General features: G+C 45.0%; 2 protein-coding genes and 1 long non-coding RNA gene across 3 annotated transcripts; 2 read left to right on the top strand and 1 right to left on the bottom strand.

The window, feature by feature from the left end:
- The first annotated feature begins 23781 nt into the window (after positions 1-23781).
- On the top strand, positions 23782-25651 carry LOC112881668 (transcription factor MYB44-like). Its single transcript, XM_025946461.1, has one exon. The coding sequence runs from the start codon at positions 23945-23947 to the stop codon at positions 24974-24976; it is 1032 nt and encodes a 343-aa protein (XP_025802246.1). The 5' UTR covers positions 23782-23944; the 3' UTR covers positions 24977-25651.
- Positions 25652-51634: 25983 nt separating this feature from the next.
- On the bottom strand, positions 51635-55523 carry LOC112880898. Its single transcript, XM_025945626.1, has 11 exons — positions 55284-55523; positions 55164-55167; positions 54948-55043; positions 54631-54872; positions 53943-54035; positions 53511-53849; positions 53092-53154; positions 52676-53011; positions 52497-52532; positions 52298-52414; positions 51635-52189 (listed from the first exon to the last, which is right to left on the bottom strand). The coding sequence occupies exons 1-7, from the start codon at positions 55521-55523 to the stop codon at positions 53119-53121; spliced, it is 1050 nt and encodes a 349-aa protein (XP_025801411.1). The 3' UTR covers positions 51635-52189; positions 52298-52414; positions 52497-52532; positions 52676-53011; positions 53092-53118.
- A 1539-nt stretch (positions 55524-57062) lies between these two features.
- Positions 57063-58930, top strand: LOC112883229. The gene is made up of 3 exons (XR_003226779.1): positions 57063-57480; positions 57563-57683; positions 58290-58930. It is a non-coding gene; the product is annotated as an uncharacterized LOC112883229 (long non-coding RNA).
- Positions 58931-72089: the final 13159 nt, after the last annotated feature.

Raw genomic sequence — 72089 nt, 5'->3', positions numbered from 1 at the left:
CACCGCACACAAACAGATTCTCCCGCAAACCATCGGATTAGAACCCTCCGCCAGTAAGTCAAAAGGTCACGTCTATAGTTTGGGTTTCACCAAAAAATGTAATATGGTATGTATGTAGATTTATGATAGTTTAATGAATTCACTAGTCAGAGACCACCAGCCCATCAACCTAACTTTTGAATTTGTCCTCGCCGACAAAGGATAGGTACAAAGAGACACAAATATGTATGTAAGAAGGAAATTGGGGTCGTGCTCCAAGAAGAAGGAATGAGAACTTTGCTTTTTCATTGTGTAAAATATTATATACGTATCGGTGTGTTACTTCTCAAAACTAATAATGATGACACATCACCAATTAGCCACCAAGGGAATGTGGAGTTGAGGACTACAGGCGTCTGCTTGTTGGCTACACTACTATTACTATTAAAAATCAAATATAAGGAAAAAATTCAAAAGATCTGTTATGATGCCATCAATTTGGTCAGCAATTTCAGACAAAATAAGAATCGTATGCGATGCATTGTAGTTCACATTTGAATCGAGTTGAAACAACCCAGAAGGCAACCCAGAAACAATCCTTTGTTGCTTCCTAATCATCATACAAATTAGATCCAATTTCACATCTCAATGCTGATCCAATGGCTTTACTTTTAAGTTTAGTCTTCTAGTGTTACATTAATTTCCAAGTGTGACTAGTCAGTACTCGCTCCGTCCCAAAGTAAGTGTTGTTTGAGCATTCAAATTTTGTACCACAAAGAGTGTTATTTTAGCTTGTAATGAGATCCATCTAATTAAAGCAACACCAAGTACCAAGAAAACATTGTATAGGAAAATGTATAGAGCCAATCAAATACGTAGTAGATGTTACTTTTCTAGTTCCAATGTATATACATTCATTGAGAATCTAGAAAACTAAATAAATAACACGGTTTTTAATCACAATTCTAGAAGTAATTAGAGGTAACAAGATCATTTCTTAGGATGAGTTGTCTGAAATTTTCTAGAACAACATTTATTTTAGGACGGAAGGGATACGCAGCAAGTATAGCTAACCGGTGACAGTTGTGGTGAATGGAAGTTAGGACTGTTTCGGAACCGTTTAGTTTCATGCTTTCTCTTTTTTTTATTATTACTCCCTACATTCTCGAACATATGTCGTTAGTTCAAGCAAATTAATTCACTTTGAACTAATTTGTTACCCTAAATGACATATATTCAAGAATGGATGTAGTAATTTAATTCTTTCCTTAAGATGTAAGAATGTATATCGAAATCAGTCCTGCCTGCTGCCAACTTTGCAACAGGCAAGCTTCAAAGCCCTTTCTTGGACTTAGAAATAAAAAAAAGTTTCTAAAAGGTCTTGCAAGTTATTTACCGCTACAAGCAAGAAAATCAGCGATCGTTTGAAAATGGAAATTAGTGCAAGTGGGAGCTGCTAGCACCACCGTGGACAACGGGGACGTGCATGTGGGAACAATGGCCGTGATCGCAGCAATCCAGAAAAGGGAAAGAGTCCAAACGGTGCAGGCCACCGCAGCGATTTCTTGGACATTCTCCGGCTGCCGGCTGACGTGATGTCCGTCTTCTCCGATCCACCAACGGTGGTCACGCCCAGAGCACAAGACCCACCACGAGCCCTCTCTCGACCACCACAGCCACCGGGCTATAGCTTCGTGCATGCCAGTCACGTGTGTGAGCACGTAGCCTTGGTTCCACACCACCTGGCGTTTCAACGTCCACTGGTCGGTTGTCGGCGTATACCGGTGGCCGTTGGCATATTGGAGTTCGGAGCACGCATAACTGAAAGCCGCAACACGACATATAGAAGGGACGCAGACAGAATTGGATGCGTGATGTAGCTGGCCACCACTTGAAGGCGTTAGAAAGCAACGGCCATGGTTTGTGAAAGAATAACGGCAGGACGTCTTTTAATTTGTCGTCGTCTACCCATCCAAATATTCTTGGCACGAAATGTCGGGAAGCAAAATAGAAGGAAATAGATACATGTGTGCGCTCTAATCCTATGGGTACCATCAAGAGACTGTAGAGACCGTAACGGTAGATTTCGAGATTGACGAAATTAACACATATATCTTGCCGTAGCATCATCCGCCTGGTCATGATGATCTATCCCTTCTCGAGCAGCGTGACCAAGGCAGTGCTGGGTAGCAATCAACCTGTTTGACACTTTTTAGAATCAGAATTGATCCAGTTACCAGCTCGACCTGCACAACAGTAATCAATAATTTTTTATTGCAAACCGATAAAAAGGCAATAAAAAACAGCAAAGATATGGATCCTGTTTGTTTGAACTTCTGGATACTTTCGAACCATTGACTTTTAGGTTCTCCAAAAGTCAAATGCCTTTAAAAGTCAGAAGTACCTTGGCATGAGGTTTTCAACTTTTGGCTTTTGAGGGCATCTGGCTTTTGGACATCCTAGAAGCTAGCATTCTAAAACTTCCCAGAAGCTCAAAAAAATAGGAGCTTGCATTGGTCCTCTTAGAGAGGCAGCATCAGTTCGTGCAATAACAGGGCCAAAATTACCGTGACTTCAATCAGATTGAGGCATATGATTTTCATGGTATTGTTAAAATAAGTTTCTCAATAATATCATTTCCGGTAGATGAAAGGGATTGAGGATGCACAAGGGTAAAAGGAGTTGGCAAGAAAAGTAATAGGACAACATGGTAAGTGGTGTGGCCGACGAAAGCATGTATAAGATTCGAGGTGGAAATCACATTGGACACAATTAGGTATTGCGCTTTCTGAATTTATATTCATGTTATAAAACAAATTCAAATACCTTTGAGTAAAAATAAGAACCTTCGAATCCGAATCAAAATTTGGATACCATACACCTATAAAAGTAAATTCTTTTTTCCATTTCCACAACTTAATTAAAAATAAGGAAAATTAGTAATATTTTTCAACAGGTATCTAGCTAGTGTTATTTTAATAATGTTCTAAATAAAAACATAAAAATACCTCAAACAAATATAAGGTAATATTTTAATCAAATATTGAGTGAGATGAACAAAAATATAACAGTGAAATTTTAAAAAATTAAATTTACAATAGAATTATCAATTTATATGAATCATATTCAAGTCATAAATTCATTGTGGGATCATTAGTAATATTAAGTGTGACTAAAGATAAATAGTTTAAATAGTTCTCATTAGTCATAGAGACAAGTTTGAAAATAGCTTCACAATAATTAGTCATAGTTATGACTTTTCATGGTTGAATTTGATCTACTTGAAAGTCAAATTATACATCAAGCTTCATATTGATTAAGGTTAATAACATTAGTCATGCTAAAGATAACATAGATAGTCATACTAAATTAATATTATTTGTCATTACTTTTAAATGTTTAACGTGGGCTATTTTTAATAGTTTCAATATAATTAAAAATTGTATATATGTTATGTTGTTGGCACAATCATGCCCATATAAGTCTGCACTCTATCACAATTTAATTGGATTCGAACTTCGAGATTCACAATTCACTATGTAGCACAGGATTCACCATCGGAGGTCGTAGCAAGCCAAACATACTAGATAAGAGTTTCCAATTTTCATAATGCAACAGTGATAATATTTCTACCTCAATTTTATAATTAGAATGCAAAATAATAAAAAATGTTTCTGGTATAAAAGATATCGACTTTTGACAATATACTATAAATGTAATATGTTGTTGCAAACATATAAGATATATTAATAAATGTTATAGTTCAAAGATCACCACCCAGCTTCTCAGCCTATCAAATTATCCTTGCCCACAAAGGATGCAAATAAACAACTTCCTTGCGTGCTATCTAAAGGTGGAACCAAACCAACTAGCTGGGGTTTGCTTTGGCATGGCATATTGGCATATTACTTCTCAAAAGCACAACACAACGCATCACAAACTGAGCACCAACGAATGAGCACCATATACATGTGTTGGCCGGCCATTAGATGGCCACCATCATTGATAAACAAATCAGAACATGTTGTGCTACTAATCTTTGAATGTGAACTAAAGTTAGACCAAAAGCCGCACCAATGTGCAACTAACATATAAATATTACCTCAGTCGTGAAACAAATGTATAAATATTATCCAATAAAAATTGTATTCAAAGATCCATAAAATAGTTGGGAGACAGCTAGTGGAACCGATGATTTGTGCCAATCCAGTCAGTGGAGCATATAAGTTGGGAAGTTAGCATAAAGGAAAAGATCGATGATTTATGTGACTAAATATTTGGTGCGATTGGGGAACAGAGGCTGCTGCTTAGATCCCATCAAGAACGGGTGCTGCTCCCCTCTACTGAACCATCATTATGTTAATGATCTTTTAGGTTTCTGAACTTTTATTACCAGTTGGTTCAAGAAAGTATTCACAACAATTTTGGAGAAAAAAAGGAATTCGATTTATTATTTTAGATGAAATATATATGTATCATTAGTAAGCTGCAATATATGGATTGCCTAAAACATTGAGCTATGTAAATGTAACTATACTAACAATTTTGCAAGTTTTTTTAGTTTTTGTATATACAGGTTATGAATTTTTTTTTTTGGAGTTTTACGGTTGCATACATGAGAAACATATAGGGGAAGTATCTGTATGATATTGCATCAGTTGGCGGTAAAGTGCGACGAGCAGCAACCACGCCAAGTTGGATGGGACGTTGGAATTTAGTTAAAGCATAGAGAAAGCTAGTGCATCGTTGCTTCCTAATCAGCATGAAATTTGTGTTGGTTAAGTGGGAGCTCATAAAGCCCCACCTTCTCCATGATGAGCCAATGCTCTACTAAGTTTAGTCTTTCGTTGTTACCTTTCCAGGCACAACTTCAGCGTAAAAGAGAGCTAGCTAGCTTGGACCGGTACAGGTCAGCAATTCATTCAGCATGAACAATTAACCGGCGACGCGTGAGCTGTTGGGTCTTGTGGCCTTTTCTCTCTTTGGTTCTTTCCTTCACTTGTAAGTCTGCATCTAGACATCTACATTCCTACCTGCAGCTGGCTACACTGCAGCAGGCGCATCAAGGTCACTTTTGGACTAGAAACAAAGTAAAGACCACCAATATAATAGTCTTGAACAACTAATAATATAAAAAAATATTCTCTCATGATTCCTCTTTCTACGAATATATATATATATATATATATATATATATATATATATATAAACTGTGAATCATCTATTCTATCCTTACCCCGTCCAAGCCAAAACGACGACAATCCACTAGCAGGGAGCCCAATTTTCTTGACGGCCCAAGAGGTGGTGTGTGTCCTTTTCCAGCAACGGCCACGCAGACAACCCAACCACGGCACGATCAGCGACAGAGCTAGCAGTAGCAGCACGTGTGAGCACCGAGCAGGGACAGAGGCTGCTGCTCTGCCGTAGCATCTGGGCGATTCGTTCCGCACGCCCACTTGGGCATCCGCCCACATGCAAACAGACAAAAGGGTGTATCCTACCGGAGACCGTTGGAACGGGATACGCGGGCATTGCAGGCAGAGCTGCAGGAAGCATGGAGAGTGACCTGAACCTGACCTGACCTGACCTGACCTGGGTGCGGTATAGCTGGTGAATGAACGGCGCCGTAGACCGTAGTCGACGACCACGACCAATGACCACGACGGCGAGGATATAGAAAGCAGCGGTTATGGTTCGTTGGAGATGACGGCACGGCTCTTTAGGAGCACCTATACGTACGTCTTGTCGTCTATCGGCCCGTCCAAATTGTTTGTTCGTTGATGCCAACGTTTGCCGGAAAAGGCTACTACTCGTGCGGCTATGGTCCCAGTGCGGTTTCGCTAACCAAGTGTGGATCGAGCAAAGCCACAACGAGCAGCAAACGGTGACATTCTTTAAATTATTTGGCGTTGGATAGTTTTCACATTATCCACCCCTTCCATCCTAATCTGCTTCGTCGGTAAACCAGAACGTTGATTGCTTCTAGCATTCCGAAGAAGCTAGCAGAGCAGTCAACTTGCGCAAACCTGAAGAAGCTAGGAGAGCAGTTAACTTGCGCAAACCAAGGAAGATACGAAAGGAATCGGTGCTCGTAGTTTAAAAGAGGAGGGAGTTAATTAGGCAAACTTAAAATTTTAATTTATATCTTCAACTAGTTTGCACAAATCATAAACTGAAATATGCTATCTAGATGTGCAACTAGGGTTTTTCTAGTGTTCCAACCCACCTAAAAAATTTTGCAACCTATAGCCAATTCTAGTTTGAAGCTACTCTAATAAGTAAAGGCACACAAGTTGTATAAAAAGAAGTATGGAAATATAAATGAGTGGGTTAGAAAAATACAAACTCGTCACCTCTAGTACACGTTGGAGCTCCACCAAGATACGTTCCCGGTCACCAAGTCTCTTCCGATCAAAAGTTTGGTCTCACCACTAAAGCTCACGCCAAGTAGGTGAGGTTCTTTCACATCTTGCACCGTCATCTTGACATCATGTTCACTATGGAACTTCCCACGAATGAGGGGTTTCTTACCCCGCACAAAGCTGTCGCCACCGCTCCACATCAAGATGGAGGGTGATAACTTGCCGGTAAGTCACCAACACTCCAAGGGGCAGGCACACCAAGATTACAGCGGTGGTTCACTCTAGAACCATACGCAAAGTAGTAACACATTGCTTTCTCACGCTCTCAAGATCTAACCTAGCACTAACACTCTCAAAGCATGTGCTAAAGTCTTTGGATGTGATCAACTTGCACTATGATGGTTTGGAGATATTCTTCATAGTGTGTGTGCTTCCTCTGAACTCCAGCAGTCTTGAATGATCCAAAGGAATACCTTATATAGGCTAGAGAGCCACTTATAGTCGTTACCTGCCATTCTGGCAGAAAGCATAAAGCATCGGATGATTCGGTCGTAGATGTCGATTCATCCGGTCACACTGAGCTTGCATACTAGCCGTTAAACCCTAGCAACCCTTTCCGCTGGCGTCATTTCTCTGACACGTTACACCGACGAGTGTAGGTTTAGCAGGTGTTGAAGGCTTGCTTTGACAGCCAACTGGAACCAAAAATGCTCTCGAAGTAATCAATTGACCAATGCACCAATATTTAACCCTAGGGCGTCAGTTGATCCGGTGCTATTGGGATTTTCTTCACTTGATCGCCGTATCAATTTCTCAATGCATCTGTTGATCCGACATATTGATTTTTGTTGTACCTTGTCCAACTCATTTCTGGTTTTTCACAATGATATGGGCGTCTTGATAGTGATTTGGACATCTTGACTATGTACTTCATCCATAGGATTTAAAAATTCTACGAATGTGATCTCACAAACTTTGTTAGTCCTTTTTTGAAAAAAATCTTCTTAGTCGCATTGATTATATTATCACACAATTATCAAAATCATAATTATAGTTTAATGAGATCATGTTTTTTATAAGATAGGATCAGGTTGAGGAAGGCTCGGTTTGGAAAACTCAGGGCCTCAAGTGAGGTGATAGACTGTTTGGATCCTCCTAACTCATGTAATAGTTAGAAATAGCATATATAAAATCCTTTTCTACAAGTTGGGTTATTAGATAGTTGAAAACTAAACTATAAGCTAGCTATAAACTGAGCTGTTCATTTGGATCAGTTAGATTAGCTTTAGCTGATACAAACATGGTCTTAGCATAGTACCTGGACAACCAAGAGATTGAGGGGTAAAATAGATATTTTTTGAATTAAAAAATAGATACTTTTATGGTTACTAAATATACAAGTGACGTACGGAAGGATTGGCAGCCGCCACTACAGAAGCAACTTCAGGTGGTGCTCTTAAAAGGGGAGGAACTAGCCAACTTTGCTTTACCATGCCATACCTATCAAAAGCACAACATAATCTCACACACGTCACAAATGAAGCACCAAAGAATGAGGACAATATCTTATATTTGCGTTGGCCGTTAGATGCCCACAACGAACAAAAAAATCAATTTGTTTTTTTCTGAGCTAGTAGTAATCTCTCCTAATGCAAGTAAAGTTAAACCGAAAGCGGCGCACTAGTTATATGCATGCATACAAATTCTTCTTCAAAAGGGATTGGCACAGCCGGGAGGAGCAATGATATGTGCAAATCTGGTCAGCAGAGCATACAAGTTGGAACTGGAGTTAGAGCAAAAAAATGACGACACAAGAGAATATTTCTGTGACTGAAATTTTGGAGTGAGTGGGTTAGTGGGTTACAGGCGTGCTGCCTGGATTCCAACAATCAACAGCTGCTGCTCCCCTGTACTGAACCAACAACTTTTAGTGGCAGTATAAGGCTGTCTCCAACGGGAGACTCTAAACCGTTCTCTACCCTGTATATAGAGAAGATTCCGTTCTCTATATGCTCCAGCAGCGTTCTAAATGGTCCTCTAAAATAGAGAACGCTAAAGGTTTTCTCTGTATATAGAGATTCTCTCTCCTCTTCTCTATTTTTTCTTTACATTTTAAACACTGGATTAAATAAAAATAAAATATGTCCATAGCATTTGAGGTATGATAAATATGTACGTATAAAAATTTGGAACAAAATACGTTTCTAATATAGGATTTAATGTATAAAGAACGAGATTTAGAGAATCTTGTTGGAGAGAAATGAGATATAGAGGAGAAAATCTTGTAGAGAAGTATGTAAATGACGGATATAAAGAACGATATAAAGAACGACGGTTGGAGATAGCCTAAGGAGTCTACATATAGGGATTCTTTTTATTTTTTTCAACCCATTTTGGAGAGGAAAAAAACACAACCATTTTGATTTACCATCATTATTTTTCGTTTTTGTTTAATTTTTATTCCGTTAAGAATTTGTATATCAGTTGAAGAGGAGTGTTGCAATAATTCATTCAAGCAGTACAGGAATACTGCTTCATCATGCTTCCTACTAATCAACATGCAAATTCTTGCTGGCTTAGTGCGAGCTGCTAAACCACATCCTGTGGGTAAACCATTAGCCAATGCTTTGCTTAGTTTAGTCTTTCAGTATCAGCTTTCCATGCAGGCACAGTTTCAGTGTGATTAAAGAAACGGTAAAAAGAGGGCAGCGTTATATAGTACTATAATTATAATACTATAGCCGGTGACAAATGAGGTGTTAGGAGTTAGGACCGTTTTAGAACCGTTTGGCTTCAGCTTTTTTCTCTCATTGGTTCTTTGCTTCAGAAGAAGGAAGTCTAGAGATGCTGCCTGGCCACTCTGCAACACGTTGCAAAGCTGTTTTTGCACTACTATTTTTTTATGACAATGCTTTTGCACTACGACAAAAAAGTAAAAGCAATAAGTTATTGCCATTAAGGCATTAAGAATAAAGAAAAAACAGCGGTGCGCTAGCATCCTTGTGTGGATCAGCAGATATTACTCCTCTTTCTCCATATTAGTCTTGTGCCACACTTAGGGCTTGTTTGAAGTTGTAGTTTTATTACTTAAAAAAAGTTGTAGTTAAAAAAAACGTGTTATCAAGAAACCGTCATTTTTGAAGCAGAAACGTACAAAATTCATGCTTTAAGAAAAGTATGGAGTAGAGTTTTAAAAACACCAAAAAGACTATGTTTCAGTAATAGAAAAATTCCTCACATGCCATTGGTTAAATCCTAAATCTCTTATATACCACTATTATTGACTGTGGGGGGACCCACGTGTCATAGACACATCGATGACATATGAGGGATCACGAGTTTTCTCAGTGGCATAAAAGAAAATTGCCCGTAGTAATGCCATGGCTTTCAAAACTATCAAGCTTGTAGTCCAAACACCCCCACAACTTTTCAAAATCGAAGTATGGGCCTGTTTAGTTCCGATTAAAATCGGATTCTCGGTGGAAAAAAGCGAGAATCTCGCCAAACGCTTCCTTCACCAGCTTGATTTTTTCCACCGTTGCTTCTCTCGGAATCCAAAATACAACTATCGAGCGATTTTTCTGGTTGGCCTCCTTTCGCTCGATTCGTAGGAAAGCGAACGCATTTTCCTCCGCATACCCCTCCCTCAGCTCCCCACCCCGTGCGCCTGTCCCTCGGTCCTCCCTACCCCTGGCTCTCTCCTCCACCTCTTGCGCCATCAGCGCGTCTCCCTGCCGCCGGCCTCCTCTGCACCAGCCGCCGCCCCCTCTGCGCCCCTCCCCATCTCCAGGAGCAGCGCCCCTTTCCCCTCGCTCGACGCCCGGCCGCCCCCTCTGCACCAGCCGCTGCCCCATCTGCACCGGCCGCCGCCCCCTCTGCGCCCCTCCCCATCTCCAGGAGCGGCGCCCCCGTCCCCTCGCTCGACGCTCGGCCGCGCCCTCTGCACTAGCCGCCGCCCCATCTGCACCGGTCGCCTGGTCGTCGCCCCTCCTCCCTAGGGTCACCGCCGAACAGATCCAGCCGGATTGATCTTGCTGGAGGTGCTTCAAGGTAATTTTTCTTCCTCCTTATAGATATACTCAAGTTTTCAGATATAAGAATTCAAGTGGTTCTGCGTACGGCATCTCCTAAAATCAAGATTTACCTGAATAGGTGTTTGTTCTGTTTAAAAAAATGATCTTTATATCATGCTTTTGTGCTGTAGATGAATTAAGCAGCTACTACCACAGAATAAGAACACACAGTAATTTAAGAAATATGATTGCCAAACACCCCAGATTCTTCAGACAGCAGATTCTTCAGACAGAGGATTATCAGAAAATCTTGATTCTCAGATAAGCGATTCTCAGGTAAGTGAAACCAAACAGGCCCTGTATATGTTTCACAAAACCATAATATTTGTTTCTAAAACTCCAAAAGTACTTTCCATCCAAATAGAATTAAATTTTAAATAAATAAAGGCTACCAGATTACAAGTGTCGGAAACAGAGAATGGACACGATGAAGCGCAAGCAATGTGGGAGTGGGACGGAGGTGAGATTTGGGAGACATTTGTCTGCGATCTTTAGCGAGGTGTCTTCGATTTGCAAATGATTGCCTTCTCTGATTGATTCCTGGTCAATCTTTTTAAAATTTCCGTCGTCCCATGCCAGAATAAACGAGCAACAGTAGCCGAACAAAGCCAAAGGCACGGGAACATGCGGGGTCGACGGGAATGCGATCCAGGCTGTCCAGTCTTTGACTCGAGGATGCTGTCCACGGCACGGGAGCCACTCGCTTGCAGTTGCAGCGTGCATAGCACACGGCGTACGGACACGGACGACGGGAGCTCAGCCCTTCACCGACACCGCGACACGTGATAAATGTGCGGCACATCCACAGAGGTAGTGCAATCATGTTACTGCGTGCTGGGGGACTGGGCCAGGCCCTGGCCCATCCACTGGGCCAGTAGCCCAGTACTCTCCCTGAGTACGTTTCAAATTCAGAATTATATAAGAAAATAAATCGAAATGCATCCAGCGAGCTAGGACGGTTTAGGGAGTTGAGTTTTCAGGATGGCGGACATCCAGAGAAGTTCGGCTCAGACATTTTTCTCAGCTTAGTAAAGCACACTTTACTTTCATGCGTCTTCAAATCTAGAGGTTCGAACTTGTGTCGAGTGCTACCTGATTACGAAAACGCCCCCTCCATTTCAAATTACCTATCACTTTGATTTTGTCCCAAAATCAAACTTGTATAACTTTGATAAAGTTTAATACCAACATCCACGGCATCAAATTATTTTCATTAAACCCCTCAGAAATATATATTGATAGTGCATTTAGTTGGTCTTATGGAAATTTATATTCTTTATAAGTTTGGTAAAAAAAAAGTTAGAGATGTTTGACTTAAGATAAAACTTAAGTGATAGGTAATTTTTAATGGAGGGAATAGTCTAGAAAAATCTTAACATACCAGTAATAACATAGATAAGGTATATGTCCTGTCATATACAACTTCTGAATTTTTCTTGAACTTATATTTGGGATCCATTGGAGTAGTAAAATTTGTAAAACTTTACTTTTTGGACCTAGTCTCCAAAACTAAAAGCACCTATGATAAAAAAAAATTAGCCCTGTGTTTTGAGGGCTCTTTTAGTGGTCGTCCTAATTGAGTTGCTGCCGCCACGGAAGAAGCAACTTCAAGGTGTGTGGTGTGCTTTCAAAAGAGACTAACCACTTTGCTTTGCCGTGGCATATCAGTATATTCTCCTCAAATGCACACCACGATCTCGCGACACAAATTTAGCACCAAAAGAATTAGAACATGTTCTTTGGCAGTTGGATGGCCATATTGGATAAACAAATCATAACATAGTACCCTAATATGTGAATGCTAGATAAAGTTAAACCAAAACCGCACTAATTATTTGGGTAAGATATAAATATTCTTCAAGATATATCCAAAGGAGTTGAAGTGCCTAAGGAAGCAATGATATGTGGCAATCCAGTTAGGTTCGTCGCGGTGAAATCTATCTACCATGGTTCATTAAGTCCTCGATTCACTAACAGATTCACTAAATAGGAATTGGGTTTACTATTTTAATTGAGAGAAGGATTTTCTCATCCAAGAAAAAACCAAAATAAATTATCATCATCATCGTCAAGTCATAAAGATTTTGATTCTACTATTTAGCTTTTAATGGGGATATTATTAATTTTTATTGGACAAAACTTTGGATTTGACCATTCTATTGAGGAATAGCGCACAGCTATTGCTTCCTAATCTGCGTACAAGTTCTTGCTGGTTTAGTGGGAGCTCCAACTAGAACCCATCTTCCATTAATAACCAATACTTTACGGTGTTTGGTCTTGTCGAGTTATCTTTACATGTATATTTTTATTAAAGAGGCAGTTGCGTGATCAGAACCATTTTCACTTTTCAGAACCGTTTGGCTTCTACTTTTCTCTCTTTGGTTCTTTGTGTTGAATAATTAAGCAATTGCAATATAAAATTCTGAATATAAATCGTAAACAGAACAAGGCCAGCATGCAATTCTCTAACATACTAAGCAGCGGAAATAACATAACCCTGCATGATCATAGAAAACATGATTAAAGATTGAATCTAGACATGACGTAGGTACTAAGAGTTTGCAAACACCGTGTTGGTGCAGTTTCGATGAAGTTAACGGGAACTATACATCGTAGGAGCCGACAGCGAAGATGGCGGGCTCGTGGAGCATAAGAATTGATCATGTATCGTGGTAAAGATCTTTAGCAGTCGCGCAGTGCTTTTCAAAAACCTTATGGCCCTCTTCTGGTGTACACTATACCACAACCCCCCTTTACCGTCAGACGTCGGTTGCTAAAAATAGTAGATCACCGTTAAACCGTTGGTCGGTATAAGTATACGTCAGACCGTCGGTCGGTATTTCAAGCTGTACCAACTGCATATCAGTCGGTATAGAAATTTAGGTATTGCATTAAACTGTCTGTTGGGATATCCTAAAGGTTCAGTCCAACTATCCGTCGGTGTATATGGACTGGGCCTCCCGCGCTCAGCTAGCCAGCCTATGGTGCGTAAATTTTGGCCAGAGGCCCACCGGTCAGCAAACATTGGTGAGGAGCTAAGAAAATCTAGCTTCTACCCGGCCACCGCTCCCTCCCTCTCGGTCTCACCCTATTCTTGCCGCCGCGCACCATCGATTTCGCCACCGCGCGCCCTCCAAAAGCATAGGCGCCAGTCCACCACCCTCCGTGCCGCAACTCGTGAATCCCTGCTTGCCGCTTCCAGTGCCTCCGCTGCAATCCCCCACCGGCCTTCACCACCACCGCAATCCCCCGCCGCCGTAGCGATCCCCCTCCTCTACCACCATAGTTCCCTGACCACCGTAGTTCCCGCCGCCACCGCAATCCCCCACCTCAGCATCTTCGTCCACCCGCCATTCACCCCCATCGGCCTTGCCCAACTCTGGTCATCGCCCCTCCTCCAACACATCGCTGCCCCTCCTCCACCAGACGCCTCAGCTCCGACGGCCCCCTCCCCGACTCCGAGCAGAAGTCCACCACCTTCCCAGCTTCAACAGGCACCAGGCCTCAACCGCGGCCAACGAACCCTAGTCCACGCCACATTGGCAGTACTATTCCATCGAAGGCAAGATCTACCAGGTAATCACAGGAAGCACCGGTTTCTATTTCTATATTGCAATCTTGATTGAGTCTGATAATTTGGTTCAGTCCTCATACAGAGCTTACTAATGCCCTGTTCATATACTCAGTTGCTAGCAATCTTGCAATCTTTTTTAGTATTTCTATCCAAGATTTTGTCTGCATTGGACTTCAATTTTGAAGCACTAAGCTTGATAGTACCCTGTTCTTATACTCAGTTACTAGTACTCTGTCTAAGCATATTTAATCACTAGCATTCAGGGGCAACTAATGTCATCATCAGTGCCTTTTTTTAACACTTTATGCTTTTGGTTGTTCACGTAGGAGGTTCAAGCTGTAGCATCATGCACATCGTGTCAGCAGCAAATGGATCACTGCAATGCTCATGGATGCCTTCTGTTTTTTACTTCACCAAGAATGGTGCATTTTGTTGAAGTGAACTGTGAGTTGTAGCCAATATGTGACGTGTGCTGTGTGAAACCAAACATATGGCTGTGTAGACACCTCTTTTGTAAATGTTTTTGGCTTTGTCTGCTTGAGCTGTGAGAAGCCAAACATATGGCTGATAAGACAAATATTGTTGGAATCTCTGAAAATGAGCTATGTGCATCCAGTTCCGTGTTTGTGCAATATGACCATGTGTTCATATTTGACTTGTGACAAATCAAATTTCTATTCATGTGCAATATTTCAAAAAGATTGATCTTGCATGCTTTGTGATTAATTACATGATGATATAGGTTAATATGAACTTTTAGCATTGGATTGTTGGTCAGTAAACATATTTGGTTGGTCTGTCGGCATATCTTTGAGGATCGGTCGGTAAAGGGGTGTCCGTCGGTATAAACATATACCGACACCACTTACAACGATAGAAACTTGGCGTCAGCATAATTCTATGCCAACGGACAGTACCTGGTACAGACACTTTTTCCGACTCCAACGTAGTCGGCGTATTGGGACTGTGGTACAGTGGTAGGATCACAAAGGCAAAGGGTTCTAAAGACCTGCTCTCCCGTTTATCGATTCATGCTGATGCAATACAATAGAGAAGTCTACATCAGCCGTGCAACAATGAAGAAGAGACAAAACCTAATTCGTATAGGCTACCTTTAGGAATTCTCAAAACTAGAGGCTTCTCGTATAATAGTGAGGGGTGTAAATACGGAGAGAAAAAAACCCCCACACCCTTGTACATAAGTAAAGTAGGACTATTAAGCAACATAGGTCTAATAGATGGTGTGCTCCCTCCAACGCTAAGATTTATTTGAGAATTATTTATATGAGCACGTCCATATCTCGAACACTTTGTTTCATATGTATGATATGCAGAGATCTTGCCTTGGCCACTCCACTACATACTCGAAGGCCATTTTTGAACTTGTAGACAACTAATTGAAAAATCCATGGTTATGTGCCACCATAAGGAAAACATAACTCAAGGTATAGTAGCCTTCTCGTGTTGGGTACTAAAAAAAACTTTTTTCTTCTCCGAATTAATAGCGTGATGCTATAATTAGTCATACTTTTTGAAAAGTATAATTCTAGAAACAGATAATCAGCACATGGGTTTTGTGTTGTCAAAGCCAAGAGGAGAGACTGGGAGAGATTTGTTTGTTAGGTTTATTAGGATATGTACACCCTGACTATTGTCATAGCATCCACTTTTTTGCTATAGGACTCATCAGCCAAATCAGGCACAAAAATTGTCATTAGGCGTACCCCCAGAGCGGCCTATTTAGTGGCAGGATATTTCTCCTATATTATTGTATCTACTAGTAAATACAGTATTTGTCTAAAATTGGAATGGAACTCTTCTTCCTGTAGTGTAGCTATTAAGGTCATGTTCTTGTTAGAGAGAAGCTGTAACTGTCATCTTCAGTGTACCATCAAGATCAATTGGGAGACCAAAGAAAGCATCAATCAAAAAGGAAGAAAGCAGAAGGTGAACACTGAACGAGCACCATCATCTTTCAGCCTGTTGTTCTCTGGCGGCTAGCGAGCTGCAGTGCAGGGTGCGGTGTCCTTTTCCGCCAACGGTCACGCGCGTTGGCCAACACAGCCACGACGTGGACCGGCCGCTCACGGAGCTGCACGCACGTGTGCTGGCTGGCACGTGGGCCTCCACTGCTTTACCCACTTCAACCGTCCCACACGGTGGAGTTGAATGGATGCCGTTGGAATGGAATAGCAGCACAGCACAGTTCAGTCAGTGCACACTGCCACGGGGGGATCTGGGTGCGCTATAGCTGGCGGGGTGTGAGGTGGGCCCACATCTGCACGAGATCTGATGAGCAGTCCACCATGAGGACGTAAAGGAGCGGTTACGGTTTGTTAGAGATGCCAACACGGCTCTCTCTTCTTGCTAGTGGTAAACCGTCTCACCGTCGGTGTACCGTCCAACAAAATATTCTGGACAGTAACATGTTAAAAGGAGAATAGACTCCTCAGTTCTTGTTTTCAAGAAGGAACACCTAATTTTATAGATATTCCAGTCATCTCTAATTAATAATTTTTATTGTTCCTATCCGTAGTAATAGAGTACTATGATGGTTCAAGTTGTCGCATAGCAATCAGAAAACTTTGTATAAAAGAGGTTCTACGGAAAAAAGCTGAACATTGTATACTGTTCTTCCAAGAAAAATTATCAAAAAATATCTAGATAGTCGTTCAAAGAAGTATCAAGATATATGTTTTGACTATTTCTATCTATAATTAAAGATCTTATCTGTGCTGACAACGCAACCAACATGGTGGTTGATGGATAATGAACCTCCTTCTATATTGCTAATTTACTGTTGTATCAGTCGCTAGCACAAGTACATTTGAATTGGTGGTCATAATTAAGAGCCACTGGAGACATGGAAGAATAGGATGTATAACTGATAATAATGCTTTGATCGGTCCTGATCGATTACAACCACACGGGAAGAGACTATAACGGGTAGCTTTTGGGTCGACATTGAGGTGGACAGGGCTTAGGCCTTAGGGAATATGAATGCATGGTTGGCCATGCGGCAGGTGCTTTGACAAATCACAATTAAATCTGTAGTAGTTTAACGGTTGAAGCTTTGAATTTGAATTTTCATGCCAAAGGAAGGAGGCTTGTAGTACATGGTTGCATGCCGCCAAGCATGGGCAAAGCCAGCCCAGCTAAGCGTCGGGGTCTTCTCTGACCCCGATAGACACTCCTAGCTCCGCCCCTGCAGCCAAGATGGTTGGGAGATCGCAATCAGATGGCTGTCAATCGTGCCTTGTACTCGAAAACGGCGCGGCTCCCGTCCTATGGACAAACAACGTAACGGGCCCATGCATGTAGGCTAGCTATAGTGAAGGAGAATGTGACGCGTCAACAAGAAATCTTGAAAGCCGCCAGAACAATCAGTGTTTCCAAGCAGCTGGAGTTGATTCGCAACGCGGCCACATACGACTTACGAGTGAATAGAAATAATTGAGATCCCCACCACCGAGTGAGTCGGTTTACTAGATAAAGAGGGTTTTGTTTTTGTAATTTTGTTTTAAGATCATCCATTTCACGATTTTTGGTGAGAAGACTCCTCGCGTGTAAATCTTCAGTTTGTAGGGGGGGGGGGGGGAACCATCTAAAGGATGGACGTGTGACCCCAGGCCCTCCAATTATTGCCAGTGTTCGTTTTGTACTTGAGTAAATGCCTCTTCTTTATTTTTCTGAAGAAAAAAATGTTGGTATTTCCGTTTGCATCAGGTTGTTTGGTTTCTTTCGGCGTAGCGTCACGGTCGTCTGTAGCTTAGCTTGTTTGTTGCTGCCGCCATTTTCTTTTATTTGTATGTCAGGTTGGGTGTTGCTTTCCTCCTTCTAGGTTCCAACGGTTATCGATCTCGATACAGTACTTGATCGATCGGTGGGATGAAAAAGAAAAAAAGAAATGGAAGACGGGACGGGCAGGATGAGACGCCAACTTCGTGGACGATGACGTCATCCAAGGAGGTGTGTTGGGAGACGTGGCTTGCGAACCAACCATCTCGACGCATTTATGCTGCTGGTTTCACGAGAGTGGGAGGGACGAGTCCTCTTGATAATGAACAAACTGAAGCCCGGCCAAATGTTACGCAAGCAACTGCTCTTTTTATCGGTGTTCTACGAACGTGTTCTCATCTCGAGCACGACCAAAGGAAACCAAACAGAGACGAAGAGAAAGGCCAATCAATCAATCAGGCCGTTCAGCCCCATGCAATGCCAGCTTCCTTTTCTTTCCTCTTTCTTTTCCTTTTTCTTCTCCAAAGAAATCTCCGAGGGACCGCGCGGCGCTTGTGACTGGCGAGGACCGAGGAAGTAAGCGAAGCGAGCACGAAGCTGCAGGCCTTCGTGGGGACTGCCTGGGGATGGGGAGGGAGACGGACGGTTCGGTTGGTTGGTTGGGGCGGGGGATATTTTGTGGCAAAGGAAACGGAGCTCGCGGCGGAGGGGGTGTCGGTTGGCGGGGAGGTCACAGCCTGGCTTCCACTTCTTCCCAGTCTCGTCTTTCACTGACCACTCCACCGCCGCCGCGCCACATGCGGCATTGTTTCGTCCGTTTCCTCCGCCCGTTGCTCCTCCTTTGGCCTCCGTGCTTCTTATCCCAAAGACCCAAACCAACCCGGCCGGCTGTCTCTCCGCAGTCGGCACCAGCGAGCAGTGATCCTGGGCATGGATTTTGTTCCTGCCGAGGCCTTCGATCTCGCACCGAGAAGAGGATCGGAGTGCATGTGGGTAAGACAAGGAATAAGCAAACAACTTTGGCATGAAGTTAGGAGGAAGACACCGGTCAATCACCGGCGCTTGACAACTGATCAGACTCATACAAAACCATCAACCACCCGGCCACTACGCTTGCAACAAGTGGTTGGCCTTGACGCGACTGGTCAGGGCCAGTGGAGCGTAGCCAGGGTCCATCGGGAGCACGAAAAAGGGCGTTGAACGAAGCAGATGACGGCCAATGAGTGCCATGATTGGATTTCATTAGGCTTGATGGAACGAAATGATGCCCCCGCCCCCCCCCCCCACCCCCCCCCCCCCGCCGCGTAGCATATGTAGCAACGCTACCCCACCAAAAAAGCGAAAGGCGCGTGCGTGTGTCACCTGCTTATATTCCCTTTGCGCGCGGCAATCATGAGTAGTTCTAGCTAGGGATTCGTGCTGTACGGTTGGTGCCATGGCTGGCCCGGACAGGCGGACTGTGTTTCGAATTTCAAAAGCGATGGGAGTGTTGAGTCATATACTACTTTTGTTTCGTTTCAAAATTAAAATAAGTCATACACCGGGCGTGCTTGTTTTGTTAACTTACTATACTCATACGGCCCTATCTTGTCAATTGATGCGCACTAATGGAAACAGGAATTTTCCTGTGTACCAAGATCCGTCAGGGAGATATGGGCAATTTGCCCGTGTGCGTTTTAGGAGCCGCTCAGAAAATTTTCAAGGTACACATGGGCATTTTCATCTCCGGTAGTGGCGCTGTTTAAAGTCGTACGGTCGCCTCTTCACCGACCTCTTCACCATTAGCTTGAGATGGTTTACTATGTAGACAGTTCTCAATTCTAAATATCTGAAACTTAAATAAAGACCAATATGTAAGCATTAAATTAATCATCTGAAGTATAATCGTCCTAGCTGAGTATGAAACCTTTTCTACGCGTCATACATTTATGCTTGATACTTTCTAGGGAGAAGTTCAGTTTACACTTCCAACTAGCATAAAAATCTGATTCTTAACACACAACTATAAAATTAGACACGAGGACCATCCAACGATTAAAACTAGGCAAATCTGACCCCTTTGAGTGATTTTAATGTAGCAATTAAAAATTTCAGTTTAAATTAAAAATTCATAAGTAATTTATTTTAAACTAAAAAAATGAAACAAGTACCAATATTTTTTTTCTAAAAATGTAACCTACTTGTTGGTACTTGTCAGTTATTTGGAACTATTTTTTTACTATTTTAGTGTTTTTTCTTGTACTCACACCCACTATTTTGAAGAAATATTGTCCAAATAATTCAAAATAGAGCACCAGTAGATAGGTTATATTTCTAGAACAAAATTGGTTCCGGTTTCATATTTTTTTGATTTAAAATGAATTAATTTTGAATGTTTAGTCGAGCCATACGTTTCCTAATCTTCAAAAAAGTAGAAAATCACCTTCAAACCACTCAAAGGACTAATTTTGCTTGGTTCCAACAGTTGGATGACTTTTGCAGCCCAATTTTGTAGTTTTGGGTTGAAAGCTGGACTACAGTGCAATTTTTTTGAAGTAAAGACTACAGTGCAAATTGGAGGTTAAAAATTAGACTTTTCCCTACTTTTTATGAAGTAGTGATATAACATATACACAGTTGGATTTTTCCTAGAATGAAATTAAATAAGCCGTAATGATGGAGGGACTACCAGCACCCAGTGAAAACCCCTCTCGGCTAGCTACTAGAGCCATGCATAGTGTATTGCACTTTTATGTCCCGATCGAAACCTACTAAAAAAGAAGTTGACGACGGTTCCGTTCACCAGCCATCCCCGTTTCCCTTCCAATGGGAAAAATGGAAACGAGACCCGTCACCAGATGGAGTAGCTAGGACTAATATAACGAAAGCAAGCAACGACGACGACGACGAACGGGCCTCTACACTGCACCGACCGGTCATCGGTTGCGACGTGCCGTCACGGCTGTTAGTTAACGCGACCACTCGCTCGCTCATTCACTCACTCACCTATTTTAGGGTGTGTTTGGTTGGGCTGTGGTTTTTGAAAAAGCTGCTGTGAGTTATGGATTGTGGAAAAGCTGCTGTGAAAAATCTGCCGTGGAAAAAGCAGAAGACCGTTTGGTTAGATCAGCTGTGAGCTGTAAAAAACTGTATGCTGTGGGTGAAATATCTGTAATACCCCTGAAAGTTTGTGGGACTGTATATAAACCAAAATACTCGTACAAACATAATATGTTCACTATTTCGCATGTGAATGTATCTTTTGAAAAGAAAAAAATTAAATTTTCTAAGTTTTTCATCAATATAGGCGGTGTCGGGGCGGCAGACGGGTCGGGCGGCATCGGGTAGCGCTAGGCGGCGCATTGTTGGGGCAGACGGCGTCGGGGCGGCAGCCGGGCCGAGTGGCGTTGGGCGGCGTTGGGCGGGCGGGGTCGGGCGTGGAGCGGGGGGCAGCGCGGAGCGGGCAGCGTCGGGGCGACGCGGGCCGGGCGGCGTTGGGGAGGGTGGCGTCAGGCGGGGAGCGGGGGTGCGCGGGCCGGGCGGCGTCGAGGCGACGCGGCGCGACACCGGATCTAGGCGGGGCGGCGTCCGGGCGACGCGGCGCGGCGCCGGATCCAGGCGGGGCGGCGGCAGGCGGCGTCGGGGCGGCCGGGCCGGGCAGTGGCGGGGCGACCGCCTGGCGGGCGGGGAGCGGGGGCGGGGAGTGAGGGCGGGATGGGGACGGGAGGTGGATAGAAGGAACCGTTTTTTCCATAATCAGTGGCAGGTGGGTAATTTTTTTACCCCAAAAGCCACTGAAAGCGGAGGGAGGTGCTTTTGCATTTGTACTAGGGTGAAAGCTGCTTTTGGGTAAAAACATCTAGACCGTTTAAGATCTTTGGTTGGCTTTTAGCTTTTGCAAAAGCAAAAGCAGGTGCAAAAACCCAACCAAAAGCACACCTAGAGGCAAATAATAAAGCTCACGACGACAACGACGACAAAGGCGATATATGCATGCAAAATAGACATGATTGGATATACCACCGTCCGTGTTATGACGAGTTTTATCTACACTCGCGTGTAGCTACTCTCATCATCAGTATACCACTGTGCGTATATCCGCATACTCATTTATCATTTTGAATATGTTCATATACTAATTCTAACATAATTCAAAAAGATATATAAATTTTTTTAAAAACATCCCTATTTTTTAAAACATATATTATTATACCTTAGTATTAGTATATAAAATTGAGTATATCCACGTGCACTATGTATGATCACATACCTAACGTATGTGAGGGACACATGTGTGAGCAGCTACAATCAGGTGTAGAATGAATTATATATATATATATATTAGGATGGATGCGGATCCGTCAATGGAGCTCGCAAGTGCAAGCAAGCAAAGAGTAAGGACCAGTTTGGCAGAGCTCCCAGAGCTGATTCTCTGCTGAATCCAGCAAGAGCTCTGCCAAACAGTTTTTCAGAGAGAAGTGATTCTCTGCTGATTCTGTGGAGTGATTCCCTGAAATGAACTAAGAGACTGGAAGCTGAAAAAAGTAGCTTCTCCTGATTCTGTGAAGTGATTCTCCATCCTGATTTTAAAAGTTTATACTAGAGAATCAAAGAGAATCACCTTCAGCCACAGAATCACTTCTATCAGAGAATCAGCTCCCACAGAGAATCAGGATCAGTTGGAGCTCTACCAAACTGGCCCTAAGAAGCAACCAACCAAACGAAACGGGCCGTTGAGTCGTCCGCCTCCTCCGGACCTCCGGACGGGGACACCACACGGACCACGCCCAAATCCATTCGGTCGCGCGGTGAAGTCGTCATCGCGCGCAGATCACCACCTGCTCTGCTTCATCGATCGGCGCCACGCGCGCGTCATCACCGATCATCGAGAGGGCGAGGCCAACGACGTACGGCAAGCATCAACGAGGCGACCCGCATGCCGCAGCCCGCCGCCAACCGTGCGACGCATCCGTGTTCCGACGGAGTATGTGCGTGTACGGCGTGCATGCGCCCCGGTGTTGTTCCGTGCCGCAACGTCCGCGTGCCTGCCTGATGCCTGCTGCCGGTGGACGTGGACCGCCGATCGACCAGGCATCAGCAGCTCTCCACTCTCCTCGTACCTGTAGGCGTGGCGGGCGGCGGCGTCGACGTCGTGCGATCGTGTCACGATGCACGTATATATTTCCCTATGAAATTTGTAAAACTTAACTTCTGTAATTAGTTTTCAATAAGATACAGCCTCGTATATACTCCTCCGTATTAAAATATTTATCTCTATTAATTTTTTCTTACAACTTTAAACATTCATCTTGTTCGAAAATTTATTGCAAATGTACAAAAATTAAATCATACTTAAAATAATTATAATAGTAAAACATATCACAAACAAAATAAATAGTATTTACATAATTTTCTGAATAAGATGAATGGTCAAAGTTATATAAAAAAATCAGCGGCGATAAATATTTTGATAGGGAGGGAGCAGTTATTTGGCGAGGAAGCTTTTATACAGTATATAGCTAAATCGATCAAAATTGACTGAACTTTCTGACCCAATATTTAATTTCGAGCATGGCTAACTGTCCGAACCCAAGTATCCGATGCGTGCATGTAACCGCAGTTTTCGTGGTCCTTGCTTGCGTGGACCCGCATGGCGAACAGAGGATCACAGCGAATGAAGAATGGATGGAAGCCAACAAGGCCGCGGGCGTGGGCCGCAAACTTAGTCACCACCCGGTCCAGGTCCACTACCCGACCCAACTGCTGTCCAACCGACCAACCACCTCGGCCCCGAGATCTTTTTCATTTCGTTTCAGCAGGCTCCTTTGCCGTGCTCGCGGCCAACGGGCGGGTCGTCGGGGCGCGCGTGTGGGGGCAGAGGCGACTCGCCCCGCGACAGGCGACGCGTGTCCCCCCGCCAGCTGTACCCAATCCACCCCCAACTGCATCTGCCCGGCTGGAGTCACACCACCACCACGCGCACGCACGCCCTGCCGCCTGCCGTCCGGTCCGGTGACCTCCCACCGGCTTCTCCCCACGCCCGCCGCTTATATATCCCCCTCCCCTGCCTCTCTCCGACCTTCACTTGCTTGCCACTCCACCTCTGCTCATACCTCCTCCCCTCCCTCCTCCTCCTCCCCCGCCTTCCATCCAAGAAGGCAAGAACTCGCCACTCCATCCCATCAATCATCACAAATCAGTCGGTCTGCAGCACCCAGCCGCGTGCCTCGTCTTTACCCATGGCGTCCTCCTCCCCGTCATGCCGCACCGCCGCCGCCGGCGGCGGCGGCGGCAAGCCGGACGTGGACCGGATCAAGGGCCCCTGGAGCCCCGAGGAGGACGAGGCCCTGCAGCGGCTCGTGGCGCGCCACGGCGCGCGCAACTGGTCCCTCATCAGCCGCTCCATCCCCGGCCGCTCCGGCAAGTCCTGCCGCCTCCGCTGGTGCAACCAGCTCTCGCCGCAGGTGGAGCACCGCCCCTTCACGCCCGAGGAGGACGACACCATTCTCCGCGCGCACGCGCGATTCGGGAACAAGTGGGCTACCATCGCGCGCCTGCTCTCCGGCCGCACCGACAACGCCATCAAGAACCACTGGAACTCCACGCTCAAGCGCAAGTACTACGCCGCCGCCGGCGGCCAAGCGGCGGACGCCGCGGCGGCGGGGCATGCCGACGCGGACGACGAGCGGCCGCTCAAGCGGACCAGCAGCGACGGGCACCCGGGGCTCTGCTTCAGCCCCGGGAGCCCGTCGGGGTCCGACCTCAGCGACTCCAGCCACCACAGCCTGCCCTCCGTCATGCCGTCGGCTGCTGCTCCTGCCGTGACATCGCAGCAGCAGCAGCACGTGTACAGGCCGGTGCCGCGCGCTGGCGGCGTGGTCGTGCTCCCGCCGCCGCTGGCGCCGCGGCCGCCGTCTCCGCCGGCGACCTCCCTGTCGCTGTCGCTGTCCCTGCCCGGGCTGGACCAGCAGCCCGATCCGTCCCCCTCCCCTGCTCCTGTACAGATGCAGCAGCAGCCGGCTCCTTCTCAGATGCCGCCGCCACCCCAACCGAGCTTGCCGTTCCAGCTGCAGCCGCCGGCGATGAACCTCGCGTCGCCGCGGCCGCCACAACCGGCGCCGTTCAGCGCGGAGTTCCTGTCGATGATGCAGGAGATGATCCGGATCGAGGTCCGCAACTACATGTCCGGGTCGGGCCTGGACCCGCGCGCCGACGCCGGCGCCGTGCACGCCGTCAGCAAGCGCATGATGGGCATGGCCAAGATCGAGTAGCAGCATCACCAGCAGCTACTGAAGTCACTGATGCGAATCGATCCGCGGCGGCAGCGCGCGTGCAAGAAAGAACGGCGTGGCCAAGCAAAGCCGAAACAGAGGCCGTGCGGCGGCGGCAAGTGAAGAGAAGATGAGCCGAGCTCCACCGGCTTCGTTCCAAAGCTGTCGTTGTCGAAACGAAAGATCCTTCCTTCCCAAATCCCCCCCTGTCTAGAGTTCCCTAAATCTAGCCATTTCTTCTCTTCAATTTTTTTACCCCCTTCTGTCCAGTTCCATCCAGTCTAGTAGAAAGTCTCCAAGGGAGCAGAGCAGGGCGCGGAGACGAAGAAAACTTGGTCTTCTCGTCTGCCTGTCAGCCAGGAGACGTAGAGGCACAACACTCCCCCTCTGAAATAAGGTGCAGAGCAAGAAGGATGCTTCCTTCCTTCCTTGCTGCTTGCTGGTGGGTGACCAGAGAGTACCATGCCAGCCGGCCGGAGTAGTAGCCATGCATGCATGCATCCATGTTCTTTTTGTACAGAAACCGAAAACAACAGGAAAAAAAGAAATGAAGAAGATGAGAATCGATGAGAAGAGGCCTCGAGTTTCATGGATCACGCATTCTGCTACCTTGCCTGCAAACAACACGCGTGTGCGCGACTTCGTTCCTTGTTTTCAGTCAGCTACTGCAACCTAGTCTGTTTGTTTGTTGGTACACTAGCACCAGCATGGTCTACCCCTCTACTGGGACTGGTTAGATGGGGATTTTTGTTTGTGCTCGGGTTGGGAGGAGGAGAGGGGAGAGTGTGGCGTGGCATGGGCAGCAAAGGCAAACAGCAAAGGGGTCCAAGGACGAAAGGGGAATTGTATCCGGCCATGATGGCTGCCAGCCGGGCCGTTGGCAGGGCGAGCGAGGGCGGAGTGGAGGATGAGCGAGCGACAGCTAACCGCCCTGCCTGCCTGCCTGTCCACCACCGCATCGATCCTGTCCTCCTCCATCCCAACCGCTCTCGGACGAGCCTAGGCCTCTGCAATGCTGCGGAGGTCCGTGACTGGCTTAACTGCTTCACAACTTCGGTCAGCGCCAACGCGGTGGTGGTGGTGGTCTCTCTTGGAAACCTGAGGGATCCAGACGATCCACGGCGGCGGGGGACAGACGGCACTGTCTGTAGGAGGCGGCACCGGGCACGATAGCGGAAAGGGTTGGGCGCCTGGAGACAAGCGAACCAGTGCTCCTCCCACAGATCGTTGGGCTGATCTGGCATGCCCTGCTGGCCTCAGGAAACATGGAGCAATCAGCATGCAGGCTGATCTGATCTCACAATAATTCAGCTAGCATTGCCTTGCCGGTAGTCAAGCGGGAGTCGTTGGTGTGGTACGTTTCGTCCGCAACCGGAACGCGCTTTGCCCCTGTCATGTACGCGAGCGAGATGCCACCGCCGTGGCTTGCGCGTGCAGCTAGATCGAGGTGGCTGGTTCAAGGCAACTTGCCCGGGGATCAGTGGAAAAGTGATGCAGGGAGCAGCTGGAGCATGAGCAGCGACAAATTCTGAAGACACGAGCTAGTGCCGTTGGTCTGCGCGTGGACAAAACAAAGCTCACATCATGTCATCTTGCCACGCAATGCAAACAAGGGCGGTTCATTACGCAGTATGAGAACTTGCATCCTACTAGCTACATTCAGGTGTCACTCCGACATGGGTTCGGTCAGCAAAACCAAATTTCAATAGATTGGGGGGGCGTTCTTCAAGAAGTTTGTGCACGCAAGAATCTCCAAGTTTTCAATTACAGTTGGTTTTCCATGCAAGCACAAGCGTCTCTGTTTGAATTTTCAAAATTTATTGCAAGCGATGGTACCGGTATGTTGGAAGCAGTATTTACATATGTTTCAAACCTCATGTTTGATGTTTCCGTATGCTAGGGGATAATTTGGAGATATCGTGCTGTGGTCTCGAGCGCAAGGTATGTGAGACCCCGGTTCATATAAAAAAAGGGGAAAATTTCAGCGTTGTCATGGTTCTCAACCTACAAGGTTTTCTTGCATCTGAACACCTTGTAAATTCGAAAACCAAACTATTTTGCAAAACCATGTTACTTTCTTTTACGAAACTGCCTAAAAGAACTTTGCATTCAAACAGAGTCACAACACTTTTGCCCCGGCATTATTCCAAGCCTTTTTTTAATACTTCATCCATTTCCAATTGTAGATCGTTTTAGCAAATCTAGATACATCTCTATGCATGAATGCATCAATCATGGCAAACGTTTAACAACTCTGCAACTTGAGATGTTCTTTGAATTGGCAGCACCTACGCATTTTCCACCTGAGAGCGAGGTCCCCCTAATCTAAACACCAACGATATGCCTGATTGATGAGTCAACTAAATGCAGGGAGCTAAGCTAGCACAACCAACCGAAACCGACGGGTGCCCTGTACGTGTCCCAAACGTTGCCCCGGCGTGCCGTGTTTCTTTACGGTTCGGCGTGTCGGTTTGTTCCGTTGGTGAGGTCAGGCAGGGCGGCACCATGCCTGGTTGTTGGTGGGTACTCCTCCCAAACCGCTCAACCAACCTAAGAAGAAGAAGAAGACTGTCCACATCCTTTCTGATGCTGGACGTTGGCATCAGGCCATCAGGCAATGTATTCAGCTGGTTACGAGTTGTTTTCAGGGGCAGTTCGTTGTGATCATCACTACGACACTACTACCTGTGATGGATCGTCGGCAGCAGCCTCTCCCTGATCCAATACCATCAGATGCATCGCCTGAACCTGACATGACTTCTTCTGTAGTAGCAGTAGGAGTACTTTACTGACTAGTGCCTGCTAACCGCCGCTGCAGACCCTGCAACCGCAAAGCAAACGGCCTCTATCTCTATCTCACGCGGAAAAGCAGATCAAAGGGAGCCAGTGGATGGGAAGCGGAGACCGAAAGAGAGGAAAAGAGGAGCCGTTTTTCTGTTAGGGCGTCACCAACACGCTGATGTGCCGTGTTGAGCGGCGAGGCGAAAGCAACGGCTGCAGCGAGCCAAGCAAGGCCAAACCCAACCGGAACACCGGCGCAGCTTCTTCCCCGGCCGGTTGCGTTTGGCGATTGCTGTTGGGGGAATCCGGCCAGGATCGCCGGCCGCGACCTGCAGCTACCGTGCTGCAGGAAAGGTTTGGCACGGCAAGGCGACATTGCCGACCACGACAATGTAACAGCTAGCTGATGGTGCGGCGACCAAACGGTATCCCATCCATCCGAATGCTGCGCCTTCAGCCGCCACGTCGCAGGAGGAGCACCGCCTGCCCGCCCGGTGGTGGCGAATTTGTATCTGAAACTGTCAGCACTCTCATGTTTCGCATCCTCGTATTGCTTTCCGTCGCCAAATTTCCTCCCTGCTTCACTTCACTTAGCTTATAAGTAACATGCAAGGACTGTTTCGTCTCAACAAAATAATAAAAAAAGATGCATGCATGAACTGTGGTTTTCGGCTGCAGTTATAGTTTTCCATCTGGCTCGAGACCCATGGGCCATCCCACGGCCCAGCTTTTTGGACCGGCACGGGCCTCGTGCATTCCCTAGACCGACACCTCGGCACGTGCGCCGACCTGACCCGGCACGATTAAACCTCAGCCCGACCAAGCACGTGGGCCGGTCCGACCACGGAAGGCCTGCTAAGGTCTGGGAGCCCGAGCGCCTCCACGTATATAACAAGAGACACCGGTCCCAAACCCTAGCCTCGCCACTCCCCTCCCACTCGCCTCGGCCAGCCGCCTCTTCACCTCCACCTCTCCCCACGCGCGCCTCCCCCGCCCCCCAAACCCTAGGCTAGTTCCTCTACTTCCCTCGCCTCCTCCGCCTTTCCCCGCCTAGATCTGGTGTCCCCCTCACTTCTCCTCCCCCTCTTCTCGCCGGATCTAGCTCTTTGGTGATACTCTCGCCACCCACGCCGCCTCCCGAGCCGCGGCTCGGCCAGATCCAATGCCGGCAGGCGTTCACCTCCCTCTCCTGTCGCCGGTGACGGGGATTGAAGAAGGTAAAGGCGGGGCCGCGAGGAAGGTCGAGCGGTGGTGATGCGAGCTAGCGCCCAGCGGTGCCACGGCTGGTTGCTTCCTCTACTCGCCGGCCTCCTCGGCTCCTCTGTTCACCGGATCTAGCTCCTCGGCGGTCCTCCTCGCCTCACGCGCCGCCAGATCCGACACCGGCAGCCCTTCTCCTCCCTCTCCTATGGCCGATGAGCGGTGGGGACGCGAACCAGCGGTGCCAGGTCTGGTTGCCTCCTCTGCTCACCGGCCTCCGGTGCTTCTCTGCTCGCTGTCAGATCTGCTCCCCCTCCCTTGTTTTGTTGCTTCTCGACCTTCTTCACCTTCCTCTTCTTCAATCCCCCTCTCCCTCTCCTAGTCTTCGGTGAGGTCGTCGACGGCAACTCCGGTGCTCCGGCAAAGGTAACTCCGGTGTCTCCCTCTTTTCGCCCTCCTCTTTTCTTTCTCTGCTTCACTTGTTTCGTGCGCAGGCCATTGAGGGACCGGATGGCCGACAGCGACGACCCAACGTCCCACAACTACGAGTTGCGTGCAATGGGTCTTCGTGGAGATGATGAGGACGACCTGGCTGCAGATGCAAAGGAGTTGTTTGGTAGCAATGCTGCCATCGACCTTGATGCAGATGTCCAGGGACTTCCTCTAGGGTAGGCTGCTCATCCGGCCGGGTTTGAGAGCGTGAGCACCGGCACTGCTAGTGGCAGTGGCACTTCCATGAAGAGGAGGTCGTCCACCTCTAAGGCCTGGAATGACTTTGAAGAGATCTATGAGGTAATCGACGGTAAGGAACGTTGAACTAGTGCTAAATATAGTCATTGCAAGAAAGATTTCACTGGTAAATCCACCCATGGTACTAGCCACTTGCTTAGGCGCATTCCTATATGCCCTGTTTTGAAAGTTGTTCTACTAAGGCTCAATCTCAGCTTAAGTTTAATCCTGATGGCTCTGCTCGCACTTGGGAGTGTAGTCCTAATGTTGCTCGTATTCAGTTGTGTAGGTTAATTGCACATCTTAATCTGCCTTTATACTTTAATGAATCTGGTGCTTTTGAAGAGTACATTACTACCGCTCATAATCCTAGATTTGTTGTGTCTCTAGGCAAACAACCACTAGAGAGTTTATTAAGTACTTTAAATGATTGTCGTGCACAGCTTGTAGAATGTTTGAAGTCTGTATTCTTTGTTGCTCTTACTTCTGATATTTGGTCTGATAATGCTAAGGAGGATTATCTTAGTGTGGTTGTTCACTATGTGAATGCTGGTTGGCAATTAGAGAAGATGATCATTGGTCTCAAGCTTATTGATATGTCTCACAATGCTAAGAATATTGCTGAGCGTATTACTTCTGTTATTACTAATTTTGGATTAACTGATAAAGAATTCTCTGCTATATTGAATAATGCTACTGCTACTAACACTAAGGCTATTAATCAACTTAATCCTGGTTATATTGGTAGCTTATTCCTGTATCAGAGATATGGTTGTCATATCATCAATCTTATTGTTAAGGATGATCTTGATGAGTTTAAGCCTATGCGGTCTGCATTTAGAACTGCTATATCATTTTAAATTTATTTAACCAACGTATTGCTGCATATAAATCATATTGTATTGCTGTTAATGCAAGATCTCGCAAGTTTAGCTTGGACATGGATGTGAGATGTAATTCCACTTATCTTATAGTTAAACATCTCTTGCCCCATAAGAACTCATTCTCTGTTTTTATCACTACTAACCATCCTTTAATTGATGGCCAGCCACTCTTGACAGAACAACACTGGTACGTGGCTAAAAAAATATTTGAATTCTTTAACAGTTCTATGATTCCACTGTTGTTCTGTCTGATGTTATTATCCTACATCTCAATTAATATTGCACGATATTCTTAAGATAGCTGGCAATCTAAATAATTATGAAAATGATAGAGATTTAAGAAATATTGTTGTTCCCATAAAAAATAAATTTTTATAATATTGGTGTGACATAGTATGTTTTATGCCTTTGCATTTATATTGGATTTTAGGGCTAAGATGAAAGGTTTTAGCAATATTCTTAGACTTTTATCTTAGCTTAATGGTATTGATTATTCCTGCTACTTAACTAAGGTAAGGACTTAATTATCTGTTGTTTTTGCTAAGTACGATAAAAAGTTTAGTTCTATAAGGTTGCAAGGCCTGTACAACTAGGTCCTAGGTAAGAAAAGGACTGCTTGGGGTAAGATCTTTGGGGTGATGCTGCTGGTTCTAGTTCTGCTAGGGATGCTAATCTTGGTGTTGGGCTCGGTGGTTCTTCCTCCTTGCATGGGAGATCATCTACTAGTGCTTTGCTGCAGGCTGCTATTTTTGGTGTTTCTCTAGTTGCTGTTTTTGAACTTTTTGCCTACCTAGACAATGATACTATTAACCAGTACGACGATAAGGTGGCATAAGCATAAACTATCATATCTTGTTCTTTCAATTCTAATTAGAGATGTTATGGATGTGCCTATTTCTACAATATCATCAGATTCTGCTTTTAGTATGACTGGCAGGATCATCGAGGAGCGGCGATGGTGTCTGGGCCCTGAGATGATGGAGATGCTGGCTCTGGTGAAGAATTGAGAGCTAGGAGATGCAAGACTTCAGCATGCCGTGGAGGATTAAGAACTTGAAAACTCTTTTCAGAACTTATATCTTGATGAAGAATCTTTATAGTTGTTATCGCCATAATTTGACCGGGCCGGAAGTGGGCCATGGAGCAAGATGGGCCTAGAAGACAATCACGATAAGCTTGCGAATTGGACCCTGTGCAGGTGATTGAGGCCAGAAAGACCGTGTAATTTAGGTATAAGCAGTTAAGATTCGTGTCGTGTTTGGTTAGGGTTAGTTAAAGAGGATAAGTCTACGGACTATAAATATGTACCATGAATAAACAAGAAAGGCAGAATCATTCATCAACAACTCTCGGCGCATCGCCTCCCCTGTTCTAGGGTTTTCATCGGGTAAGCGCCATGCGGCCCCGATCACGCTCTGCGTGATCGAGGTGGCATTACCCTTGCTCGATTGTTCATATGTTGCTCATTCTGAAGCCTTGTAGATGGCGAGTAGCATTAGTTATCCTAGCACGCGTAGAGTGATTATATTCTTTTTGCATCTTAATCATGCTTTGTTCGTTGCTCTCGTGTGCTTAATCGTCGTGTTCGGTCACGGGTGCGATGGTTGTCTTGTTTCGTCTTTATCAGTAGATCCGATCTGTTATGGCTAGTTTCTGTTTGTTTCGGAGATTTAGCTCAATATGTGCATGATTAGGCCTTGCAAACGAGTTGAAGGTTCCGGCAGTATGTTTTAGTATCGGCTTGTAGCTTGAATAGAGGTTGCTCTAGGAATCGGCTTTTCGGTTGTTTCTATGATCTCTGTTTGGGTTGTTTGTCCCGATGTTTTTGTGTATTTGTTAGGCTCAACCACGTGTAAGATGTTCCGATCGTGTAGTGAGGGCTTAGTTATTGTGGGTCGGATTAGATTGATATTTATGAAGCAAGATTTATTTTGATAAGCATATATATACATTGCCTGTTCTAAAGATCCGATCCGGTATTGATGCAATCGGCTCTCTATAGCCGATACCGGGGAGGAGGTAATGAGCCGATCACGACTTGGACTAATCTTTACACATGTCTGTGCGTACAGGAGTTTGACACGTCACACCTTCCTGATCAGGTGCAGGGTCAGGTGGCACGCCTAGCAACTTCCAGCCAGGGTGCGCGCCGGATCACTGGGCCGTTGACCGAGGGACCGGGGCCCACCAGCCGTCCCGGAAGCCTCCCGGCTCCTCGTGTTGCCTGTCACTGCTCGCCGGCGGGTTTTGACCGACAACACATTCTGGCACGCCCGGTGGGACCATCTTCATCAACTTCGTCATCACCATCTTCATCGACATCATCATCACCGTTGACTTCATCAACCGCGGACGGCAGAATGGCAAGAGACGATCCAATCACTTATGAAGAGCTCTCTGCCGAGCATAAGCAAAGATACGATGAAATCAAGGCTCAATTTGAAGCCGACCTCATCAGCTCTTTTGAAAGGACTCGCAATCATGGTGTCAGGTGGAGAGGGTTTTCACCTGAGGGTGCTCTTGATGGAGTAGATTTGTCTACCCCTTCTGAAGATCGTACCAGAGCTTTGCGGCAGGAGGTAAATTATGCGGTGGCTCATTCATTACACCGGCATTCTGAAAGTTTGGTCAACGCTTTCGAGCGTGTAGCTTTGTGAGTGGTCCAAGAAATCATGAAGCATCAGCATTCTCCAACTGGGCCTACTTTGGGCAGTCATAAGGGAGAATTGCCGTTCCAGACCAGACCTCCATTGCCTTATGCACTTGCAGCTGTAGAATCACATGGCGCTCCAGCTTATGTGGTTTATAAAGTGGGAGGTGATCCCATGGATCACCAGTTCTTCAGCGAGCCATCCAAGGAAATCCCACATGGCTACATATGTGCATACATACCGGACAGCAATAACCCGGTACATTCTGCGCAAAAAGTAGTTGGAGGAGTTTCTGGAGCCGACGCAGACAAGCAAGCATGGCTAGCAACTTATGCTACCGGGCCGAGTCATGACAATATGCATTCGGCCCCTGGATTGCAAACAGCGGAGCAAATCAGCGCCATTCTGAGGGATCAGTTTGGCATATTACCAAAGAGGAGAGCGATCGGCTATACTAAGCCGTATCCAAGTGACTACGATCTAATTCCATTGCCGCCCAAGTATCGGCTCCCTGAGTTTACCAAGTTCAGTGGAGCAGAAGGTTCTAGTTCTATCGAACATGTGAGCCGATATTTGGCACAGTTGGGTATGATCTCTGTATCAGATTCATTGCGAGTAAGGTTCTTCTCGCAATCGCTCACAGGACCAGCCTTTGGGTGGTATACGTCGTTAGGTCCTGACTCCATTTGAACCTGGAAGCAGCTGGAAGAACAATTCCATATTCAGTACCATTCAGAAGCTGCAGAGGCGGGAATTGCTGATCTGGCGCAACTCCGACAGAAGCGTGGAGAGACCGTGGCAGAGTTCGTTCGGCGCTTCAGGGAGATGAAGAACAGATGCTATTCAACACGGATCTCAGAAAAAGAAGCTGTTGAATTGGCATCAGTGGGATTATTGAAGCCGATCAGAGATCTGGTTTTTCAATTGGAATTCACTTCTTTGGCGCATCTAGTCCAGAAGCTGACGATGCATGAGCAGCGTCATCCTGAGCTATACCAAGAGAAATTTAAGCATCAAGTAGCAGTAGCTGATACAGAAGAAGCCGATGACTCCGGGGAAGAGCTAGAAGTATCGGTTGCAGAATGGGCTCGCGGCGCAAATCCTGTACCTTGCAAGTGGGTAAAGCAAACTGGGCCTGCAAAGGGGTTTGACTTTGATGTGGGTAAAGTTGAACAAATTTTCGACTTATTATTAAAAGAAAAGCAGTTGAAGTTTCCAGAAGGATACAAACCTCCCACAGCACAGGAGTTGAAATGAAGATCATATTGTAAATGGCATAACTCCTTTACCCACAGCACGAGTGATTGCAAGGAGCTCCGTCGGCAAATCCAATCGGCTATTGAGCAGGGCTGATTGATCCTGGGCCAGACCGCCATGAAAGTAGACACTCAATCTTTCCCTGGTGTGAATATGGTAGAAAATTATGACCGGTCTGCAAGGCGACAACTGGACTTCACGCTCGGCATCAACATGGTAGGGGTGGCATCACGTCACCAGGTCAAAAAAAAAAGAGGCTGATCCCAGCGATCGGCCCCAAAAAGAGAAAAAAGGATATATCACAGAAGAACAAGTAAGATACGTAAGGAATCAACGGCCAACTTCTTCTGATCTTCTCAAGAAATATGAATACCAGTACCAGCAGTGCCTCCAGCAGGAATCTGAGGAAGAAGAATATGAGCATCGCACTGGAAAGCGCTTGAGGAAGCATGAAGACACCCGCGATCATTGGTACTGTCCCTTCTTCAGGTACTGTTGGAATTCTGGTATGACTCGGCTGCCTACTATCAGGGATTGCCCGGAGTGTAGATCTATAAAACCAGATGCAAGGGATTCAGTTTTTCAGCGGCTAGGACCTGCTCCAACCCAGCAAGATTGGGATCGATCATCACGAAGGGAGGATGAGGAAGAAGGTAGGTATCATCGTCCACGTTGGTGTCCCGATGGACTTAATCGTTCCCAGAAGCGCAGGGTTCAGCGGCTGCGTAGCTTGGAGGAGGCCGAGGCCAAGTACATCGAGACTTTAAGGAAAGCGCGACCAGATCTGGCAGAACAAGTCCGTTATGTGCAGGAAAAAGAGTTGCGCCCACCAAGGAAGGATTGGCGGCCCAAGTCAACAAAAGCCGATACGAAGGTATCGGCTGATGCACACATGGTTTTTGTACTTCCTGCAGAGTTCCATGCTCGGACCCAGGAGGAGCCATCGGTAGCCCAGCTTGATTTGGGACCACGGCCGGTGATATTCGAAAAGCCACAAGCCAAGAATTACAAGCACCTGAAGGCCTTGTATCTTGAAGGGTATATTAATGGTCAGCCTGTTAATAAAATGCTGGTGGATACGGGAGCGGCAGTTAACATCATGCCGTACTCAGTTCTGCGCTGTTTGGGGCGGTCCACCGGAGATCTAATCAAGACCAACGTCACGCTAAGTGACTTTAATGGGCAGACTTCAGAAGCCCAGGGCGTCCTCAGTGTGGATCTCACCATTGGAAACAAGACCGTCCCGACTTCATTCTTCGTCGACAACAGCAAAAGTACCTACAATGTTTTATTTGGCAGGGACTGGATTCATACCAACTGTTGCATCCCCTCTACAATGCATCAATGTTTGATCCAGTGGGATGGAGACGAGGTGGAAGTGGTCCAGGCAGATGACTCGATCGAAATTTCACATGCTGCCATGAGCATCTGGGATGCAGAAGATCAAGAGCCGATTTCAGGGACGAGCCTAGAAGGGTGTGACCGCATCGAGGCTACAAAAAACGGAGTAAGGCTGGTCTTATCCACCGGCCTTACAGAATAAAGGAGCACAAGGAGCGAGACGTTGTAGCAAAGCCATAGAGGCCGATTCCTGCAATCGGCCCTAAAAAATTGAATTTGTGAGGACAAGTGTTTTACATAGTTGTTATGGGATGACCAGCGCTGGCAGACAGCCTTATTCTTTTTGTAAAAACTCGGAAAATAATGGGATGCGTGGAACAGCCGATCTTAACGATCGGCCGGAATTCTTTATACTGTCTTCCTTTTCCATCTGCAGCGTTGATCTAACGGAGGAAGGGAAGCTAGGATATGGTTTCACATCGGTTGACGAACTTGAGGAGATAGATATTGGTCCTGGGGATAAGCCACGACCAACGTTTATAAGTAGGAAGTTGCACCCATCTCTACGAGAGCCGATGATAACTTTGCTGAAGGGATATGCCGATTGCTTCGCCTGGGATTACACAGAGATGCTTGGGCTGGATAGGGGTATAGTTGAGCATCGGCTCCCTCTTAAGAGTGGATTTTGACCATTCCAACAGCGGGCACGACAAATGAAAGCCGAAGTCCTGGTTGAAGTAAAGAAAGAAGTAGAAAAGATGTTAGAAGCTAGATTTATCAGGACTTGCAGATACGCTGAATGGATCTCCAGCGTTGTGCCCGTACAGAAGAAGGATGGCCGATGGCGGGTGTGCGTAGATTTTAGGGATCTCAATAGAGCCACTCCGAAGGACGAATACCCAATGCCTGTTGCAGAGACATTGATCAATGCTGCTGCCGGCCACAAGATTTTAAGTTTCATGGATGGTAATGCAGGTTACAATCAGATTTTCATGGCCCCTGAAGATATACACAAAACTGCATTCAGAGTGCCCGGAGCGGTGGGCCTGTTCGAGTATGTGGTTATGACCTTCGGCTTGAAAAATGCTGGTGCTACGTATCAGCGTGCCATGAACCACATTTTCCATGATTTGATCGGCAATCTGGTGGAGATTTATATCGACGATGTCGTGGTAAAGTCAGCATCGTCGAGGGACATCTGGATGATCTACGGCAGGTTCTGGAACGAACTAGAAAGTTCGGGCTTAGGATGAACCCGAAGAAGTGCGCTTTTGGTGTGTCAGCCGGGTAGTTCTTGGGATTTCTGGTTCATGAAAGAGGAATAGAGATTGGCCTAAAAAGTCAGGAAGCCATACGCACTATGGTGCCACCCACCACCAAGAAGGAACTCCAGCAACTTATTGGTAAGATTAACTTTGTCAGGAGGTTTATTTCTAATCTATCTGGGCGAATTGAACCCTTTATGGAGTTAGTGAAAACCAAAACCAATGACGAGTTCCGCTGGGGGGCAGAACAGCAGCGAGCATTTGGAGAAATTAAAGAATATTTGTCGAGACCGCCTGTGTTGGTGCCACCACAACAGGATAGGCCATTTTACATATATTTGTCAGTCGGCGACACTTCTATCGCTTCAGTGGTGGTACAATTATATGATGGCAAAGAGAAGGTGGTATTTTATCTCAGCAGGAGGATGTTGGATGTAGAGATAAGGTACCCCGATATGGAGAAACTTTGTCTGTGTTTATTTTTTACGTGCACCAAGCTTCGCCATATCCTGCTATCGGCTGAGGTAATCATTATTTGCAAATCGGATGTCATAAAACACATGCTATCGGCTCCTGTATTGAAAGGCCGATTGGGAAAATGGATGTTTGCGTTATCAGAGTTTGATATCCGATATCAACCCACAAAAGTAGTTAAAGGGCAGGCGTTAGCGGATCTCATTGCTGAAAGGGTCAATACCAATATAGCAGCACTTTCTGTACGAGCCTGGGCTATGTACTTCGACAGATCAGTTTGTGGAGACGGATGCAGCATCGGCATCTTACTGGTATCGCCTCGGGGGGCAACGTATTCTTTCTCAATCAGATTACCTGCGACCTGTCCTGCGACCTGTACCAACAACCTTGCAGAATATGAGGCGGTGCATAAAGGCATGGAATTGCTTCGGGAGGCCGGAGCTGAAGCAGTGGAAGTCTTCGGGGATTCAAAATTGGTGATCTCCCAACTTACAGAAGAATACAGGTGCGAAAGTGAGCTGCTATTCCCGTTGTGGATCCAATGCCAGGAGCTAATAGCCCAGTTCAGGTATATAAATTTTTATTGGATACTTAGGGCTCGGAATGCAGAGGCCAATGATCTAGCGCAACTGGCTTCAGGGTATAAAACCGATGGGTCAAATCATCAGGTGTACTTACTGGACCAGAGAGATTGGAGAGCCGATATCTTAATTACTTGAAGGATTCGACTCGGAGGGCACCCAAAAGGATACGGTACAAAGCCATAAGGTATGTCCTGATAGGGGATGATATGTTTTACAGGACCTTGGAAGGGTTATTGCTTAAGTGTTTGGGGCCGGTCGAATCCAATCGGCTCCTGCATGAAGTTCATGAAGGAACATGTGGGACCCATCAATCGGCTCACAAGATGAAGTGGCTAATTAGGCGATCAGGATACTACTGGCCCACCATGCTCGAAGATTGTTTTAAGTATTATAAAGAGTGCCAAGCATGTCAGAGGTTCGGAAAGATCCAGATGGTGTTAGCGTCCGTGATGAACCCCATCATTAAACCATGGCCGTTCAGAGGCTGGGGTATGGATATGATCGGCAAAATTAATCCTCCATCTAGCAAGGGTCATCAGTTCATTCTAGCTATCACAGATTATTTCACCAAATGGGTGGAAGCGGTCCCAATGAAATCGGTGGCATCTAAGGATGTTATTCAGTTCGTCAAGGAACACGTCATTCACAGATTTGGGATCCCACAGACCATTACAACAGATGGTGGTTCGGTTTTTATTTCAGAAGAATTCAAGAAGTTTGCCGCCGGTATGGGTATCAAGCTGATTAGATCGTCTCCATATTATGCTCAGGCAAATGGATAGGCCGAAGTGTCCAATCAGAGCCTTATCAAGTTGATCAAGAGGAAGATCGATGAATACCCCAGACGCTGGCACGAGGTCTTGTCAGAAGCACTGTGGGCATACCGTATATCATGTCATGGGGCAACAAAAACTTCCCCTTATCACCTGGTCTACGGGCAGGAAGCCGTGTTACCATGGGAAGTTACGGCCGGGTCAAGGCGCGTAGAATCCAGAATGATTTATCTGCTGAGGAATATGCTACTTTGATGAGTGACAATGTGGAGGACCTCACGGAACTCAGGCTATGGTCGCTAGAGAAGATTAAGGAGAATAAGGCTAAGGTAGCCCGTGCATACAATAAAAAGGTCAAGCCGAAGGAATTTCAAGTAGGAGACTTGGTCTGGGAAGCAGTATTACCATTGGGAACTAAGGAGCGGCATATGGCAAGTGGTCCCCAAACTGGCATGGGCCGTACAGGGTTGACCAGGTCCTACCTGGAAATGCGTACATGCTTGAAGAATTGGATGGCGTCAAGTTTCCAGTGGCAGTCAACGGCCAACATCTTAAGAAATACTTCCCAAGTATGTGGGCTGACGAACGGTGAAGCCGATGGCACCCATCAGGCAATAAGCCGATATGGCCAGCGAACTAAGAAAGGTAACACGGGCCGAGTCAATGGCGTTTTGGCAAGACAAGAAATGAAAAAGGAGGCCGATGAGTATGATCGGCCCATACGTTAACAAAAGACATCAGAACAGCCGATGTAAAACCATCGACTCTAGAAGTTTTTTTAGCAGTTAATCATCACAGGTCATCAAATAGCCGATGTACAACCATTGACTTCAGGGTTACAACATGAAAATACAGAGTTCATCTTGAGCGGGTCTTCTGGAGGAAATCATTGATGGCAGCAATGGCGCCAAGGCGGATGCGGTCAACTTCAGCAATCACTGTTTCATCTTCTTCGTCCGCCCCCGGGACCACTTGCTTGCTCAGGCTGCTCAGCTCGGCCAGGTCTGCCTTCAGCTTGGCCGTCAAGACTGCTGCCTCCTGTTTGGAACCCGCGATAAGATCCTTCTCCTCCTGGATGCGCTGTTTGGTGGCCCGGACTTTAGCCTCAAGGTCTTCTAGTTCTCTCTCCAGGAGATGAAGCCGCTGGGCGGAGGCAGATATGTCAACCTTGGCGTCGAGTACGGCTTTCTTCTTGTTGACTGATTGGCACATCTCGGAGATGACAGTCCTCAGGAGTGATTGGGAACGCCGAGTCTCAATCCGATGGCGAGCCTCTGCCACTTTTGCTCGGAAAGAGGGGAGGTGCCCGGCCGGAAAAAGCTTGACTTGAAGGCTCACAGGGAGCTGGGAGTTGACCTCATCAAGGATCTGCTTCACTGCACTGGAATCCTGGATCAGGGCGTCGATCGGTCCCGACAGAAGATCCTTCATGCGAAGAAGTTGATTGGCAGTGCTGGCCAGGCTCAGGGGAGGGTCATCGGCTTCCAGTATGGCCAACCCAATTGAGGCAGGATCGAACGCGAGGAGCTCTGAAAGGTCCAGATTCTGGTGGAGAAAAGGGTGAGCAGGGCACAGAGGGAAAAGGCCAAAGTAATTAAAAAGAATAAGGCATACCTGTCCCGTAAAAGATGTGGTGATAGCCGATGAGTGAACGATCGGCTCCTGAGGGTGCGTCCCTCCTGAAGGCTGAACGACGACGGTAGAGGCCAGAGGGGTCACACCTCCAGAAGAAGAAGCAATAGCCGATGGGATAGCGGTCGGCTCTGCTGGATGTGTCTCTCGCGCAGGGAGGTCGGCAGCGACTGAGGCAGTGGATGGTCCTGTCAGAGAGGGGCTAACAAGGGATGCCGTCACGATCGGCTCCTGCGTACCTGGCGAAGCAGCCGGGACGTCAGCCAATGCAGAAGGACCTTCCAGGACGGCCGCATCGGGATCATGAAGAGTGATCAAAGCTCTGATGGGCACGTCCATATCCTCCGGTGCCTCCAAAGCCAAGCCCTGCTGGCGCGGGGGTTCTTCCCCACTGGAGACATCCACCACGACAGGTTGCAGGCGAAAGGAGCGAGATTAAGGAAGAATGGCCATGAACAAAAGGCTGGTTATATAAGAAGAGGGAGGTGATCCGAACCTGGTTGGCGACCGGGACTTCTGGGTTAGGAGGAGATGGTGCAGCTTCCTTCCAGACCTTCTTGACGAGAACCTTCCTCGTCTTAGCACGAGCTCGGGGGGCAATGGCTTCGGAGGATCGCTTCCGCTTGGGGGTCAACTTGGTAGTGCTCGGCTGAATTTGCATTATACTCTTTGAAGGAGGAGGTGCATTCTTGCCGAAGAGAACCACAGGAGCAACTGGCAAGAAGCAGAAGGGTGTCCCATCATCGTTCACCGGCTCCGGGCCATCTTCTTGCTGCAGAAATAAGGGACAAAATCGGAAAGAGTCCAATAAAAGTCAAAAGAAAGAAACATTAGTCAAGAGGCAGTACCTCTCCAGCGGGAATTTCATATTCGGGGTGGATTTGCTGCAGCATCGGACCCAGAGCTCTTCGGAAAACGTGAGTTTTCCACATCGACCACCACCCCCCAAAATCGACAGCCGAGGAAGTGAAGGCGAGATTGGCGGGGGCGGACAGGAGAAGGTCTGAAAAAAGACTGTAGCACCTCTCGGCGGTCATAGCATCAGGGAGATCTACTCTATTTGACATCAAGAGATGAAGAAGGAAGTGAGGAGGTACTTGTCCAAGACCAAGCTGCCGGGCTGCTACGACCGGCTGGTAAAACTCATACCCTAGTTTCATAATCCGATTGGAAGTGCTCATGCCAACCGGAAGAAGACAGGGCCGGACCATAATGGAGTACAGACGCTTGGTGTCAGCGTCATTGTCAAAATCAGCTAGGCGGAACATGGCCGGGTTCTCAAAAAGTTCAGAATCAATGTACGGGAGAAAGGTTGGGCCGTCTAGGCCTCGGTAAAAGACCCTGAACCAACGTAAGGCGTCTGGGGGTTCAATTTCCCACCGGGAAGACTGTACAGAGCCTGCCCGAAGCTAGTGCATCTAATCTGTCTCCCACTCAGGTCAGGAAAAGAATTGCCGACTAGAGAAGGGAAATTGGGGATGGAGCTTTGGAAGTAAAGATGAGCCCATAACTGGATGAACCACCACGGACCACCAGTTCTGAGTTTTTTCTGCGAAAAAAGGCTCGAAGTCGTCAGGTGAAGATATCTGTAAAGTTTCCCAAGGAATAATTTACCAAGGCCAACAGGGTGACCCTTAGCTAGCTCGTAAGCCAGAGAGAGGTAATTCTTAGTAGGAGCAAGGGATGGGCCACAGAAGAGGAAATGTTCAAGCCACAAGTTTAGGAAGGCCGTGTGTTCCTTCTCCGATACAGGACCCTTGCTTTTCTGGTGTTGGCTCAAGTATGTACTCCAGTTAGTATATTCTGCCTTGGAAGACAGTTTAAAGGGGACTACAGAGAGTCTGTAAGCAGAGGGACAAGCTGATGATATGTCTAAGCCAGTGATCATCATGACATCCAGCAGCGTTGGTGTCATCGGACCATGCCCAAAAAGAAAACAATTCAAGGCATCGGACCAGAAGTAGCCGATAGTCTTCAGAAGGTTCTCATCATTTTCAAGAGGAGAAAGGGACATAGACAGGGCATCGGCTATCCTGATGGATTCCCATAGGGGCTGGTAGGCATCCGCCATTCTGTTATACCAAACTATCCAACCTTCAGAAGGATTTGGCCAAGCGCGGAGGCTATCTGACCAAGACTCTAGGTCTATATCCTGACTCACGAAAGGGATCCGATTGGCTTCGGATGAAATCAGATCTATGGGCTTCTCGAAGGAATGAGGCCCGAGGCAGTAAGAATTGGGAGAAGAAGGGTGTGGTAAGAAGATATCGGAAGCCTGAAAATACCTCAAGAAAACAATGTTGCCGAGGAAAGAGTCATTTAACCACGCAGTAAATTTCACGGTTGCTGCATTAAATCAATGGGGGTCGAAGTTTACCTTCAGGCCGAAGACGGCGGCGGCGGTGTTCGAAGATTCCGCCATCGGGAGTCTGGAATCGAGATCTTGGAGAGTAGATCTAAGGTTGGCGGCGCAGGATCGAGTGTGCGTTTCAAGGAGCAGAGGAGGATTTTGCGGCTAGGGTTTATGAGCAAAAGAGGTGCGCAGTCAGCCTGGATTCCAGAACCACCGGAGATCTGCTTTGGATTTGAGGTCCGGCAGAGGGTAAAGTAAATTGGAAGGTTATTTCGGATCCGGATTGGTATATTCTAAGGCCGATGCGTTGCCATCGGCTCTTGAGCAGATTGTTATGTGCAAGAAAATTAGTGATACAAAGAAGATTCCATTCACAGTAAGCAAGTAAGTACAAAAGAAGAGCTAACTGCTCTTTGAAACAAACTAATGGTGGTGCTACAGTCTACCACCAGTACACGCCAGTAGTTTTGCGGCGCTTGGTCGGCGGAGCAACACTAGCACCACTATCATCGCTATTGTTGTCACTGTTGTCATCATTCTCGCTGCTGGTGTTGGTGAAGCTGACATCATCTTCAGCGTCCTCGGTGTCGTCGGAAGCTTCGTCTGAGGACCTGCCAAAGAGGAAGTTACCTGCCATCGGGTCTTCGTCGGAGGAAAAGGAATCGAATTTCTCTTCTGAAGAGGAAAGGTCTTCCCCCCAAGATACATCGTCTGCGTCTTCCTCCAGCTCGGCTCCGAAGAGGAGTGCAAGATCCTCGCCGTCAGTTAGAGATTCGTCATCCTCTGACTGGAAATGGAAATCCCATTCTTCCGCATCCCAGTGTGAGGGAGCACGGACCTCGTAAGCCGCTATCGGATCATATTCTGGAGTTGGCTCTCGGGAGGTTTTAGATTCAAAGGAGATGACGGAGGAAGCAGAAGAAGAAGAGGCCATAACAAGAGAGAAGAGAAAAATGTAATGGCTAATGGCTGAGAGAGAAAGATGATTGGGGAGATGCCGGGGGTAAGTTTATAAAGGTAAACAGAGAGGTGAAGTGAATCGGCACCGTGACAGTTCCCTAAGAGACTGATTCAGAGCAGTCACATCCGTTGGAAGTCGAAAGGGCATGGCTGTATGGATCGGAAGCCGAAGGGTCGTGGCGATTTTAAAATAGTTGATTTCGGAATTACCATTGCCGAAACCAGGGGGGGCATGTGTTATCGCCATAATTTGACCGGGCCGGAAGTGGGCCATGGAGCAAGATGGGCCTAGAAGACAATCACGATAAGCTTGCGAATCGGACCCTGTGCAGGTGATTGAGGCCAGAAAGGCCGTGTAATTTAGGTATAAGCAGTTAAGATTCGTGTCGTGTTTGGTTAGGGTTAGTTAAAGAGGATAAGTCTACGGACTATAAATATGTATCATGAATAAACAAGAAAGACAGAATCATTCATCAACAACTCTCGGCGCATCGCCTCCCCTGTTCTAGGGTTTTCATCGGGTAAGCGCCATGCGGCCCCGATCACGCTCTACGTGATCGGGGTGGCATTACCCTTGCTCGATTGTTCATATGTTGCTCGTTCTGAAGTCTTGTAGATGGCGAGTAGCATTAGTTATCCTAGCACGCGTAGAGTGATAATATTCTTTTTGCATCTTAATCATGCTTTGTTCGTTGCTCTCGTGTGCTTAATCGTCGTGTTCGGTCATGGGTGCGATGGTTGTCTTGTTTCGTCTTTATCAGTAGATCCGATCTGTTATGGCTAGTTTCTATTTGTTTCGGAGATTTAGCTCAATATGTGCATGATTAGGCCTTGCAAACGAGTTGAAGGTTCCGGCAGTATGTTTTAGTATCGGCTTGTAGCTTGAATAGAGGTTGCTCTAGGAATCGCCTTTTCGGTTGTTTCTATGATCTCTGTTTGGGTTGTTTGTCCCGATGTTTTTGTGTATTTGTTAGGCTCAACCACGTGTAAGATGTTCCGATCGTGTAGTGAGGGCTTAGTTATTGTGGGCCGGATTAGATTGATATTTATGAAGCAAGATTTATTTTGATAAGCATATATATACATTGCCTGTTCCAAAGATCCGATCCGGTATTGATGCAATCAGCTCTCTATAGCCGATACCGGGGAGGAGGTAATGAGCCGATCATGGCTCGGACTAATCTTTACACATGTCTGTGCGTACAGGAGTTTGACACGTCACACCTTCCTGATCAGGTGCAGGGTCAGGTGGCACGCCTAGCAACTTCCAGCCAGGGCGCGCGCCAGATCACTGGGCCGTTGACTGAGGGACCGGGGCCCACTAGCCGTCCCGGAAGCCTCCCGGCTCCTCGTGTTGCCTGTCACTGCTCGCCGGCGGGTTTTGACGACAACAATAGTATGGTCTGTGGTGTACACGTGTGGACATGTAATTCAAAACTTGAACCGATGTATCTGTACAATTTAGAGCTGGATGTACTCTTTTTTTTGTAGGATTTTCTCCTCACGAGATGTGAGATTTTACCTACAAAGATTTTTAATGAGCCAGCAAATAAAACATGTCAAGTTATTATATATTTTTCTTGTCAATGTGCATGTGTGAATGTTTGGATGTGTATGTTTCTGTCTATGCGTATGTGTATGTTTGAATGTGTGAACATTTTAAATTTTTACTTGTGAAATTGAAATAGATGGTAAAATTTTGGGAAGATGAGGTGGTGGATAGGATGCCGGATGACGAGCCGGCATAGCACGCAGAGCTTGGAATATGGGGCCGGCCCTGCACGGATAACAGGTCTTCGTGCTGTGTTTAGACCGAGATCTCGGCATGTGGGCCGGCCTGACACATTACCAATAAGTAATGGGACCAATCGAGCCGCGCCAATTCAGTCCCAGATCGTGCCGCACCTGGACGGCTCGAATGGCCAACTATAGCTGCAGTGCTACCAACTCGCTTGTTACACTTACTCGTCTTCAAGCTTCCTGCTGAAAGCCGGATTAAAAATACATGGTGCCGTGGTGATCGAGTTTGGAGGAAGAACATGAGACGGAACCCTCCAAATGCTCAATCAACGAACTAGCTGGACTTTCTGTCCTGTTGTACACGCGTACGCGGGTGTACCACAATTTGGTTTTGTTATTTTGATGATGGATGGAATCTAGGCAGCAACGACCCTCTTGGTCACTTCCGAGCATGTATAATTCTCTCTCACTCTCTGTAAGGCACGAGCTAGTAGCTACGACCCCACACGCAACACATGTTCATGCCCATGAGAGCACAAAATATAATAATATTTATTTTTTAAAAAACAATAATATATACAAATCCGTCGGTGCACGCCAGCAGGCCGTGGAAGCCTATCCACAAGCTCGATGATCAGGCCGAACAGGGAGCGACAATTATATGCAGTTGCGTCGGCGTGCTGGTTGTTAGTTGTCAGGCACCTACGAGCTAACTTTGACCACCACGGCACTTGGCAATCAATTACCAACTATAACTTTTTTAATAAATTCACTGCAGACGGCTGTAATTTTGTAATTTTATTTATTGGTGCGCACACTTAAATGGATTGGCTCGTATCGGAGTGGAGGGTTCTTATCTCATATGACAGCAGGTACAATCAACTTCAAAATTTAAAAAGTTCTAGTTCTTGAACTAGCCATCAAATTCAAATTCTGATTGCACAACTATTTTTTTAAAAAGATCTGAAAAATAAATAAGACGTCATTTGCATATGTTTCGATAATATTTTTTTAAAATATAAAAATTATTTACATAAACTATTAAAAATGCTCAATTAATTTGCTAAAGTTGCCTATCACTTATCATGCAATAAATACCCACCTACTCCAACATAATTGTTGACCATCATCCTTTAATAACACCATCCAATCTATCTTCTTAGTATCACCATCAATATCTACTTAATTGAACTCAGACGAGTCAAGCAACATTTCGTAACGCCATAAACAATTTTGCAAAAGTCATAAGCAAATTTGAATACATTAAATGGTATTTTCTTGAAAAAAGTATTATTGAACATTGTGACGTGGGATCTTATTTTAAAACTCTAATTGAAACGAGCGCAGCTATGTCACCGGATTTTAATTTGGACGCTCAATTTTAAAAGTATGGTCTTTTCTGTATTTGAAATTGTGCGCATGCACATGTATATCCGTTCTTTTCTTCTTCGCATATACGCATGCATGTGATGATATCATCCGTCATTTTTCTTTTCTCCCTCCATCCCTTATCCCTCACGCATGCAGATATCTAGTGTGTTTACCCGTATGATGATTTGCTCTATATAAAAAAAGAGATAGCCGTACAAATAGTTATGATACGACCGGCCGTAATTTAGTAACATCCAACTTTATTTAATTAGCTCACCACGCGCCATTTCAGTAGCGGGCGACGATAGTGCATCCCTATCCGTTTCTACTGGAGTGGTAGTTCAATTGACCGGACAAATCCTGCATTGATTATTTATTAATTTATATTTCTTTATTTAACTGGTCTCCTAAACCAATCCAACGTAATGGACTGTACTAGCCTATTACTAGTATAGTATATTATATATTATGTATATATATATAGTAAGTATATACTCTCTCCGTTTTAAATTACAATTCGTTATGAAACTTTTAGATATATAGCTTTTGTATGCATCTAGACATAGAGTACATCTAGATGCTAAAATATATATATCTAGAAAAGCTAAAATAAATTATAATTTAGAACGGAAGGAGTAACTAGCACTGGTACTTGTTTGTCATCCATGCAAATCAACTCTACGGCCGGCTGGCTCACTGCATTGGTTCCTTAATTACTATATTTCACAAGATATATATAAGTATGCTCCAAATGATGATGAAGCCTTCCCAAGCATACACAGCTTAATTTGTCGTTTTGCGCTTTAGTTTGTTCACTTATTACGACTCATACTGCTAGGGCACGGAACAAAATCCTTCTCTGGATCTGATTGGGGCCCCTGCTGCTAATATACATGACGACCTCCAATCATCATCTTCCATCTATGATTTATGGATGCCATACATCCTGCTCGGCTGCTCCATCTTGGGGTGACCATAAACTTCATGCATCTCTAGGGTAATAATTAATTATCGCAAGGCAAAGGGCTTAGTTGCTGCGGCATGCAAGTCGGCGGTGGCGTGACTTGTGGTGCTTACAAGTTTACTTAACGTTGATTTGTTAGCTTTGTTGTTGCTTAGCTGTGCTATCCAACCTGTGTTTTTCTTTTTAGTGCCTTATTCTTTTTTAAAAATGCAAACAAATCCTTTTCCTTTTTTTCCACGGACGAACACGTACGGTAGGTTAGCTGGTTAATTTTCAAAAAAATAAACAAATAAATTCCTTTCTTTTTTTTTCATGGACGAACCGTAGGATAAGATATCAGAGTCCTTTTGCGAAAGAGACCAAAAGCGAGTCTGTTATGTGCCTTTGAAGATCACATGCATAGATGACCGAACTTTTGATATGTGAAAGATAATTTCACTTCTACTTAACCATACTGCCTAAGAATAGCACTTGCCCTAACCAAAATTTGGCACTTTAAGTTTTTTTTTGTTAATCCCGTTAAGCTAATCTCCAAACACATGATGAGCATGGAGGTGCCAAACCAAGAGACTTGTACCGAGAGCCATTATTTGGCAATTAAAGAAAATGGGCTGAATTTAGTCATTTAAATTAGAAAACAATCAGGTGTCTAGCCCTTCCACTGTCTTTTAGACTAAATTGTTTTCATTTTGAGTCTCACTATCATGTAGCACAACACAAAGACTTCAATCTCTATAGGTTTCAATTTCCAGATGTATCTATATATTGGTTGTTGGCAAACACCATCATCCGTAAAGAGTTCAATACATTGTCCCACATATTGCACTACTTTCCTCTCAAAAAAAGTATTGCACTACTTCAAAGATCATCTTCATAGGCGGTTAAAACCACATGTATCCATAGGTGTTTGTACAACCACCTGAAAGTGAGCATTTGCATGAAGGAGCAAGTAATATTAACAAATTTGATTCCATTAAATTGAAATTATAAATAGTTCAGTGTTGTTCGTCGAAAAAAATAGTTCAATATTTTATATCCATTCTTTGCGGGAACGGGAGGAGGCTAGGGTGGCTACCTACTCTAACTTTGGAGTAAGCAACCTCGCTAGAGTGGCCAGGGGTAAAATGCCATGGCGCCTAGCGTACATATATATAATGCAGGGAATACTTTAAGCTCTGGTCCTGATATCCATTCTTTACGAGAGAAAATGAAAATCGTCTATATATTGTCACTACTCAATAATTGGTGTACCTGTAACACCGCGGTTTGTCGTGGCCGCGTCGACTTCAGGTGCTGGTCAGGAATATACATCTCCAACTGCTTGGAGCCAAACCTTCCAACTGCCACTGACGTGTGATTTTGGGCGCAATTACACGTCCCATCACCATGGCTGAGAATTCAATGAAGCTAAACTAAGATGCGCGCGGCAGTTAACTGCAATTGCGCGTGCGGCGACAACGTAGCCGTTGGTTTGTGGCTTGTGAACTGTGATCGGCCACCTAGAGACTGTTAACAGATGATGGATGTAGCAACACAAACAAACATCTAGTGCTGCTAATTCTTAACAACTCCTTTGTTAGCGACCTTAAATTGTGACCTCCTGCCGGCCCCTGAGTATGATTACTCAACGATAATGAGTGACTTACGTTTCAACGAACATGACGTACAAGGAAGAAGGTTCAATGTCAAGTAACATCCAAGCTATTCAAGTAATAACCAACTGCGTGGTATTATATATATGCAGTTGCAGTTGGAAGGGTATAATACGTTAGATATAATAAAGTTTGCTGCATTTTTAGTTGTATGTCGGCATGGAAACTCTTTGTATTTGTTTTGACAGCTATACAAACATGTCAAAAATCTAAAGAATGTGTAAAAAACATCTTCACACTAATTAATTCAATTCCTTCAGCCTCCAGGTGTAGTCGACATCAGTCAACCATTTTTAGGGCCTGGTCCACACTGTACACAAGAGCAAACAAAAAGGTGAAGAATAATGATTTGTGGTCTCCTGCAGATCAAGAATATATGTCGTAATTTGCATATTAAACCTACTAAGTACAAGGATGTCACATCATAATTAGCGCATGGCAACAAGTACTACATCAGATTATGTATTTGTTTCCTAGAAAACTATGCACGTCACTGTTAAAATACTCCCTTGAAAATATTATTTTGAGTAAATAGAAAAGATAATATATATTATGAAACTACTTTTTAATAAAGTTTATGTTAAAACTATTTGTACCTTTTTGCTCCTGATAGTCACAGATAGAAGAGTTTGACTTGGGGCAAACCTAAACTACTCATTTGTAAATTGGAGAGAGAGTGCATTAATTAGTAAAGATGCATTTTTCACCAACAGCAGTTTTAGGGAAGAATGCCAAAACCTCAGGTAAGGTAGGGCCGACGTAGATAAACTGGTTTGTTCCTCTTCAAGGAATTTGTATCGAGTTCTGTCCAAATCAGGACAGTATTAATCAACTTTATTTCAAAAAAAGGACAATATTCTACTAAAATAAATATTGTAAATAAATAAAAAAGAGAATACTAATGATCTTTGCTATTTATAGCCATTCTTGAAAGCGATGGTCGTGATAGAACCACTCAACTACCCTAGAGGTTGCACACACACGGTGCCCTTTCGGTTTGTTGGTCAAACTATACTGCACACAGCTGTTTGATGGATATGTTTGCATATATATCAATCAGTTTGACGCTTCAGCCTGACATATGCATGGTCCATATCCACATACCGACGGTGTCGCATCTCAACCAGTCCACAGTTGATTAAGACCGCGTCGATACGCACACGGACACAGATCATTTGGTATTGTGCTTATTAATATATACAATATAATTGTCGTCAGTTGGTTAGTTAGCTCTTGTTAACGTGTCACTTTCCTATTGTGCACACCGTGCAATCTGTGTATACATGTTTCAATCTTTTTCCACAATTCACTTTTGTTCTACAATTTACACAGTCAGGCGTTCAGAAACTTTAACTGTTATATATTTTGAACATGAAGGGTAGAGAGTAAAGTCTAAAGCAAAAGGGCTCTAATAAACCGTGGTAACATCCCACCACAGTCACCAGCTACACAGACTCTTTAGTTGCTTTATTTAGTGCCCGACATATAGTTGCCTAGCAAAATTTTTGGTGGAACATTGTTTTGTTTTCTATTCAATTTCATATTGGCAGTACTCTTTAGTTCTGATGGCACTACTACAGAACATAGTTTTAGTAACACCAACTTGTGTTACTATAGCTTAATAAATGTGTTACTAGGTCTTCTAGCAACACATATTGTTTGTGTTACTATGTTTGATGTTACAACTCCCTGATCTACTGGAACACAAGACATGTGTTCTTCTTCATAGAAAAAATTGTTACTACTCTGTAACACAATTATTGATATACTGGAGCATTTGTATGGGTTACAATGATTCTCTTGTGTAACATATTTTTGAGCTCTAGGAACACTTATATATTATGGTAGTGACACTTTGTGAGAACATAGTTTTGAATTTTCATAACATATGGTTTGTAACACATGCTTTACCTATTGTAACACATCCATAATTTAAAATAATAAAATATTATACACTTCCATATATCATATATAATGTTTTGATTCATGTAATTTTCCGAGGGAATATGACATATTACACAATCACACAAACCCACAATTTTCGATAATCACAGGAAGCTGCATTGATTTTAGGAAGGGAAAATAATACTTGTTCACATCATGTAGGAGTATATTTACAAAATATCACAGAGAGCAAATGTACATAGCAGTGGATGCTACAAATTTGTACTACTAGAAATGAAATGTAAATATAAATATGTCATATTCTGGAATTTCATTGCTTTTGATCCATTCTTTTGCTTCAATTGTACGGCTTCAACCATTGGTCATTTCAACCTGCATATTGAAAAGTTTTTGTAACATTAATCATTTCAATCTGCCTAGTAAAAGGTAGTTGTAAAATATTTTGAAAGGTAGTCATAACATACACAAATCAATGGCCAAGCAATTGGTGTTCCTTTGGCATGAGCATTACCGATGGTTTTGCAGCCAGGCATGGGCCTTACTAATGGCTCATCTTGTATAGTTGGATGATTGATATGCACTTTGTAGAACTATTTTCCAATCTCAACTCCACCAACATTTGCTTTTGGACTAGAGCTCAAAATTGTTGCATATGCCACAATTGTCTTATTTGGATATTTTGCAGTTTTAAGTAGCACTGTGGATCCAACGAATTAACATAGTCACCCACTGATTAGTTGCTGACCACGAAGCATTAGTTGTATAAAAAGAACCAGTTTGAACAATTGCCTTTATGTTTGCCCACCTTAATTGAAAGAGATGGTGTATATTTTGGATGCTTATGGCTTGTGGCCTTGTCATGAGCTGCAACATGTTGTGTCATTATGGCAGCATCTTGGAGTGCTTCATGTTGATTTTTAGCCTTTGAATTAAGATACAAAATCATTCAATATTTTTGGTAAAAATACTGCTGTAATGAATGGAGAAGTGTGATTATTACATACCTTTATTTTTCTTGTTATCCTAACATCACCTGAATTCTGAGTATATGCATGAATCCGAAAGCAAGTAAAAACCAATGCATTTATACAATGGTAGGGAGTTCAATAATTAAATTCTTGAATGAATGAAATATTGCATGGCTAATATATCATTTTTCAATGAATCAGCAGGAGCAATGTACCTCCTTTTGTATTGAATAATTAGTGGAACACTATGGGGATGATGGCTCTGCTTCTCGGTGATGGGATAATTCCTTGTAATTAGCATCATCTTGACACTAGTTCCAAAATATATAGATATAATCATCTAAGAGTTGATTGCAGTTAAATCCAAGTAACAATATGCTAACCTTTGTGTTCGAAAAAATTAGATCACCATCATCAGTTTATTCAGATTAACTTGTATTTTTATTTCAGTACAATTTATCATACACATGTATGCTAGGAGTAAATTTTACCAATCCATCCCTATAGTTAAATAATGCATCTCCACAGTTTGGTTGAGCACATTGAACTCTCTGCAAAGTTTTTAACAATGTTAAAGCCAAGATAGATTATACTATGTGAATGTGAAAACATGAAAAATGGAAAAGTATACCTTTCTGCTAGAATGCACTGCAGGTTCCTAAAAGTTGCCATGATCAATTGATATGCAATTGGCCTAAAAAGGATATAAAATTTTAGTACAATTTCAATATAGATAGTGGCTGAACCAGGAGGCCAGCAATTGCCTAACTAGCATGGTAAATTTTTTTTGAAACCCTTAGTCGTTAGGACTTTTTTGTTCTGTTCTCCAAAGACAAGTAGCTTGATAGGATTATTCTAACAGGATGGTACAAATAGTGAAATTTTGATTACACATACATCTAGTCCCTATATTTTTTTTGCATCAGTAAACACTATATTTTTTGGCATATACACATAGCACGAGATATCTACATTATTTTGCTGCACCCCCCTAAATTTATTTCCTGGTTCCCTCAACTGAATACAGAGTCAAGGTAAAGACAATGGTACCTTTGTTGTTGGTCCTTCATTGTCCTGGTGTCCCTTCTTGTTTATGAGTTCTTCAATAAGTTTGTCTTGATTTCTTGCATGCTCTTTGAGTTGCTTTATTTCCTCCAACATATGTGTCTCTGCATCAGATGATGACCCATCTATTGTAGCTATATTAATGTCCTTGAAATGGCGTGTTGTTTGGCCATAAACTTGTTTAGGAACGGGAAGCAATCCCATGCCATGTACTTGTCCAGGTTTCTCTTCTCCTAATACTTGATGTAACACATCACCTTCCCATGCAACTCTTCCCTTGCTATTTTGTGCTAACTTTGGTTGTTTATCTATGATATTTTCCAACTGCACCCGTATGTGGAAACGCACAAACATAATACTCCTGTTACTTAAGGACAGGAACTTGATATTTGCATGTGTGTGTGGTAAATAACATACCGTAGGCTCATCTGTTCCCTTGATCCTTTTTCGGTGAGTAGCTAGGTAAACTTTCGCTCTATGTGGTGGTTTTTTTGTGGGATTAGTTCGCCTCTAAAAAGATGCCAATAAAATAATGATAAGAGAAAAATAAAGCAACATATTGAACATATAATAGGGGTTCACCAAGTCCTCGGACCAACGAGCATAACTCTTTGTGTCTGCTGTATGTGTTGTCTTCTTCATTTATGACTTTTTTTGTTCATGTCACTAAGGGCTTGCATTATATTAAATTTATAAATACTGGACATCTTAATAAATAAAAAGGGAATACCATAAATTATTATGCACTTTACTTACCTTTTCTTCTGTTGACTTCCAATATCTTATTAGTGATTTCCATTGATCTTCATCAATATCATTTGGACAGAGCTTGCATAAAGCTGATTTTTTCTTCTTTGGATTAAGTAGCTTATTTTTTAATGTTTCCTTGTACTTTATCCAATCTCCCAATTGACTTTAGTATCCATTTCTCACACAAGTGAGGATACAAGAACTTTGTCTAAAATCATATAGATGTAATGAGTAAATTTAACTAGTTGGCAGCTCGACCTAAATGTAGCATACTTAAAGTTCATGCCATACTATGAGCAAGGATGCATTGAAGTATAGTTTCAGCATACTATATATGTTGTAAAACGTAGCATACCTGGATGCATTGAAGTATTGTTTCAGCACTATCCTTCTTGACCTTTCTCCAATCATTGACATCTACAGGACAATACCCACCATTTTGTGCTATGGTCCCTAAAAATTGCCCTAAAAGACCACCTTCCTTTCCAATAGGTTGTCCAAGCTGGTTGCACTTTACTAGTATTCGCTTTTCCTCAGGTAGATTCCAAACATGTGCCAAAACGGTTCTCTTTCGAATGGTTATGTCATCGCCGTCACCTACAAGAAATAAGTTGACATTAGTATTGCAATCCACATGTATTAGAGTAATCCAAGTATATTTCACATCTGTACCTGGTGGTTCATCATGCTGCTGGTCAATTTCATTGACATATTCTGCATTTGTTTGAATTATATTTATGCTCTGCTTTTGCTTTGTACCCCTTTTCCCTATAATTAAATGTGGTAAAAATCAAAACATGTTCAGTATGATGCCTATGTGATTGAATGCTTGGATGAACAACACAGTAATTTCAAAGAAAATGACATGTAAAAAAACAGAATGGCTACCATGCTTAAGTTTTATTTGGATGCTCAAACATACACAAGTCAAGCTATCTTAGTTTTATTTGGTGCAGATTTGGTTGGTGAAATGATGGCCATTCTCTGTCTTGTTACAAATAAGCTAACCTTCTTCGTCCTCTCATTTTCTTTAAGCATTTCCATCACATCAGCATCCGATTGTATTGCAACCAAACTATCTCTTTTCTTATGGTATAGATAGTCTATTGCGTTGAACCCATATTCCTCGATGAACTCAATTAAGTTGAAATAACATATCTCATCTCTGTCCATTTCCCTTTGCACATATTCCTGTCCTGCAGCAGCTCCATGGCATTCAAGATCTAAGGTCCAAATATCCGAAGCCATGGCAGCACAATCTAATGTCAAATGAGCACCGAGGGAGAAGATAATATGGTTAGAAAAATATTAAGAGTATCAACTGAATATAATTGTTAATAGAACAGATCATGACACTGAACTATGCATTGCAAATAGTCAGAATGTTATGTTATCTACATCTAGAGTTTCATGAAAGATAAAGTATTGTAGTATCTTGAGGAAGGAAATGTCAAAAAAAATAAGCAATATTAAAATAAATCCTTGTCTACAATATATTCCAAGAAACAGGAATGGCATTAGCAGCAAAAGTGCTTCAGAATCAGATATATCAGAAGGCAATATGCCGTGCATAATTTTAGATGACAATGGATCAGAATTTTGACAGCATTATTATGATAAGTAAACTGAATCGAAATAGCTAGGGTTAACTGGAGGGAGGCAAAGATGATGCTTTGATTGCACACATGTAGAAGGATTAGAAGATGATTCTTTAAATTGAGAACTGCTGTAAATTAAGATCCAATTGAGTTGTCATGAGGATGAGGGGGATGGGATGAGACATGGCATACCGTAGGGGATGATGGAGTCATTCTCAGTGCTGCACCGTGAATTCGTCAGATGGTGTGGATCAAGTGCTGGAGGGTCAGATTGACGAGAAGATCTAGAGCTGGTACTTGCAAATGGAGGTGAGCATGATCAGGAGGTGAGCATCATCCAGAGCAGTATTAGTCACACTTGGGATCAGAGGTGAGAATGATATTGGAGGGAGGTCGCGATGGAGTCAAATAGAGGGAGGTCGGGAGGAGAGATGTAACTGAACTGCAGGCTTTGTCTCGGGAGGTGGGGGGCTGAACTTTTTTTGGTGGGAAATTTCTGTGGGAAACCAATCTCTCGGTAAAAATTTGGAGGGAAACACTCGTGACAAAAGTTAGGTACCAATAACGAGAAAAATGTGTACCAAAACTGAAGGGTACTAGCTAGAAATGTTGTTGTTATGTGATAGTGCTCCTGATAAATGTGGTATGCCATAAATAATATGGCTTCTGTTTATTTTAACTCCCATAAAGATGTAATTTTCATGTGTCAAACTCCCATAAAGATGAAAGAAGCTTGTTGGATTAGCTCAAAAACCTTTTCTCAACAAAGTTGTTTTTGCCACGCAAGATCTTCAAATGAGCAAAGTTACTGACCAAGGAATTCTCCAAACCATGGTCAAACCAGAAACTATATCAATTCCCTATGTATATATATATGTCAGTAAGCTTCTTTTTTTTCCAACCCGTGTGTGACCTTCCTTGACATGTTTGTATAGAGCTCTAGTTTGACACGTTCTTTGAGTTCTTTGACTCAGACACATTATTTGAGCTCGAGTTGGATAGATTCTTTGACTCGAACACATTATTTGAGCTCGAGTTGGACATGTTCTTTGACTTGGACACATTATTTGACCTCGAGTTGGATAGGTTCTTTGACTCGAACATGTAATTTGAGCTCAAGTTGAACGACAGGGTCTTTATTTGAGTCGGACACATTATAGAGCTCGAGTCGGACCTGCTTTGCGTGTATCTAAGTTCGAGTTCGAGCTAGAGTTCGAGGTACATGTCAGCCTTCCTGTTTTGCCAAGTCGCTGATGCCCCAATCGTGAAACAAGATCAATGGATCTTTCTCCAACGCCCTCCCAGGTCCTGATTCCCATCACAAAATCGAGCTTTACCACCCCAAAGGCGGCTAGGGTTTGGAAGGAGTCCATCCTCGATCCATAGCTTGTACATTCCTCTTCTCTTTCCCTATTATCTTTGGCTTCTCTCGTTACTCATCTCAGCCACACAATGTCCCAAGATAATGTTCAGGCATCCAAGTAGGTTTATCAGATTATCGTGCTGGGAGACACCTAATTAATCATTTTGATCCAAGTCTAAAAGTTTTGATCTTTTGATCCAAGTCTGAAAGTTCAACACCTGATGACCTTCTTCATAGAAATTAGGTGGGTAATGTTCTGGCTCATTGCTCTTTCTACTTGCATACTGTGATAACACTAATATTTGACTTTGTAATGTGCCATGTAGTCATACTATGACAGCCTAAAAATTGATAAGAGAAATTAATAGTTCTACCTGGTGATAGAGATGAGTGGGATGGAAATGTACTGGTCATCATTCTTTGCAGGTCTATCGTGAAAAGAATAAGGTAACACTAATGCAGTTTTCCTTTTTTAAATTTTGTTGGAGACTGGATATAATAGAAGTAATCAATTTCTTACATTAATACCTCTACTTATATGGTGTAGACTTAGTTGATTTTTGCTGCTGCATATGTGGATCAAACTATGAACTATTCGCCATCTGACACATGCATATGTTCAGTCCAAGTGAGACTAATTTAAAATTCAGAGAACCAAACTTGTTGTATATGGTTAAGAAACCTCTGAACTGTTCACCATCTGACACATGCATATGTTCAGTCTAAGTGAAATATGCAAATGTCCAGTCCATGTGACACATGCATATGTTCAATCTAAATGAAACATGCAAATGTTCAGTCCATGTGAGACTACTTTAAAATCCAGAGAACCAAAATCGCTGCATATGGTTAAGAAACCATGTGACTAGTGTATGTATAAAGACTGAATATTACAATCATTGTTAGCTATATTGATTTCTTCTACTCTGTACGTACCAGTGCCTACCAGTTCAATTGTTATTTAAGGTCCTGACATCAATGTGTACTCAATTTATTTTATCTTGATCAAATGCATATTATTTCCCTCACTTCAGTCATTCATAATTATTTCAGGCTATCAAATTTCAGAGGCAGAGCATACAAAGAGTACTCTCTTCACACTGGATTAATGGACTTAGCCGCTATAAAGAGGTTATTGCTTTCTAAAAGACCAAGTGATGACTACATTGCTGGGGTACAGGGTTTTCTTCAGTTTGCATACAGAGGGAAAAAAATTAGGTGCAAAGATTAGATGTCCTTGTGTCAAGTGTGTCAACATGTTGTTAAAAAAGCAACCTGTAGTGTATGATCACTTAGTATGCCATGGAATGCTGCGTGGATACACCATATGGGGTTGCCACGGGAAAACAGCATCATATATATATATATATATATATATATATATATCAGCTAATAAAGATTCAGAATCCCAGTGTAGTTCAAGAGTTTAAACCATAACATGCATCAGGTAGTTCAAGAAGCTTTCAGATATGATGATAATGGAATTCTGTTATCGCCATAATCTGGACGGGCCGGAAGTGGGCCATGGAGCAAGATGGGCTTGGAGGATAACTATAATGGGCTTGCGAATTGGACCTGGTGCGGATGTTTTGGGGCCAGAGAGGCCGTGTAAATATAGATATAGGTAGTTAAGATTCGTGTCGTGATTGGTTAGGGTTGGTTAAGAAAGATAAGTCTACGGACTATAAATATGTACCATGAATAGACAAAAAAGATAGAATCATTCATCAACAATTCTTGGCGCATCGCCTCCCCTGTTCTAGGGTTTCCTCGGGTAAGTGCCGTGCGGCCCCGATCATGCTCTGTGTGATCGGGGTAGCATTACCCTTGCCCGTTTTCTTTATATGTTTCTCATTCTGAAGCCTTGTAGATGGCGAGTAGCACTAGTTATCCTAACACGCATAGAGTAACGTTATTTTCTTCGTATTCCGATCGTGCCTTGTTTGTTGCTCATGAGTGTTTGGTGGTCATCGCGTCCGATCTTGGATGCGATGGTCACGTCCTGCTTTATCTTTATCAGTAGATCCAATCTGTTATGATTAGTTTCTGTTTATCAGAGATTTATCTTAATATGTGCATGATTAGGCCTTGCAAACGAGTTGAAAGTTCCGGCAGTATGATTAGTATCGAATCGCAGCTTGAAAAGAGTTTGTTCTGGGGATTGGCTCTTTGGCTGGTTTTTAGACCTCTGCTTAGGTTGATTGTTTCGATGCTTTTTGGTATTTGTTAGGCTCAATCACGTGTAGGATGTTCCAATCATGCAGTGAAGGTTTAGTCATCGTAGATTGAATTAGATTAATATTTATAAAGCAGGATTTATATTGTCATTAAGTACATATGTTGCCTATCTATAGATCCGATCCGGTATTGATGCAATCGGCTCTTCATAGCTGATGCCGGGGAGGAAGTGATGAGCCGATCACGACTCGGACTAACCTTTATACGTATCTATGCATACAGGAGTTTAATACATCACACCTTCCTGATCAGGTATATGGTTAGGTGGCATGCCTAGCAACTCCAAGCCAGGGTGTGCGCCAGATTACTGGGCCGTTGACCGAGGGACCGGGGCCCACCAGCAGTCCCGGAAGCCTCTCGGCTCCTCGTGTTGCCTGTCACCGCTCGCCGGTGGGTTTTGACCGACAACACATTCTGGCACACCCAGTGGGACCATCATCATCATCATCATCATCATCATCATCATCATCATCATCATCATATTCATCGACTTCGTCATCTTCGTCGACTTTGTCAGTTGCGGTCAACGGGATGGCAAGGGATGATCCGATCACCTACAAGGAGCTCTCTGCTGAGCACAAGCAGAGATATGATGAAATTAAGACTCAATTCGAAGCCGATCTCATCGGCTCTTTTGAAAGGACTCGCCACCACGGTGTCATGTGGAAAGAGTTTTCGCCCGAGGGTGCTCTTGACGGAGTAGATCTGTCTGTCCCATGTAAGGACCGTACCAGAGCTCTGCGGCAGGAAGTAAATTATGCGGTGGCTCACTCATTGCACCGACATTCTGAGAGCTTGGTCAACGCTTTCGAGCGTGTGGCTTTGCGTGTGGTCCAAGAAATTATGAAGTATCAGCACTCTCCAACTGGGCCTACCTTGGGGAGTCATAAAGGGGAATTGCCGTTCCAAACTAGGCCACCATTGCCTTATGCGCTCACAGCTGCGGAGTCACATGGTTCTCCAGCTTATGTGGTTTATAAAGTGGGTGGTGATCCCATGGATCATCAGTTCTTCAGCGAGCCACCCAGAGAGATCCCACATGGCTATATGTGTGCCTATATACCGGACAGCAATAATCCGATACAAAGGGCAGTTGGAGGGGCTCCCAGAGCGGATGCAGACAAGCAAGCATGGTTGGCAACTTATGCTACCGGGCCGAGCCACGACAGTGCACACTCGGCCCCAGGGTCACAAACTGTGGCAGAACCGCCTGAATTATTCCGGCTCAAGTGCGCTAGTCATCGCTATGCAGCCGATAATAACTCAACGCACTTCAAACGGAATAACCCATTGGTCTGTCGGGTCTTCGCCCGATATAACCACGGTTCAACAGGATCGAGGCAGGTTTATCTCGCGCGAAGGCGAGTTCACAACCACACAATAGCTCACCAACTTTTAATTATAGGATATTAAACATTACTACAAACCGGTTCAAACTTCAAGTAATAAACAATCTTTGTTTAAAACGACAAGCTAAACAGGCTTGTCAAGTGCACAACGGAAGGAAAATAAACACGCAACTACGCACGTCGCGAAGGTTGACACCGTACTCAGCCCAAAGCTTGGTGTCACTCAGGAGGGTCACTGCCAGTCGGGGAGGGATCCCACTCCACGGACCAGCCAAACGGAACAGAAGTTGACCATGCAGGGCTATCCATAGAGTTCTCGAAGGTCATACCTGAAAGATAGACTGGCAAGACTGAGTATACTAATACTCAGCAAGGCTTACCCGGGATAGGGTATACTTAGCCTGTAATTAGACTCATGAAGGCTCGAAATGGTTCTAGGTTTCATTTTAGCTAAAAAGCAACAAAAAGTATGATCTACTTTCAAATCTTAGCTTTCAAATTCTAATTTAATTATCCATTCTAGGTAAGCACCTATACTAGACAAGCAAGGTAGAGATTAGCATTCATCAGGATTATCCAACAATAGTTACAGTTCTTACTCTATGTGGCAGAAGGAATAAGTAGTCTCAATTTCCGCGAGAGACGGCTGATTCTGAATCGAATTTCCAAACCTTGCAAGGCAAACCTAACTCACACGCTTGGAATATCCATTAATAATTCCGAAGCAACCGTTTGCCTTTCATTCCGACTCGTGGAACAGGGCCACCACAAGCGACTGTAGGATCGTACACACACCAATTGTGCAGGACATACGTCTGTAGCGCGACTACATGACCGTACTCATGTCCACTACCCGGAACGTACTCCCGCACGTTGGTGCATGAGAAAAACCAAATTACGAGTGGTGGGAGGTATGTCCACTCCTCGGACCGATTGGTTAGTAGGCTTACTGCTTTACCATATTTCGCGGCATGTCGGCTAGTACTTTCAAACGCTTAGCCACCACTACCACACATTGCAACCTTATCAACTTTTATCAACACAGACGGGGTAACTTTTCTGAGTCATGCTACTGCACATGACCCCGTCCATCATCCTTATAGTGATTGCAAAATAGTAAACATTCAACTCCTATATCGCGCGAGTGACAGGAAATCACCCGACTTTTACCGGTCCTATTAGCAGAGTGTCTATGCGATAAGGACTCAGGTACAATACAATGGTTCCTAGGATTCGATGCATCTAGGGTTTCATTTCAACTCCTAGACGTAATGCAAGATATATCGTATGTAAGTAAAATTATAATAAATTGAAATACTGGGGTATGCATCGGGGCTTGCCTTCTGGAGTGGGGTTGGGGGCAGGAGTGTCAAGGATTTCCGAACTTTGGTTCAGAGCTTCAGTTAGATTCTCGGGGACGTTTGTGGGGTCTTTAGAAAACCCTTGGTTTTGTTCCAGGACTAGCTCGTAGTCTCCGTCATTGAGCGTTGCTGATTCTACATGATATGCAACGATTTAAGTGAGATGGTGCTTGAGTCAAAGATTTTATTTCACAATAAAGTTGCAATCCAATAAATTAACCAATGTAAACTCATAAAGCAAGGGGGGTTTGGGTTCCAAGTTATTAGTTATACTTAAGTCATAAAATTATTTTGAAGTAATAGGACAAATTTGATTTTTATTTTTAAAAACTATAAAGGTTCTGACTATAGATTTTTGTGGTTAAGTTTATTTTCAATAAATAAGCATATGGTGAATTTTTCATAATTTTCTGGAAACAGAGACTAAACCATTAGAATTTGAATTTAAATTTCAAGCTTAAGTTCAAATCTTGGGTAAATAGAACTATAAAGTCTTGAAAATTTAATTATGAACTAACTATCAACATATTAGGTTATGGTAAAAAGATCTAAACATAGAAGCCTTAGGAACATGCTTAATTAAATTCAAACCATTTCAAATTTGATTTGCAAAAGTTTAAAATAACTTAAACTACAGAGCAATACTAAGCTTTAAATTTTTACACTGGCTTACCCATGACATAAAGAAGCTACATACCAAAAATTACAAGGAAATAAGTTTATATGCACAAGTTATGCATAAGATACTCTTTTACTTTGAGTTTGAAATAGATCAAAATACATTTAGTTTCAAACCAAACATTATTAACAAAAGTTGTAGATTTATATTTCTAGATTCCAACAAAACTGGTTTGGTAATTTTTGGATTTTTTTATACATTCCTATGAATTTTACAAGCTGACAGCTAACACTAAACTAGAGACTTGCAAAGAGGCCCTCGGTTACTTGCACAGAGACCCCTAGAACAGAAAAAGAATCACAGATACGCCCTTGCCGGCTCTCGACGGCGACCGGCGGCTCTGTCCACGGCGTTCTCGCCGGCGGTGAGGGTTTGGCCGGGGAAGAACCGGTGCTACGTGGCCTACAGGAGCTACTGGTCACGATGGTGGGTGATGTGCTCGACAAGCAACGGCGGAGCAAGGCCGGCGATGAGAGATAGCGGCGGCCGTGGCGGCACGTCATCGTTCCCGATGAGGGGCCGGCGAACATGGACAGATAGGGTGCACATGAGCACCGTGAGAGTGTAGTGATGCTATAGCAGTGCTTAATTGGGCCGGGGATGGGGCAGAAGGGGGTGATCGACGATGGGGCGGCGAGGGTTCTTACCGGCGGCGATGGCAGCGTGGCGTTCTGCGAGCTGGGATGCCGGAGGGTGGCGGGGAACGAGGAGCTTCTACAGATTGGTGTGGTGCTGTTGGTGCCTTTGGCGAGGGTGGGACGGCTCTGTGTTGGCGGGTCGACAGGAGGCCGAGCGGCGGCGGAGCTGGGAGCTCACCGGCACTGTGGGGAACAACACTCGGGTGCGAGAAAATAGAATTGGGTGGGTCGATGAGCTGCAGGGAGTCACGGTGGTGCTCTAGGAGCACTGGATCGGGGTCCGGGGGTGGTGTAGGCAGCTGACGACGGTGGCCAAGGACGGCGGCGGAGGTCCGGTGCGAGGTGGTGGTCGGAGTAAGAGAGAACGAGCGAAATATGTGTGTGCAAACGCAAGAGCGAGTGTGTTAGGAGCTCGAGGATACGCTCGAAGTCCAGAAGAAGATGGGACTGTGCGGGAGTAGGAGCTGGAACGCCGGCGGCGCGCGTGGCGGCATGGGCAGCGGCGGCGCAACGTGGGGGAAGCAGGGGCGGCCAGCGCGGGGTCGGGGAAGGCGGCTGCGAGGCAGGGGAGGGCACGTGGACTGGTGCAGAGCGGCGCTGGGGCTGCGAGCTGCTGCACATGGCTGGCAGGAGCAGCGCAGAGCGTCGGGCAGAGGAGCAGAGGAGGGAGAGAGAGGTAGACGAAAGTGGCCCGGGTTGTAATTTTCAGAAAAGACAGGGACCCCACTGTAATGCCTTGGTAACTTTCAAACCAGAGATCAAATGGAAATGGACCCAAAAGCAAAAGTGTAGGGTTTATCAAAATCTACAACATTGTTTTAAGGTCCATTTGTAGAAGAGCTAAGGATTTGGAGTTAATATAAAACTTAACAAAGTTTCTAAATTTTACATAAATCCTATTTAGAAACTACACTACATTTACATCCTAGGTGTAGTTTCACCTATATTTACGATTTAAATGTAAGTTTTTGACTTTTGCAAAACAACCCTCATACATTTAAATTCTACCTTCCATACTTACCCATTTAACACTAAAGGACCTATATTAATTTATAATTATATAAACAACCCTTTTCCTTATCATTTAAATTTTTAAACACACTTTCACCACATTTTGCACACAACTTCATAACAAAATCTAGTGGGTGACAATACTAAATACCTGAGTGTCACACAAATAGCGGAGCAAATCAGCGCCATTCTGAGAGAACAGTTTGGCATATTACCAAAGAGGAGGGCGATCGGCTATACCAAGCCGTATCCGAGCGATTATGACTTAATCCCATTGCCGCCTAAGTATCGGCTTCCTGAGTTTACCAAATTCAGTGGAGCAGAAGGTTCTAGCTCTATCAAGCACGTGAGCTGATACCTGGCGCAGTTGGGGATGATCTCTGTATCGGATCCGTTGCGAGTAAGGTTTTTCTCGCAATCGCTTACAAGACCAGCCTTTGGATGGTATACATCATTAGGTCCTGATTCTATCCGTACCTGAAAGCAGCTGGAGGAACAATTCCACATTCAGTATCATTCAGAAGCTACGGAAGCAGAAATTGCCGATTTGGCGCAGGTACGACAGAAGCGTGGAGAGACCGTGGCGGAACTCGTTCGACGCTTCAGGGAGGTGAAGAACAGATGTTACTCAACACGGATTTCAGAGAAAGAGGTAGTTGAATTGGCATCATTGGGATTATTGAAGCCGATCAGAGATCTGGCTTTTCAATTAGAGTTCACCTCTTTGGCGCATCTGGTCCAGAAGCTGACGACGCATAAGCAGCGTCATCCTGAGCTGTATCAAGAAAAATTCAAGCGTCAAGTGGCGGTGGTTGATGCAGAGGAGGCCGAAGACTCCGGGGAAGAGTAAGAAGTGTCAGTCGCAGAGTGGACTCGGGGCACAATTCCTGTGCCCTGTAAATGGCTGAAGTAAACTGGGCCTGCAAAAGGGTTTGACTTCGATGTGGGTAAAGTCGAACAAATTTTCGACCTATTGTTAAAAGAAAAATAGTTGAAGTTTCCAGAAAGATACAAACCTCCCACGGTGCAGGAGTTGAAGGGGAGATCATATTGTAAATGGCACGACTCCTTCACCCACAGCACGAGCGACTGCAAGGAGCTCCGTCGGCAAATCCAATCGGCTATTGAGCAAGGCCGATTGATCTTAGGCCAGACCGCCATGAAGGTCGACACTTAGCCTTTTCCTGGTGTAAACATGGTGGAAAGTTATGACCGGTCCGCAAGGCGACAGCTGGATTTTGCGCTCAGCATCAACATGGTGGGGGTAGCGTCATGCCACCAAGTCAAGAATAAAGAGGCTGATCCTGGCGATTGGCCCCAAAAAGAAGGGAAAGGGCATGTCACAGAAGAACAAGTATGGTATGTAAGGAACCAACGGCCAACTTCTTCTGATCTTCTCAGGAAGTACGAGTACCAGTACCAGTAGCGTCTCCAGTGGGAATCCGAGGAAGAAGAATATGAGTGTCGCACTGGGAAGCGCTTGAAGAAGCATAAAGACGCCCGTGATCATTGGCACTGCCCGTTTTTCAGGTACTGTTGGGATTCTGGTATGAATCGGCTGCCTACTACTAGGGATTGTCCAGAGTGCGGACTTGTGAAGTCAGACGCAAAGGGGGTCTCGGTTTGCCGATGATTAGGGCCTGTTCCAACTCGACAAGAATGGGTTCGGTCGCCATGAAGGGGAGAAAACTTTGATGAAGAGGAGGACAGATATCATCATCCACGATGGTGCCCTGATGGACTTAATCGTTCTCAGAAGCGCTGGGTCCAGCGGTTGCGAAGCTTGGAGGAAGCCGAGGCTAAGTACATCGAGTCATTAAGCAAAGCACGACCGGATCTGCAGAACAGGTCCAACATGTGCAGAAAAAAGAATCACGCCCTTCCAGAAAGGAGTGGCGACCCAAGTCAGCAAGAATTCCATGCTCGAGCCTGCGAGGAGTCATCAGTAGCCTAGCTTGATTTGGGACCCCGACCGGTGATATTCGAAAAGCCACAAGCCAAGAATTACATGCACCTAAAGGCTTTATATCTTAAAGGATATATAAATGGTCAGCCCATTAACAAGATGTTGGTGGATACAGGGGCAGCAGTTAACATCATGCCATACTCGGTTCTGCGCCGTTTGGGGCGATCCACAGGAGACCTGATCAAGACTAATGTCACACTAAGTGACTTTAATGGGCAGACTTCAGAAGCTCAGGGCGTCCTCAGTGTGGATCTCACTATCGAAAATAAGACTGTCCTGACCTCCTTCTTCATCGTTAATAGCAAAAGTATCTACAATGTCCTACTTGGCAGGGATAGGATTCACACTAACTGTTGCATTCCTTCCACAATGCATCAGTGTTTAATCCAGTGGGACGGCGACGAGGTGGAGGTGGTCCAGGCAGATGATTCAATTGAAATTTCACATGCTGCCATGAGCATCTAGGATGCGGAAGACCAAGAGCCGATTGCAGGGATGAGTCTAGAAGGGTGTGATCGCATTGAGGCTACAAAAAACGGGGTGAGGCTAGTCTTATCCACTGGCTTACAGAGTAGAAGAATCGCATGAAACAGGTCATCACAGCATACCTATGGAGGCCGATTCCTGCAATCGGCCCCAAAAAATGAAATATAGATTTTGATGTCAAGTGTTTTACATAATCATCATGGGATGGCCTGCGCAGACAGCCGGCCTTATTCTTTTTGTAAAAACTTGAAAGATAATGGGATACATGGAGCGGCCGATCTCAACGATCGACCAAAATTCTTTTTACCATCTTCTTTTTCCATCTACAGCATTGATATAATGGAGGATGGGAAATTAGGATATGGTTTCACGTCGGCTGATGAACTCGAAGAAATAGATATTGGTCCTGGGGATAAGCCACAACCAACGTTCGTTAGTAAGAAGTTGCATCCATCCCTGCGAGAGCCGATGATAACTTTATTAAAGGAATATGCCGATTGCTTCGCCTGGGATTATACAGAGATGCCTGGGCTGGATAGGCGCATAGTTGAGCATCGGCTCCCTCTTAAAAGTGGATTTCGACCATTCTAACAGCGAGCACGCCAGATGAAAGCCGATGTCCTGGTTGAAGTGAAAAAAGAAGTGGAGAAGATGTTAGAAGCTGGATTTATCAGGACTTGCAGGTATGCCGAATGGATCTCAAGTGTTGTACCAAGAAGGAGCTCCAGCAGCTTATTGGCACGATTAACTTTGTCAGGAGGTTTATTTCTAATCTTTCTGGGCGGATCAAACCTTTTATGGAGTTAGTGAAAATAAAGACCAATGAAGAATTCCGCTGGGGGGTAGAACAGCAACGGGCATTTGAAGAAATTAAAGAGTATTTATCGAAACCACCTGTGCTGGTTCCACCACAACAAGATAGGCCATTTTATGTATATTTATCAGTTGGTGACACCTCCATTGCATCAGTGGTAGTACAATTGTATGACAACAAAGAGAGGGTGGTATTCTACCTCAGCAGAAGGATTCTGGATGCGGAAACAAGGTATCCCGATATGGAGAAACTATGCCTTTGTTAATTTTTTACGTGTACCAAACTTCATCACATCCTGTTATCGGCTGAGGTAATCATCACCTACAAATCGGATGTTATAAAGCACATGCTATCAGCTCCCGTGTTGAAAGGCCGATTGGGAAAATGGATGTTTGCATTATCAGAGTTCGATATCCGATATCAACCCGCGAAGGAAGTCAAAGGGCAAGCCTTAGCGGATCTTATTGCTGAGAGGGTCAATACCAATATAGCAATGCTTTCTGTACGAGCTTGGGCTATGTACTTTGATGGATCAATTTGTGGAGATGGATGTGGCATTGGTATCCTGTTGGTATCGCATTGAGGGGCAACATAATCTTTCTCAATCAGATTGCCTACTACTTGCACCAACAATCTTGCATAGTATGAAGCTATGCATAAAGGTATGGAGTTGCTTCTTGAGGCCAGAGCCGAAGCGGTAGAAGTCTTCGGGGATTCAAAATTGGTAATCTCTTAACTCACAGAGGAATACAGGTGTGAAAGCGAGCTACTATTTCCGTTGTGGGTGCAATGCTAGGAACTAATAGCCCAGTTCAGGTACATAAATTTTTATTGGATACCTAGGACTCGGAATACAGAGGCCAATGATTTGGCATAGCTAGCTTCAGGGTACAAAACCAATGAATCTAATCATCAGGTACACGTACTGGACCAGGGAGATTGGAGAGCCAATATCTTCAATTACTTGAAAGATTCGGCTCGGGGGGCACTCAAGAGGATACGATATAAAGCCATGAGGTATGTCCTGATAGGGGACGACATGTTTTACAGGACCTTGGAAGGGTTGTTGCTTAAATGCCTGGGGCCGGTTGAGTCCTATCGGCTCTTACATGAAGTCCACGAAGGAACGTGTGGGACTCATCAATCGGCTCACAAAATGAAATGGCTGATTAGGCGATCAGGGTACTATTGGCCCACCCTGCTTGAAGATTATTTTAAAGTATTATAAAGGGTGTCAAGCATGTCAGAGGTTCGGGAAGATCCAGATGGTACCAGCATCTGTGATGAACCCCATTATTAAACTATGGCCGTTTAGAGGCTGGGGCATGGACATTGTCGGAGGAAATCTCAAGCCGGGTGGCGGAAAGCACCCGTCTAATCCTAGTTAAGGATGGGTTTGGAGGAGACTCAGGAGCGCTTGATCGGTTATGGATGAACGCAGGAAAGATACAAGGATTTAGAGTGGTTCGGGCCGCCGGAGCGTAATACCCTACGTCCACTTAGGTGTTGTATTGATTGGGTAAGCCTGGATGCAGCTTAGCGTGAACTTGTGTTCGTGTGAACGTGATCTTATCTGAACCTATATGGACCTTGTCTTCTAATGAGTGCACTCTCCCTTTTATAGTCCAAGAGGAGTGCTTACACTGTGTGGAGCCCCGACAGGTGGGCCCGGCCAATAGGAGCCTGTTCTATGAGAGACATGGAGATCTTCATCTCCAGCTCCTCTCCGTAGTTCTCTCTATCGAGAAGTTGATGTGCGTATCTACAGGCAGGATATGACCGTGTGCAGCCTTGCCTGCACAGTGACCGTTGTCAGTGTTACCCAACAGTGAAGCTGTGCTGCCACTGTTGGGTGAGAACCTGTCAGGCGAAGGAGCAGCGCTGACCTGCTGCGCCGTTGCCTCCGCGTGCACTGTGGCAGCGCACGCCTCGGCTCTCCTGTTACAGGCCATCATCACGCCCGCGCGCGGTGCCGTGACGGGATTGTACGCCGCTTGCGCACAGTATATAGTGACACGACGTGCCGCCTTGGAAACAGGCGGGCTTACCGTGGTGTCAGCCTACCTGCCCCGTGTGTCAGTGGCAGGCCATACTTTTTGGCTTGGGCGCGCCCGGCTCAACTACCGCATTAAATGCTGGTAGGTGGGCTGGAGACCCGCGAAGGGCCTCCTGCCACGGGCACGTGGCAGGGACAGCCCCGCTCCCACCGCGGGGGCGGCACGTGGCGACACCGAATCCCTCCCCGGGGGGAGGGGGGTCCGAGCCCCCGAGGCCGGTTGGAGCGGTCAGGCCTGTGATGGTCTGGCCTCCACAAGTGGCGGCCCCGGATCTCCATGGGGAGTCCGGGTCCGTGGGGGCTACCCGAGAGCCTCCCTGCCTTCATGGGCACGTGGAGGCCCCGGATCTCTAAGAGCACGGGGAAAATCCGGAGACCATGATCCCAGCTGTCAGGCCCGGGCCGTATGCCACGTTACCCAGAAGATGAGGGGGAGATTACGGATGGTGAGATGCTAAGGGCCTGGACACCCTAGCAGGAGGTACCCCTATCCATATGTACCGACAGACATGATCGGCAAAATTAATCCTCCATCTAGCAAAGGTCATTAGTTCATTTTGGCTATCACAGATTACTTCACCAAATGGGTAGAAGCGGTTCCTACGAAATCGGTGGCATATAGAGATGTTATTCAGTTTGTCAAGGAACACGTCATTCATAGATTCGGGATCCCTCAGACCATTACAACAGATGGTGGTTCAGTTTTTATTTCAGAAGAATTCAAGAAGTTTGCCGCTAATATGGGTATCAAGCTGATCAGATGATCTCCATATTATGCTCAGGCAAATGGACAAGCTGAAGCGTCCAATCAGAGCCTTATCAAGTTAATTAAGAGGAAGACTGATGAGTACCCTAGATGCTGGCACAAGGTCTTGTCAGAGGCATTGTGGGCATACCGTATATCTTGTCATGGGGCGACGAAAACTTCCCCTTATCACTTGGTCTACGGGTAGGAAGCTGTGTTACCATGGAAAATTACGGCCGGGTCAAGGTGCGTAGAGTTCCAGAATGATTTAACAGCTGAAGAATATGCTACTTTGATGAATGACAATGTTGAGGACCTCACGGAACTCAGGCCTTGGTCACTAGAGAAGATCAAGGAAAATAAGGCCAAAGTAGCCCGCGCGTATAATAAGAAGGTCAAACCAAAGGAATTTTAAGTGGGAGATCTGGTCTGGGAAGCAGTACTACCGTTGGGAACTAAGGACACAGCATATGGCAAGTGGTCCCCAAATTGGCATGGGCCGTACAGGGTTGACCAGGTCCTACCTCGGAATGCATATACGCTTGAAGAATTGGATGGCGTCAAGTTTCCAGTGGCAGTCAACGGTCAACATCTTAAGAGATACTTTCCAAGCATGTGGACCGACGAGCAGTAAAGCCGATGTCATCCATCAGGCTATAAGCTGATATGACCAGTGAGTCTAAACAAGGCGGTGCTGGAGTTGTGAGGAAAGGTGCGAACCAACGAAACTCGGTGATCCAGGGTTACGAAGCTGATGACGTTTTGGCAAAATAAGAATGAAAAGGAGACCAAGGCGTGAAATCGACCCAATGTTAAAAAATAGGCGCTTCATAAGTCATTAGAATAGCCGATGTAAAACCATTGACTTTAGAGGTTTTTGGAGCAATTAACATGATGGGTTACTAAACAGCCGATGTGTGACCATCGACTGTAGAGTTACGATATGTAAATACAAAGTTCATCTTAAACAGGTTTTCTGGAGGAAATCATCGATAGCAGCAATGGCGTCGAGACGGATGCGATCAACTTCAGCAATCACCGCTTCATCCTCTTCGTCCGCCCCCGGCATTACTTGTTTGCTCAGGCCACTCAGTTCGGCCAAGTCCACCTTCAGTTCAGCAGTCAGGACTTCTGCCTCCTGCTTGGAGCCCGCGATAAGATCCTTTTCTTCTTGAATGCGCTGCTTGGTCGCCCGGACTTTGGCCTCGAGATCTTCTAGTTCCTTCTCCAGGAGATGAAGCCGTCGGGCGGAGACAGACGTGTCAGCCTTGGCGTCGAGAGTAGCTTTCTTCTTGTTGACCGACTGGCACCTCTCGGCAATGATAGTTCTTAGAAGTGATTGAGAGCGCCGGGTCTCAATCCTATGGCGAGCCTCTGCTACCTTTGCCCGAAAAGAAGGGAGGTGCCTGGCCGGCAAAAGCTTGACCTGAAGACTCACAGGGAGCTGGGAGTTGACCTCATCAAGGATTTGTTTCACCGTGCTGGAATCCTGGATCAAGGCATCAATCGG

The sequence above is a fragment of the Panicum hallii genome, chromosome 2 (assembly GCF_002211085.1).
Source record: "Panicum hallii strain FIL2 chromosome 2, PHallii_v3.1, whole genome shotgun sequence".
NCBI classification, from domain to species: domain Eukaryota; kingdom Viridiplantae; phylum Streptophyta; class Magnoliopsida; order Poales; family Poaceae; genus Panicum; species Panicum hallii.
This window is presented reverse-complemented; position numbering and strand designations above follow the sequence as displayed.

Bases quoted from the DNA above. Each gene is read 5' to 3' on its own strand.
- LOC112881668 (XM_025946461.1), top strand. From the start codon at position 23,945: ATGGCGTCCTCCTCCCCGTCATGCCGCACCGCCGCCGCCGGCGGCGGC.
- LOC112880898 (XM_025945626.1), bottom strand. From the start codon at position 55,523: ATGGCTTCGGATATTTGGACCTTAGATCTTGAATGCCATGGAGCTGCT. The intron at 54,036-54,630 runs GTATGCTACGTT...GCATCTTTTTAG, and splicing joins CAATACTTCAATGCATCCAG to AGGCGAACTAATCCCACAAA. The intron at 53,155-53,510 runs GTACCATTGTCT...TATCCTTTTTAG, and splicing joins ATGAAGGACCAACAACAAAG to GCCAATTGCATATCAATTGA.